This window comes from Ovis canadensis, chromosome 18 (assembly GCF_042477335.2).
Source record: "Ovis canadensis isolate MfBH-ARS-UI-01 breed Bighorn chromosome 18, ARS-UI_OviCan_v2, whole genome shotgun sequence".
NCBI classification, from domain to species: domain Eukaryota; kingdom Metazoa; phylum Chordata; class Mammalia; order Artiodactyla; family Bovidae; genus Ovis; species Ovis canadensis.
In genome coordinates, this window is record NC_091262.1 from 72862814 (window position 1) to 72932312 (window position 69499).

The window sequence follows — 69499 nt, forward strand, 5'->3', positions numbered from 1 at the left end:
GGCTGTGATCAAAAGTCTACAAGCAATAAATGCTGGAAAGGGTGTGGAGAAAAGGAAACCCTCTTACACAGTTGGTGGGAATGCAAACTAGTACAGCCACTATAGAGAACAATGTGGAGATTCCTTAAAAAACTAGAAATAGAACTTCCTTATGACCCAGCAATCCCTCTGCTGGGCATACACACTGAGGAAACCAGAATTGAAAGAGACACGTGTACCCCAATGTTCATCGCAGCACTGTTTATAATAGCCAGGACATGGAAGCAACCTAGATGTCCATCAGCAGATGAATGGATAAGAAAGCTGTGGTACATATACACAATGGGGTATTACTCAGCCATTAAAAAGAATACATTTGAATTAGTTCTAATGAGGTAGATGAAACTGGAGCCAATTATACAGAGTGAAGTAAGCCAGAAAGAAAAACACCAATACCGTATACTAATGCATATATATGGAATTTAGAAAGATGGTAATGATAACCCTGTATGTGAGACAGCAAGAGAGACACAAATGTATCAAACAGTCTCTTGGACTCTGTGGGAGAGGGAGAGGGTGGGATGATTTGGGAGAATGGCATTAAAACATGTATAATATCAAATAAGAAATGAATTGCCAGTCTAGGTTTGATGCAGGATACAGGACGCTTGGGGCTGGTGCACTGGGATGACCCAGAGGGATGGTATGGGGAGGGAGGTGGGAGGGGGGTTCAGGATTGGAAACACATGTGCCCCTGTGGCAGATTCATGTTGATGTATGGCAAAACCAATACAATATTGTAAAGTAAAAACATAATAATTTAAAAAATAAATTCTGAATGAACTTGAAAAAAAAAAAGAAAGGATATAATACATTGGCTTGGTTTCCTCTCTAGAGTGTAAGCTCTGGTTTTCCAGATGACCATGGGCAGTCCTGGATTTTTCTATACTTGAGATCTCTGGTCTATGAATGGAAGATTCAAATGAAATTCAGCCTCCAAGAAATCTTCATCTGTAATGTTTGTTCTTTATCAATCACAGGCAGAGAACAGACAGCTCTCTATCCATCCATTTGCTTAGTAATCTGCCTTTTGAACATCTCAACCTGGTTAAAATATTTATCAATTTCTAACAGTTTAACATTCATTCATTTGTTCATTAACTCATACACCAAACATCAACCAAAAATCTACCATCTCTTGGCACTTGAGCTACCTGCTGGGGATGCAAAAGAGAGGATACACAGCTGTTTCCTGGGGTATCTTGGGGCCAGTGGGGACCGACACAGAGAATTCACACAGAGCAGTGTGTCCTGGACAGCCAGGGTCCTAAAGCCACAGACTTCTGAGTTGACAGGACATTGAAGACTCTTGAGAGTCCCTTGGACTGCAAGGAGATCAGACCACTCCATCCTAAAGGGAATCAGTCCTGAATATTCATTGGAAGGACTGATCCTGAAGCTGAAGCTCCAATACTTTGGCCACCTGATGTGAAGATCCAGCTCACTGGAAAAGGCCCTGATGCTGGGAAAGAGTGAGGGCAGGAGGAGAAGCAAGCAACAGAGGATGAGATGGCTGGATGACGTCACTCACTCAATGGACATGAACGTGAGCAAAGTCTGGGAGATGGTGAAGGACAGGGAAACCTGGCATGTGGCAGTCCATGGGGTCACAAAGAGTTGATGTGACTGAGCGGTTGAACAACATGGTGCAATGTGAACGTTGTTCAGACAGGAAAATCAATCCCGGAGATAAGCCCTGTTATTCTCTACTGACTTCATCCTTGAACAAATATTCAGTTATCACCATATGAAGGACGGGCAGCCTGGGACCCGTTTAGGAGGAAGTGGCCCCGTTTTTCGAGAGATGGAAATGCAGAGCCCTGATTACAGCCGTGAGCAATGGCAAGATGAGGCCTAGACAGGGGAGCCTGAAAGAGGCATGGAGGGCAGTTAGTTCTTGGAAGGCTTCATGGAAGAGGTGGCCCCTGAGCTGAGATGGGATGATGGATCAGGAGAGAGCCAAAAAGGGATTTCAGCAGAAAGAGGAACATGATCAAGCTCATGGAGGTAGGGTGAGCTGGTATCCCACAGCTTGTTGCCCACATGTGTAACTCTTGAACCCTGAGGGGCTGAAGCGTGTTTTGGGAGGAGGTGACCTCAGAAGGCAATGGCACCCCACTCCAGTGTTCTTGCCTGGAAAATCCCATGATGGAGGAGCCTGGTAGGCTGCAGTCCATGGGGTCGCTAAGAGTCGGACATGACTGAGCGACTTCACTTTCATTTTTTACTTTCATGCATTGGAGAAGGGAATGACAACCCACTCCAATGTTCTTGCCTGGAGAATCCCAGGGATGGGGGAGCCTGGTGGGCTATCTATGGGGTCGCACAGAGTCAGACACATGACGTAGCAGCAGTAGCAGCAGACCTGTAGCCGGCTCACCAAGCTGGCTGGTGGCTGAGACTCCAGCCCAACCCATGGCCCCACACTCACCTGAAATTGAAATCTTCACCTGAACCTTAGAGGAGCTGGGGACAGACAGCATGTCTGCAGGGTCCTCGACACAGAAGCTCGTCCTTGCAGGGGCATTGAGACAGTCTGGTCTCCTGGGATGACCAGGACTGTTCTGAGGCTCCCTTGGCCCATCACCCACCCTCAGCACCACCAACAGTGAGGAGAACAGCCAGCCCCTCAGTGCAGGTTGTATGGGAATCCACAGGTGGAAGAGAAAGAGCTGTGAGACTGGGAGGTGCTGGGCCTGAGGCTGGGGTCCTGGGCTGAGGCTCAGGGGTTTGTAGCCCTACTCCCTGAGTCTCAGTTTCCTCATTTGCCCCCCTTGACCACTCAGGGTGGCAATGGAGCTGAAACCAGAGATGCAGATGGACCTTGCTTACACCAGGGAAGGCTGAGCTCATGGGAGCCATGCTCCAACCTCTCCTGGGTCATTCTCTCCTCTGGGACACCTCCTGGTGTGACGCTGCACCTGTCACAGGAGTGTAGCCCAGGTCATCGAACTTGCCTCCTAGGAGCTTCTCTTATGACTTTTTCAAATGTCATGATGGTCTGGTTACTTTCCTGGAGTGGTTTTTAAATAGCAAGTACAAGTCAATAGAACTTTCCACTTTTATGCAGCATGAACAGAAAAGTTAATATGTACTCAAAAGAAAGAGTGTTTACAAAACTTTTGCAACTCAAAAACCTTGTCCTTCTTGAGCCGGCTTGGTGGCAGGCATGGCACAGAGTGACCTGCAGACTGAGAGCAGAGACAGGGTGTACGGGGATTAATAGGTTGATGCCAGACTTCATTATCTCTGAATTTAATGACTGGGCATTTTATATAAATGGAACCATACAACACGAGATCTTGTGTGTCTGCTTTCTTTCACTTAGCATGATGTCTTCAAGGTTCATCCACATTGTATACATGTCAGTAGATGTGTATACGTGTCACTTCGTTCCTTCACACGGCTGAATAATGTTCCATTGTCTGAGTATACCATACTTTGTTTATTCATTCGTTAGCTGATGGACAGTTGCCTGTTTCATTTTGGGGAGTATTATGAATATGCTACTCTAGCCATTCTTGTTCAGGTATTTTGTGGACATATGTTTTCATTTTGCTGGGGTGTACACCTAGGGATGGAATTGCGGGGTCATATGGTAACTCTACCTTTAACTCTTTGAGAAAACAACAAGCTGATTTCCACAGCAGCTACACCATTTTGCGTTTCATCAACAATTTATAAGGGTTCGTATATTTGCATATTCTTGACAACACTGGTTTTTTCTATTATTGCTAGTTATTTTTACCATTATGGTAGATGCAAGGTGGTATCTCATTGTGGTTTTGATTTACATTTCCCTGAGGATGAATGATGGTTCAGTGCTTCTTGGACTTTTGCGTATCTTCCTTGGAAAAATGTCTGTTCAAGTCCTTTGTCCAGTTTCTCATTGAATTGTTAATCTTTTTATCATTGAGTTGTAAGTAACCTTTAAATATTCTAGATATAATTCCCTCATCAGATATGTGATTTGCAAAGATTTTCTCTCATTCTGTAAGTTGTCTTTTTTGCTCTCTTGACAGTGTCTTTTGATTCATAAATGGTTCTAACTAGGGTGACTTCTAGCTTATCTCTCTTTGTTGACAGTCATCATGCTTTTGGTGTTGGATCTAAGAATCCATTGCCAAATCCAAGGGCATGAATATTTTCTTCTGCATATTCTCCTATGAATTTTATAGGTTTAGCTATTGTTCTTAGGTTTTTGATCCATTTGGAGATCATTTTTGTACATAGTTTGAAGGAAAGGTCCAAAATGACCCACTCTATTTTCAAAGAATATATTATGATGTATTTTAATTGAAATTGAAATGAATATTTTTGCTACACTCAAAGTTTCTTGAGAATTGGGACTCTGACTCTTTTTATTGTGTTCTCAATAAGACTATAGCGATTAACAGATAATAGGTACTCAATAAATATTTGGTGAATAAATGAATCAATAACTTACTATAGTATGTACTGAATATGATCATTGACATAGTTAGGGTAAACCTTCTAACTTTCTATTTGTTTTCTATTTATTCCAGCTGTATTTTGTGTTTTTTCTTCTTGCTATATTTTTGGATTCTTTGAGGATTTTTTTTTGGGGGGGGGGGGAATTTTTATGTGCTTTTGTTTTACTCAACTGTTGGCTTATGAGCTATACTTCTTTGTTGTAAATTTATTTTTGAGTTGATTGAGAATTTATAATAAATCTCCTGGGGCAGACCTTAGTTCTCTAACTTTTCTGCTCTTGCTCTGCCTTGATAGCCACTCAGTTGTGTCTGACTCTTTGTAACCCCATAGACTATAGCCCCTCAGGCTCCTCTGTCCATGGGATTCTCCAGGCAAGAATACTGGAGTGGGTTGCTGTTTTGTTCTGCCTTCTTGGCCAGGGATCAATCCCAGGTCTCCCTCATTGCAGGCATGTTCTTTACCATCTGCGCCACCTGGGAAGCCCAGGGACAGGCAGACTCAGCTTGGCTAGTAGAGTCAGGGTCAACCCTCCCTCCAGGGATTGCTGTGGGCCTAGATCTTCCCAGGATCCTCTGATTCCCAGCATCTCCCAGGACACTAGGGCCAGGGTCTCCTGGTGACTGTCCACCCATGAGACAGGAAACCTCACACTGGTTGTCTCTGCAGGTCCCCTGCCATTCAAAGCCCCATTAACACTGAAACCAGCTTGATGGATATCTGTGGATTAATACGTTCCTTCTGTGACTTGTCAACCATTTTTTCTCTCTAAGCTTCTTATCATCAGCATTCAAACGTGCTCACTTTTCACTTAACTTTCAATTTTTAAAATTATATGTGTTCTATTGCTTCTACCCCCCCTCCCCCCACATCCCTAGTGGCTCAGACGGAGAAGGCAATGGAATCCCACTCCAGTACTCTTGCCGGGAAAATCCCATGGACGGAGGAGCCTGCAGTTCATGGGGCCTCTAAGAATTGGACACGACTGAGCGACTTCACTTTCACTTTTCACTTTCATGCATTGGAGAAGGAAATAGCAACCCACTCCAGTGTTCTTTCCTGGAGAATCCCAGGGATGGGGAAGCCTGGTGGGCTGCCATCTATGGGGTCGCACAGAGTCGGACACAACTGAACTGACTTAGCAGCAGCAGCAGCAGCAGCTCAGACAGTAAAGAATCTGCCTGCAGTGTGGGAGAACTGGGTTCGATTCCTGGGTTGGGAAGATGCCCTGGAAAAGGAAATGGCAACTCACCCCAGTACTCTTGCCTGGGAAATCACCTGGACAAAGGAGTCTGGTGGACTAAAGTCCATGGGGTCGCAAAGAGTCAGACACAATTGAGTGACTAACACTTTACTTACAGCTTTTTTAAGGAAAAAATCTTTCTCCTATGTAGATTTTTTTATATCTGATGTATGTGCATAGTTTTCATATCATCATTTTGAGGGAATAAAGGTCAGAGAGGAGTAAATATACACCTTATTTTATTTTATTTAAATAGCTTTATTTTGGCTGTGCTGTAAGACTTATGAATCTTGGTTCCCTGACCAAGGACTGAACCTGGGCCCCAGAAATGAGAGCTCTGAGTCCTAACCACTGGACCACCAGGGAATTCCCCACACCTTCTTTTAAACCTTCATTTTCCTGAATGTTTATAATCCAAATGATTTGATTTTAGAGGAGCAACTCCTCAGGAAGACAAGTAATCATTTAAAAACCTTTGAATCTCAAAAACAATGTCTTCCTTTATATCCCCTCTAGCTCCCCCTTGTCTGTCTTTTTTTTTTTGATGCAGAATTGCTGGAAAGAAATGTCTCCCCTTGCTGCACCGCTTGTGCATGGCTCATTCTCCCTGAAATTCTACCACCTGCTTTCTCCTCCCACATCTCAACTGTCACTGCTCCTGCAAGTCACCAAAGACCCCCACTTGGTGTGTCCAGCCTGTCCTGTGAGCGCTCTTTGCCCTTTCTCTCTCCCAGCGTGTCCCTGTGACCCCCCTCCCCGTCCTTTTCCGTCTCTTTGGGGGCCCTCTTCCTCTCTCTTGTCCCTGCAGTGTGGTCATGCCTGGTCACGGGGCCCCAGGCTCCCTGCTGTCCACGCTGTCACCAGAAGTCTCGTCCCTCTCCCGTTAGCACATTTCCGGGTCCTGCTCAGACTTCCTTACTCAACGCCAGGTCCCTAGAAGCAAATGCTGACTGTTCTTTCCGTCGCGGATGCGGGCCACGATGCCAGGCATCGCAGGTCTATAATCAGGAGCTCATCCTCTCCCTCCCATATCCTCCTCCTCCTGTGTTACCGTCTCTCCAAATGGCTCCCTCCAGTTTCCTAAGCTCCCAAGCTGGCAACCTGAGTGTCATCTTTGCTGCAGACTGTCCTGACCTCTTCATCAATAACTGATCCCTCAGTCTAATCTATGGTATCTCCTAGCTGTGTCTCGAAACGTCCCTTTCCCTCTATTTTCAGATCTCTATCCCCTGATCTATATCCCTTGACCAACTACACTCTTCACCTTAATTCCCTCGATTGTCTCCTGTGTGCCGTTCCACCTAGGCAGAGCAGTGTTGAACTGTGTGAAGAAAACACTGGGTCTGAGGAAGTGGGCGGATTGCATCCAAGCAGACTCAAGGTTAACCATTTTACTAGTGAGCATGAGTTTACAGAGCTTCACGCACAGATCACAGAGGTTCAGGGAGCACAAGGCAGCTCCACAGGCTCACTCGGCATTCCAGAACTCAGCTGGGTTTAGAGTCCAGACATCCTGACTCTCTTATTTACTGCACTTTTGCTGGAGACCACCAGCCTCAGCCAGGAATTCTACCTTCTTGGCGTTGCAGTACCTCACTCAGACCACCAGAACCTCATGGATCACACAAATCTGGTCTTACAACTTTCTGAGTGGGACGGACCATCGTTTTGACAGCATCTCAGTAATGTCTCAAATGGGGGAAGTTAGGAGAAATACAGGATTTCATTTGCTGGAGTTACTTCATAGTGCCTTTAGGGTGATAGAAAGCATGATCAGAGTTTACAAACAGCATGATAGGTCAGTGGTCTTAGCTTTGCAGCCCACGAGTCTCTGCTGTTCCTCTTAAATCAGTTTGCTGTGGCCTTAATGGGTACACAGGGGGCTTAAGAAGTGCTGTAAATCCATTCTGGACTTAGAGAGTACCTGTTGGGTATGGTATGTCTTTCTGGGAAGTCCTGGTACAGTTTTCTTTGCAAATTGTGATTTTACTTCCATTGCTTATTGGGATTGACAACTTTGCCCAGAAAGAGGATGCTCTGGCTGTCCTGGAAACTGATGACCATCAGGAAGAGACTGTTGAAATGCACAGTGATGGATTAGGTGCTCCTAGCAGAGAAATGAATCTTGATGCCCATGGTGGCAGCTGCTTCAGTGTGCTCCTCGGTCATCTAAACCACAGCCATTATGCAGCACCATGGGGCCAATAGGGCTTCATACACTTAGATGCCAGAGCAGGTGTCTGGTTTGGCTGTGAGGGCAGGCAGTGGGGTGGGTCTGTGGAATCCAGCCTGTGAAATGTGTGGCCTGTGCGTTACAGTCCATGAGGTCGGAAAGGGTCGAACATGACTTAGCCACTGAACGACTATAGCAATCAGAGCAGTAGCGGCGACAGTAATAGTTGCTAACTGCTGGTCTTTTGGGGAAGATGCTCTCTGGTCATTTAAGGGCAGTGGTAGTTCACAGGGTCAGGTAACTTGGCCAAGGCTGTGTGACTATTAAATGTCAACCCAAGATTTCAGCTGAAGCCTGCTGACTCCAAAGTCACCATGGATAACTGCAGGCAGGGGGAAACACAGCCATATATAAGTCATCCTGTGTATTCAAGCTCAAGGTACCATTGCCTATTCAAACTCAAAGTACCATCTTGTTTCCAGATTACTCTATCTTTCCCCATTAGACTCTCCTATCATCCCTCCTGATTTCCCCAGTCTGAAACATAACATCCCGTCATTTGGAAAACTCTCTGGTCCTTATTTTCAATAGAATTATTTCTCCTTTGTGCCTGCCACTCTTGCTTCCTTCATCCCTGTAACCAGGGGAAACTATGACTTCCAGAGCATCCTCTGCCCTCTTCATGTCTATGTCTGCACTGCTGAGATACTGGAAATCACACTGCTACACAGGTCAATGATCTGACCTCCAGCTCCCCATCCTGCCTGCTAGAACTTTGAGGTTTCCTGATGTCTCCCTGTCTCCTCCCTCCCAGACTTCTGCATTTGCATCTCCAAGCAGGATTCAGTAAGTAGATAACATCTCTCTGTAGCACAGGGAAAGCAGGAGTCATTTGAGGGGAGCTCCCTCACCTCTGGCCACGTGATTAGGGCCACACTCTCACCCTCTTGTCCTCTTTCTAGAATGGAAGGTGTGCCATGCCTCTGGTCTAAGGGCTCCTCTCTTGTGCTTGGCATCCTATCCATCCCCACCTCATCATCTCTGATTAACTTCTTCCATCTTCTATGGGATCACTCACCTAGAGCCGAATATCCTAGAGGGTGAAGTCAAGTGAGACTGAGGAAGCATTACTACAAACAAAGTTAGAGGGGGTGACAGAATTCCAGCTGAGCTATTTGAAATCCTAAAAGTCGATGCTGTTAAAGTGCTGTACTCAAGATGTCAGCAAATTTGAAAAACTCAGTAGAGGCCACAAAATGGAAAAAGTCAGTTTTCATTCCACCCCAAAGAAGGGCAATGCCAAAGAGTGTTCAAACTGTTGTACAGTTTCAGCATGTCACATGTTAGTAAGGTTATGCTCAAAAACCTTCAAGCTAGGCTTCAGCCGTAAGTGGACCGAGAACTTCCAGATATACTAGCTGGTTTTAGTAAGAACAGAGGAACGAGATATCAAATTGCCAATATTCGTCGGATCCTGGAGAAAGCAGGGAAATTCCAGAAAAGCATCTACTTCTGCTTCACTGACTACGCAAAAGCCTTTGGCTGTATTGTCGTTGTTCAGTCGCTCAGTCCTGTTTGCCTCTTTGCGATCCTGTGGACTGCAGCACGCTAGGCTTCCCTGTCCTTCACTGTCTCCCGGAGGTTGCTCAAACTCATGTCCATTGAGTCGATGATGCCATTTAACCATCTCACCCTCTGTGTTCTGCTTCTCCTCCCACCTTTAATCTTTCCCAGCATCAGGATCTTTTCCAATGAGTCAGTTCTTCACATCAGGTGGCCAAAGTATTGGAGCTTCAGAATATTCAATGAATGAATATTCAGGGTTGATTTCCTTTAGGATTGACAGGCTTGATCTCTTTGCTGTCCAAAGGACTCTCAAGAATTTTCTCCAGCCCCACAGTTCAAAAGCATCAATTCTTCAGTATTTCTCCTTCTTTATGTCCAGCTCTCACATACACAGATGACTTCTGGAAAAACCATAGCTTTGACTACACAGATCTTTGTCAGTAAAGTGATGTCTCTGCCTATTAATATGCCATCTAGGTTTGTCATAGCTTTTCTTCCAAGGAGTAAGCATCTTTTAATTTCATGGCTGCAATCACTTTCCAGTGAGTTTGGAGCCCAAGAAAATAAAGTTTATAACTTTCCATTTTTTCCACATCTATTTGCCATGAAGTGATGGAACTGGATGCCATGATCTTAGTTTTCTGAATGTTGAGTTTTAAGCCAGGTTTTTCACTTGTCTCTTTCACTCTTTTGAAAGTAGCTGGTCTCCCATGATGGGGTGCTGGCGGCAGAGGGGTGGGCCTGGGGGGAGGAGGGCCCAGCTCAGCTGCAGGATGGGGACGCCCAGGGGCTGTGCCAGCAGAGGTCAGGGTCGAAGCCCCTGCAGGTAGGCATGAGGGCACATCCCAGGCCCTGGGGAGGAAGGAGTGAACCTGGGCATGGACCCAGAGCCCCTGGAAGTGGGCAGCAGGCAGCAGGGCCCCTCCCTGTTCTAGGCCTGTGGTCCAGTGGATTTGATCACAGGCACAAAGCCTGCTCCTGGGCTGGTTGGGGAGGCTGAGGCAGAGGGATCCAGGGTCTGGGGTGGGCCGAGCATGTGTGGGAGGTCAGGGGCTTATCCTCGGGGACCAGGCAGCAGCAGGGCGTGGAGTCAGGCAGAAAAAGGTGGAGACACACAGGAAGGAGTGCAGTCCCAGGAAGGTGGTTTATTGCTGTGAAGGTCTCGGAGCCTCCTCGTGACCAGGACACAGACTCCCCATGCATGGGGAGGCCCCAGCAGAGTCACTGTCACCTTCCCAGGGGAGAGCAGGTGGGGACAGGCTGTGCCGAGGGACCTGGGCTCCCAGTTCCTTACCACTCAGAGTGGAGCTCTAGGCTTCACTGGGGTTGATGATTTTGCCCTAAAAGATGATGCTCTGAGAATCTTTGCTGAGTATGGAAAATAGAAATGGCCTGTTGAAATGCACCGTGATCATTGGGCATATGAATCTAGAGAACAGGTTAACTTTGCTTCTTGCGGCAGCAGCTGCTTCTGTGCCCAGCTCCCCCACGTCCCCCTGTCAGGACACCAGAGCAATACTCACCGGAGATGGGCTGGGCTGAGGTGAGCAGTCGCCTAGCGCCTCTAAGGGGGCAGACCTTCATCCACCTTCTGCAGCTGGCCTGTCACTACGCTGCTAACCTGTTCAGTTTGTCCACCCAACAGACCTCTCAGCCGGTTCACATAGACGTGACCCACGGCTGTGCAAAGCGCAGTCAAAGGCACTAAGTCCTGGGCCCAGGGTCAGAGAAGCAAAGTGCAGGGGCTCCATGATCTGGATTTCCCTCTGTCTGAGTCCAGAGACTCTGCTGTCCCCCAAACACCCCCTAGTGCAGGGGGAGGGACCATGTCAAGGCACTTTTATTTCAGCAACTGTCCACAGTCCAGCCATGTCGAAGCAGCAGATGAGCGGCACTGCTTTCTGCTCCTCTCTTGCCCCCGCTCATGTGCCCCTGAGCCCTCAGATACCTTGCCTCAGATTGGCTTCCCAGCCCCGGACCATGAGGCCCCATAGCCCCTGTGCCTCTTTTACCGGGTCCTCTGGCAGGTGGGTGCAGGGGAGATTGCAGGGCTGCCCAGTCACTGCCCCTCCCCGCCCCACACCCCGAACTCCTGGATTCACTCTAGCTTCTCTGCTTCTAGGACCACAGTACCAGGACCCCTGGTGTTCTTCTCTAGTTGCTCATAGTGCATTTTCATCGCAATAGCCCTGAGCCATTGTTAGTCACTGCTGGGCTCTGCACATGAGCCAAGAAGTATCATGTTCCTTTTAAAAATGACAGGATTCAAGGGTAGAGGACTTTAGTTATTTGCTGCCATGGACAATATAATTGGAGCATGAAAGTTGAAACAGTGTTAGTCGCTCAGTGGTGTCTGACTCTCTGGAACCCCATGGACTATAGCTCGCCAGACTCCTCTGTCCCTGGGATTTCCCAGCCAGAATAGTGGAATGGGTGGCCATTCCCTTCTCTAGGCGATCTTCCCAACCCAGGGATCCAACCTGGGTCTCTCATTGCAGATAGTTTCTTTGCCCTCTGGGCCACCAGGGGAACCTCCCTTTGGAGGGTGGGGATTCACTGCTGACCCCACAGCAGAGTCCTTCCAGTGACTGCTTTCTGGGTCACATTACATTTAGGGAAAATGGGGACCAGTCCCCAGCACTGTTGGACCACAGCTGTCCTTGGCTTGAGGATTTTAGAGTGAGGGTGATTTTATAATGAGAAATGCAGTTATTTTGCATATTCAAGATTATCCAAAATCTGCCTGACCTTCCACATTTCAAGCTTTGATGCAGAGGATGAATGGTCAGAAGTTTAAAGACCTACCTGGGAAACTGCCCAGTTCTGGGCCCCTGTCAATCCTGCCAGGTCAGCCTCGCGGGTGAAGACTTTTGTCACACCCAGCTGGGGAAGGATTTCGTCCAGATGATAGTCCCTGGAGATGGAGAATTTTGGCAGATGGAGGTCACAAATCTATGCCTAGGAAGTGAGAAAAAGCTTGAACGTTCGCTTGACTCGGGGCCTGCCTGCCTTTCTGCCACCTCACAGCAGGTCTGCTTTTCTCTCCTCCATTCGCTTCTCCCTGTGATGAGTGCCCCTTCCTCAGCTTCTAGACCCCTCAGGCTAACCCTCCTTAATTCACTAATTATCCATTCGCATCTGCAGCTGTCTCACATGCCAGGTAGTGCGCCAGGGCTGGGCTGTGGAGGTTCCTGGGCCTGACCTTGTAAGTCCCTTAAGCCCCTCTTTGCAGGAAGCAGGTGGCTGACAGCGACCTTTTTGTCTTTCTCTGTAGCAAAGCTACGCATATGAATTCTTTCTGGTTGCTCTGGGTCTTCATCGCTACCCACCGGCCTTCTCTAGTTGCGGCGAGTGGGGGCTACTCTTTTTGCGGCGTGCGGGCTTCTCCAGCAGCGGCTTCTCCCGTTGTGGAGCACAGGCTCTCTAGGCATGCAGACTTCGGTGGTTGTGGAGCACAGGCTTAGTTTCTCCATGACATGTGGGATCTTCCCAGACCAGGGATCAAACCCGTGCCCCCTGCATTGACAGGCAGATTCCTAATCACTGTACCACTAGAGAACTCCAAAGCTATATCTAGCCTTTTCACCAGGTGCCCCCATGCTTAACTAATATCTGGTCTAAGCACCCCTTTCAAAAGCTCTTGATCACACAGTGCCTTAACTAATCTGTGGGTTCTTTTCTTTGATTAAAGAAGTAGAAATGAAGAATAAGGAATTATCAGGTGACTAGACCCTTTCCCCAGATTCCCCTTCAGTATCTGGGGAGCAGATGCTGTGAACAAGACAGTGTCTAAAAAAGGTCACAAGGAGTCCACAGGTGTGTACTCATTGGGAGATGAAGAATCTGACCCTTTACCTCGATGGTTAACTGAGATTACATCCCTTTTTTCCTTTTAAAAACTTTCATGGTCAACCAGAGTCTTAGGAATTGATTCTAGAAAATGAATCCAACTTCTCCCCATGTTGCCAGACTCTTGAATAAAGCAAGCTTTCCTTCTCCAACCAACACTTGTCTCTCCAGTGCTGGATTCTTGGTGGCCAGTAGCCCAAACCTGAATTCCATAAGAGCCCTGCTCCTCAAGCCTGCAGGGCATGGAGACACATTCACTCTGATAGGGATCCATGGCTACTGGAAGACTATGCGGGTTGGGCTGCTTCACGGGCACCAGGAAGACTTCCTGCAGGAGGTGGCATCCAGCCTGGATCATAAGGAGAGGACTAAGCTGGCTGGGTGAAGAGGAGGGCAGGAGGCAGGAAGATGTACCTGTAGGAAAGAGGGAAGTAAGGGAGGCTGCTCCACAGCATGAGGGCAGCCTGAGGGTGGGCTGCAGGGAAGGGCGGGCTGGGCAAGGACTTACTGAACGTTCTCCATGGGCCAGGCGTGTGTAGATCCACGTCCCCTCAGTGCTTGTAAATCAAGGTGTCTAATGAATATTCTGTCCATTTACAGCTATTCACTGAGCCCCCAAAATTAAAATATAGTCAGCCACTGTTTCCCCATCTATTTGCCATGAAGTGATGGGACCAGATGCCATGATCTTAGTTTTCTAAATGTTGAGCTTTAAGCCAACACTTACTCACTCACTAAGTATTTATTGAGTGTCCACTGTGTGTTAAACCCGGTTGCTGTTGTTCAGTTGCTAAGTCACATCCGACTCTTTGCGATCCCGTGGGCTGTAGCATGCCAGGCTTCCCTGTCCATCACCAACTCCCAGAGTTTGCTCAGCATCAGTCCTTTCAATGTATATTCAGGCTTAACTCCTGGAATCTTATTGAGAATATAATCCTGTACAAAAGTGTCAGAGTCCCCACTCTCGAAGAGTTTTGAGTGTAGTAACGGGCACTGATGAGTAAACTGGCAGTTAAAATACATATTGTGCTTTATTCTTTGTAACAGAGTGGGTCAGGTGGACTTTTATCTCAAACCATGTATAAAACTTAGCTCAAAGATTTCCCTGGTGGTTCAATGGCTAGAGCTTCACACCCCAGTGCAGGGGCTGAGGTTCAATGCCTGGTCAGGGAACTAGCTCTCACGTGTGGCAGCTAAGACTCTGTGCAGCTAAATAAAGAAATGTATATTTTTAAAAACTTTACTCAAAATAGTTCAGACCTAAATATAACAACCAAACCCATAAATATCAGAGAAAAGCAAAATTAACATCCTTGGATTTGGCAATAGATTCTAAAACCTGACATCAAAAATCATGAGCAACAACAAAAAAGGAGATAAATTGAACTTTCAAAATCAGAATTTTTTTGCATCAAAAGACACTATCATGAGAGTAAAAAGACAAATTACAAAATAAGAGAAAATATTTACAAATCAAATACGTGATGGGAAAATTGTATCTATAATACTTAAAGAACACTTACAACTCAACAACAAGAAAATCCGATGAAAAATTAAACAGAGGACTTGAATGTCATTTCCAAAGAAGATACACAAATGGCTGGTAAGGACTGAACAAAATCTGTATGTGTGTGTGTGTGTGTGTGTGTGTGTGTGTGTGTGTGCGCACGCTCAGTTGTGTCCGACCCCAAGGATTCTAGCCCACCAGGCTCCTCTGTGTGTAGAATTTCCCAGGCAAGAATACTGGAGTGGGTTGCCATTTCCTCCTCCAGAGAATCTTTCCAACCCAGGAATCAAACCTGTGTCTCTTGCATCTCCTGCATTGGCAGGAGGGTTCTTTTTACTGGAGACACCAGGGAGGCCACCTGGTCAGAAATAAATCTGACCCTCATTCATACATAGAGAAATGCAAGTAAAAAGCACAGTGAGATACCACCTGATATCTACTAGAATGATAATGATAATGATAATAGTATATGCTGCTACTGCTGCTAAGTCGCTGGGATTCTCCAGGCAAGAACACTGGAGTGGGTTGCCATTTCCTTCTCCAATGTGTGAAAGTGAAAAGTGCAAGTGAAGTCGCTCAGTCGTGTCCGACTCTTAGCGACCCCATGAACTGCAGCCCACCAGGCTCCTCCATCCATGGGATTTTCCAGGCAAGAGTACTGGAGTGGGTGCCATTGCCTCACGTTACATGTGCTTTAATAATATATAATACCAATAATAATGATAAATAAATAACCAGTGTTGTCAAGAATATGGAGTAGTTAGAACCCTCATACACTGCTGGTGAAAATAAAACGGTGCAGCTGCTGTGGAAATCAGCTTGGTGGTTCCTCAAAGAATGAAAGGTAGAGTTACCATATGACCCAGCAACTCCACTCCCATGTACACACCCAAGAAAAACGAAAATGCATTTTCACATAATAGCCTATACCTGAATGTTTGCAGTAGCATGACCCCTCGAAACCTGAAACAGACAAATGACCAGCAACTGACAAGTGGATAAACACAGTATGATATCTTCAGACAACGGACCGAATTCAGCCAGTGGAATTCAGCCATGAAAAGGAATGAAGGACTGACTCACGCACCCCGTGGATGAACCGTGAAAGCATCAAGCTATGTGGATGAAGCCAGGGATGAAAGATCACATACCGTATGATTCCCTTTATAGAAAATGTGCGGACATTAAATCTGGAGCCAGAGAAAGCATATTAGCAACTACTTCTTAGTGTTGGGGAAAGGCAGTAGTGCAGAGTGAGAGCTTAACGGGTATGGGGTCTCACTGTTTGTTTAGTCATTTAGTTGTGTCTGACTCTTTTTGGCAACCCCCAGGGACTGTAGCCCATCGGGGCTCCTCTGTCCATGGGATTTCCCAGGCAAGAATACTAGAGTGGGTTGCCATTTCCTTCTCCAGGCGATCTTCCTGACCCAGGGATCCAACCCACATCTCCTGCCTTGTAGGTAAATTCTATACCAATGAGCCCACAGGGAATTTAGAGATGATTTTTTAAAAGTTGGAAAGTAAAACTTGGTGATGATTGCACAGCAATTGAGAATGTACCAATTGCCATTGAATTTTACACTTTAAAATGATTCACTTTTAGGTATTTAAATATCTCAATTTCAGAGAGAAAGAAGAGAGAATTTGATGTAGGGTAACTAAACTCCCTGTGTAGCCATTGTTTGGATTCTAATTGAAAGAAACCAATAAAAAAAAAAAAAAACATAATAGATGGGGAAACAGTGTCAGAATTTATTTTCTTGGGCTCCAAAATCACTGCAGATGGTGACTGCAGCCATGAAATTAAAAGATGCTTATTCCTTGAAAGAAAAGTTATGACCAACCTAGATAGCATTTTCAAAAGCAGAGACATTACTTTGCTGACTAAGGTCTGTCTAGTCAAGGCTATGGTTTTTCCAGTGGGCATGTATGGATGTGAGAGTTGGACTGTGAAGAAGGCTGAGCGCCGAAGAATTGATGCTTTTGAACTGTGGTGTTGGAGAAGACTCTTGAGAGTCCCTTGGACTGCAAGGAGATCCAACCAGTCCATTCTGAAGATCAGCCCTGGGATTTCTTTGGAAGGAATGATGCTAAAGCTGAAACTCCAGTACTTTGGCCACCTCATGCGAAGAGTTGACTCATTGGAAAAGACTCTGATGCTAGGAGGGATTGTGGGCAGGAGAAGAAGGGGACGACAGAGGATGAGATGGCTGGATGGCATCACTGACTCGATGGACGTGAGTCTGAGTGAACTCCGGGAGTTGGTGATGGACAGGGAGGCCTGGTGTGCTGCGATTCATGGGGTCGCAGAGTCAGACATGACTGAGCGACTGAACTGAACTGAACTCGGAGACAGTGAAGGACAGGGAATTCTGGCATGCTACAGTCCATGGTGTCACAAAGAGTTGGACACAACTTAGCATCTGAACAGCAAACGATGCCACACTATGCAAAACAACAACACAAAGTTCTATTAGAGCTCACAGTCAGTATTATTTGACTAAATCTTCACAGAGATGTCCTCCCACCCCTTTCCAGTCAGGCAAGTGTTGCTATCTGCATTTTAGAGTTGAAGAGTTTAAGGTTGATTTATTTCCAGTAAATTTCCTGGGTTCAAACAGCTGGTGAATAGTACTTTCAGAATTGAAGCTTACTTCGTGTAAAAGCCATAACCTCACCACGAAGCCAGTGGTTTGCAAACTGTGCTTGATGGAACCCCCAGCCGCCCCCAGGGGTCTGTCCGGGGTTGTCATGGCTCGAGGGTGGCGACTATGAGGGATGAATGGGTAGGTTTATTCCCTGAAAATTCCAGAAAAATTCCCAGAAAATACCTGAGATTGGCTCAATGAGACATCTAAGACATCAATATCAGGGGTGGAGGACAACCGGCTCTTTCGTTGAACCAATAGTGAAGGGCAGAAGGATGAAGGTCAAGGCCGAGACCAGTGGCCCCAGACACTTGAGCTCCTGACATTCTCTGGGGTTCTCAGGCTCACATCAGCCCTGTGGGAATGAGAAAGGAGTGTTTCAACTTGCAAATCAAGCTGCAAACAAATAGCTTATAGCATATTAACAACCATATGTGAGGGCCTTCCCTGGTGGTCTGGGGGCTAAGACTCAGCGCCCCCAATGCAGAGGGCCTGGGTTTGATCCCTGGTCAGGGAACTAGATCCCACATGCCAAAACTGAAGATCCCACCTGCCTCAACCAGGACCTAGCGTAGCCAAATGAAAAACAAAACAAAGAAAAACATGTGTGAGTTTGTGTTTGGAGATTCCTATCACATAAAGACACGTGCACACATACACACTTCAGAGAAAATTGATCAACAAAGACACACAACACAATGCTAACTCGGGATTTCCCTGGGGAATAGAGTTCTGGGGAATATTTTCCAAGCTCTTCTTTACATTTTCGGGGTTTCTACATGATCCTCAATGAGGATATCAGAAACAGGAATAAAACACCAATAAGAGTCAATAACTCTTTAAAAAGAACAACAATTTGGAGAAATTTTCAGTGGTCCATTTGATATTTTCTGAGTTGTCTCATGTTCCTCAATGAGTATTTTATAAACAGAAGAAAACTCTAACACAGGATACGCTTTTTTGTGTGTGCTAATTTTGTGGTTATTTTTTTAGGGGGAAAAAGCAATTTTGGTAACTAGATTGTTTGAGTAGATCTAATGAAACCTGTTACCAGGAATGGTCATCTGCCCATTTCCAGTCAGAGGACAGAGTCCTGTGTTGTCCCCGCCTATGCTTCACAAGCCTGGAGGAGGGCTTTGCAGGATAAATAGGCAGCAGCACCAGGGAAACTCCCCCATCTGGGCAGGAGGCGGCTCTGGATCCACTGCCCACATCCCGCTCTCGCAGGCAGGTAATCCGTGATGCTCCCACCCTGGGAGCCAAGGGGCCCCTTTCCCAGGGTGGTTCTGGCCTCGATCAGGGGTCAGTAGGGCCTGAGGCAGGAGGGAGGTGGGAGGACATGTGTCTGATGCTGGGAAGGTTCTGAGTCCTCTGAAGACCAGTCCTCTCTCTGGGTCTCAGTGTTCATCCTGCAAAGGGAGGGATGTGCCACCAGGGCTTCTGGGGGGCATTTCTGCTTTTGAGTCTTTGGGGTTGAGATTCGAGCCAGCTGTGCCCCATCCGGCTATGCATCCAGCATCAGGTCAGAGCTCCCCCGAGGGCCCTGAGGTGCATCTCCTTGCCTGGCACAGGGCGCTGCCCTCAGAGGGCCCTGGGGATGGAATTAGTGCCCCAGGTCCCTCTGGGCAGAGGATCTCCAGGGGGGTTTTCTAGGCTCCACTGTCCCTCTAGGGCCCTTGGCCAAGCAGAAGGGAGGGGAGTCTGCTTAGAAATAGAGCTTTAACCTGGCTAAATAAAAAAGCATCATTCCTTCAGGATAATTTCGGAAGAAAATATTTCACTCTTTTTGAAAGAAACCATTGCATTAGCCCTGAGCAAACTAAATTGTTGGGGCAGTTGATCGCCCCTGTCCTCAGGCTTGTCCGAAGGCCTTTACCCTGGGCTCTGGCTGAGACTCAGCTCAGGCTCCTCCCCTCCTCAATCTCCCCACTTCCCCCCTCATCACACCAGCAGTGTTCTCTCCTCTGAATCCTGAGATGAGGGGCAGAGATTGAAGGGAAACAGACCTCTTTGCTGAGGTCACCAGTTTGACCTCAGTCTCTCCTGGAGGTTTCCCAGGCAGTAGCTCTGTCCTCTGTCCGCAGGGATCACAGTCTGGCTTGTAGAGTCCCAGAAAGTGTCGCTAGTGGAGGGGGTGACATGTCTGGAACTCCTCTTAGGAGCCCAGCACTTTCATCCTGTATGTCACCTGAGCCGTTCCACGTGTTGGACGGAGGTGGGAACTGAGGATCAGAGAGGTGCAGTCACGCTTGTCACCACATGGCACTCACAAGTGGTCCAAACAAAATCCTCAACCAGGTCCCTGAGACTCTGAGCTCACCCTGCTTCTCCCCACCAGGAGGCCTTTCCAGGTTCTTGAGGAAACACCCTCCACATGTCCACATGGCAGGGGCTGAGCAGAACGCTCTGCCCTCCTTGTTCTTTACAGCAGCCCTCCTCAGGGCAGCCAGGCTACAGCATGGCTCCCGCTGCCTGTGGCAGCCTCTCTCCTGAACCCTCACTGTGACCAGGCACCTCGACGGGAGAGCCTCCCTGAGGTCACACCCTTGTCCTCAGAGGCGGGGAGAGGTGCTGTGTCCTCTGATCAGTGCAGGGCTCCTTCCTGGGGGGACAGAGAGGGGGCACGGTGGGAAAGGAGCCCTGCTTCCTAGGTGCTCTGACGGAGTCTCCTCCCAGAAGAAGGGAGATGGGTTCTCGCTGGACAGCACCTCATACCCATCACCAGCCTCCCCGCCCTGGAGCCAGGCACCCCAGGCTCCTCATCCTCACTCTCTCTACTGCCTGCTGTGTGACCTTGGAAAAGCCCCTTCCCTTCTCTGCCCAGTCTCTCCACTGGGGAAATTGCTAACGATCACAGCACTTGATCAAAGGGTGAGAAGGAGCCCAGAGCCTCCTCCTGTGTGTTGGGAGCCCAGGAGGGTGCCTACCCCTGGGAGGTCCCAGAGCAGCAGGGCCGAGAGAACAGAGGGGAGGGTTGGGAAGTCATCTGACACGTGGAGACTGAAAGGAGCTTTGCTTTTCAGACATGAGGGCAGAGAGAATGGGCCCCCTCTTGGCTCTGGGGCTCCTGGTGGCTGGACTCTGCTCCAGGGTCCACTGCCTCCCAGAGAATGTGACCCCAGAAGGACAGCACAAAGGGACGTCTGTGGATGACCATGCATTAGCCTCCAGCAACACCGACTTTGCCTTCAGCCTCTACAAGCAGTTGGCTTTGAAGAACCCCAATAAGAATGTCATCTTCTCCCCTCTGAGCATCTCCATAGCCTTGGCCTTCCTGTCCCTGGGGGCTTGTGGCCCCACTGTGACGGAGATCCTGGAAGGTCTCAAGTTCAACCTCACAGAGACCCCCAAGACAGAAATCCACCAGGGCTTCCAGCACCTCCTGCAGACGCTCAATCAGCCCAGCAACCAGCTGCAGCTGAGCGTGGGCAACGCCATGTTTGTGCCGGAGGAGCTGACGCTGCTGGACAAATTCAGGAAAGATGCCGAGGCTTTTTATGCCTCTGAGGTTTTGCCCATCAACTTCAAGGATTCCAAAGCTGCCATAAAGCTTATCAATGAATATGTGAAGAATAAAACTCATGGAAAAATTGAGAAGCTGTTCAATGATCATGACCAGCTCACAGATTTAATCTTGTTGAATTATATCTTCTTTAAAGGTAGGTGCCTAGTTTGGGGTTCAGAGGAACAAATACTTATTTTTTGAGGCTTCAGGGCTATTTCCTGGCTTAGTCAACTGTCATTAGGCCAAACACTATAGAGAAGGCTGCCCTCAGCTTAAGGGGCTTCGGCACTAAGGCCCTGCCCCAATCACTGGCTTTGACTGTCTTGAGATTTCCCAAACTCCAGTGGTTGTTATAGGATGTTAGTGCAGGGAAGCTGCTAACCCTTTGTCTGACGCAGAGGGAGAGCTTTGTTTTGACTTCATCTTACCCGGCTGCTAGAGGAAGGGCCTTCCCATTCCCATCACTCTTGTGAGTGTCCTTCCTGATGAGGTGGTGCTGGAGCCCTCGGGAACCCTCAGCTGTGCCCACCATGGGCTGGCTCTGACCTGCCGGGGGACTTAGTCTCTGGAGGCTCTTGGTGAGGCCAGTGGTCTTCATGGTGAGACAGACTCTGAGGAGCCTGCGAACCCCCTGGGTCTTCATCTGTGGTCTTCTATCAACTCAGGGTGGAACAGGTCAGGCCACCATCCGGGAACAGCCTCTGCAGAAGGGAGCCTCCTAGACAGGATCCTCCTCCGGCTTCAAGCTGGTCTGATGCCTGGTCCCGGTGTCAGGAGGTCAGCTTGGCAAACCTCCGCCTGGATATTCACAAGGGGCAGAGTAGAGGCAGATAGATTTTGCACAGGGAGCAAGAAGGGCCAATAGGGACCTAGAGATAGATTATCAAGTCAGGAAGTGGTCAGCTGTGTAAGAGGCACCAGCTCTTGGAGCCAAGCTAGTCCAGAGCTGAGGACTCTTGGCAGAGTCCAGAGCAGCCCTCTTGGGCCACTGTAGTTGTGTATAAAAAAGCTTAGAACTGAATTATTCTTAAAAATGAATCCAGGCCTGTCCTGCTATGTTTGTTTTTTGAGTTTTCTTTGCTTTCCTTTCCTTTTCCACCTTAGGACTTTCTCCTTACAAGTCTCTTCCCCAGGGGCACCCCAAGCAGCCTCCCTTTCCGTCTATGCCCACCTTTAACCTTGAGGACACAGGCAGGGGTGGAAATGAAGCAGGAGGTGGGGGTGGATTCACATTCCCTGAAGCCCCAGAGCCCTGAACTCCTCTAGAAGTCCTGTCCTCAGCGCGGATTCACCCTCCTGGGTGGAGACCTGAGTCCTCTCCTCTGTTAACCCCACCCTGCACTCCGGATCCCTGTGTGGCTCCTGCTCCAGCCAGGCTCACAAGGCTGCAGGGATGTGTGTCCTCCCTGAAAAGCCAATGACTAACCCGGTCACTAACATGTTCCCTTGAAGGACGAGGAGGTCCTGTATCTCCCCAGGCCCAGCCTCATCCCCATCTCTCCCTTGCCCTCCATATTTCCTGTTGACTTTGCATGTAGAACAACTAACCAGCTTTGTTTCATGCCCCTCTTCTCAATCCTGACCTGCAGGGTTCACCCCCATCCCCAAGGGCTTACCCACCTGCCCAGGTGTATATGCACACCTGGCAGGCCCACCCCAGAAGCACGTGGTACAGGGGCACAGCTGGTACATAGAGGGTCTTCCCCACTGAGGGGCCAGGGCAGAAGAGGGAGTGGACACAGCCCTTGTACTCACAGAGTCCTCATCTATTGCTTCTCCTCCAGCCCAGTGGAAGACGCCATTTAATCCTCACCGTACTTATGACTCAGAGTTCCTCGTGAGCAAGGACAAGAGGGTGCAGGTGCCCATGATGACCCTTGGCCTGGAAACCCCTTACTTCCGGGACGAGGAGCTGGGCTGCACGCTGGTGGAGCTCATGTACACCAGCAATGACAGCGCCCTCTTCATCCTCCCCGACGAGGGCAAAATGCAGGACCTGGAAGCCAAGCTGATCCCGGAGACGCTGAAGAGGTGGCGAAACTCCCTGCAGCCCAGGTAACTCCCCAGGACCCAGAGCTGCGAGTTCAGCTGCTGTCTTGGTCCTTCCCCCTCTTCCTGGACTCCTGATCCCTAGCAACAGGGCCTCAGGAATGTCTGGGGGCAGGACAATGGTGGGAGAACCTGTTCTGAGATGACTTTGCCCTTTGCTAACTTAGGGATTTGGGGGCAAAATTTTTCCTTCCATAGGATGATGACATCAGAGGAAGGGACAGCAAGGGGACTGAGGGTTCCTCTCACATCAACATGTATTGAGTCAGGAGGATCCTCAACAGAACACCCAACGCTCATGCAGTCCTTTCTTTGGCTCTGCCTTTCGACAGTGGAGAGGAAGGGATAGAATCGGGATCAGGTGAGGGCTCAAGTGAGACAGGCTCTGAGGATCAGCTTTACACTGTCTTCCCATCATAGTCACTCATTTGTTCATTTATCCACTTAGCACTGGTTGAATTAATTAATGAAGATCATGTTATGTCTAAGGGAATAATTTGGATCCTGAGTCAGCAAGTTCAATTCAGTTCAGTCACTCAGTCATGTCCAACTCTTTGCAACCCCATGAACCGCAGCACGCCAGGCCTCCCTGTCCATCACCAACTCCCAGAGTTCACTCAAACTCACATCGATTGAGTTGGTGATGGCATCCAGCCATTTCATCCTCTGTCGTCCCCTTCTACTCCTGCCCCCAATTCCTCCCAGCATCAGAATCTTTTCCAGTGAGTCAACTCTTCACATGAGGTGGCCAAAGTACTGGAGTTTCAGCTTTAGCATCATTCCTTCCAAAGAAATCCCAGGGCTGATTTCCTTCAGAATGGACTGGTTGGATCTCCTTGCAGTGCAAGGGACTCTCAGCAAATAAAACACTAAATTCCCCACCTTCATGGCACTTAATTTGTAGTTGGGGGAGACAGATAAGAAATAAATAACTAAATTTGTACTCAGAGAGATGGGAAATGGTGAGGTGAGGGAAAATAAAGGAAAAAAGAGAAGGAAAATTGGACCCAGGGGTAGTTTGTGATTATAATTAGGATAGCCCTTAGGTGTTGTTTGAGGTGAGGGACTGAGTCATGTGGATGTCGTGGGGAAAAGCATTGCTGACCAAAGGAACAGCCATTGCAAAGCCCCTGAGGCAGGAGTGAGCCTGGTGTGATTGAGGATTAGTGAGGCCAGAGCAGGAGAGCAGAGGGAGGGAGAAGGGAAGCTTGGAGAAGTCGGGGTCCTCAGGGAGGACTAAGGCCAGTTGGAGTCTTGCAGACTCCTTGACTCCCCCACCGTCTAAGGGAAATGGAAATTCATCACAAGGTTTTGAGTCAAAGAGTAAAAGATCTGAGTGATGTTTTAGAAGAACCACCCAGGGCGCCGAGTGGAAAGCAGATGGCAGAGCATATGCATGGAGGCAGGGAGGCCACCAGGAGCCCAGGGGGGTCACCCAGGGGAGGGCGCTGGGGGCTGGACCAGGAGGAGCAGGAAGCGTGAGGAGGGGTCGGGCTCTGGGTAAATGGAGGGTAGCCACACAGGCCAGGAGGTGGGATTCAGGAGACCGATCTCAGGGGGACAAGAAGGAGAGGCAGTGCTGGGCCAGGGTCTGCAGAGGTGGGTAGGGAGGGGGTGCGGGCAGCCATGGGGGGACACCCCACAGTTTAAGGGGAGTCTCAGCCTCCTCATATTTGGCATCTAAGACCAGATAGCCTGACAAGAGTCTTAAGGGAAATACAGAGAGAGAGAGAGAGAGGGAGGGAGGCCTCCGGGTGGGAGACAGCATCTCTTGTTCCAAGAACCTGCTGGCGGCTCTGCTCAGAAGCTGAAGCTGTCCTCTCCTCAACTGGGAAGGCAAGATGGAGACCCTGAATTGGATGATTCATGTCCCCAAGTTCCCTGACTGCAGCCCCCAGCCCCCCAGGTCCCCTCCAAGCCCCCGTTCAGCTCCTTCCTTCCCTGCCGCCCACACTCAGGCCGCCCTTGTGCTGTGGAGCAGCCCCTCTGGCTTCCCACATTCCTGTAAGTGCATCCACCTCCTCGTAAGCTCCTCTTCACCCAGTCAGATCCATCCCCTCCCCTGGGACTCAGGCTCCATGCCACCTCCTGCAGGAAGCCTTCCCGGTGCCTGTGGAGCAGCCTCCCGGGCACAATCTCCTAGCCACTGTGAAATCCCTGTCCGAGGAGGGTATTTTCCTTGCCTGCAACCTTGCAGGGGAGAGGTGAGGACCTTTGTGGGCAACACCGCAGCCCCAGCCCTAGGGACATTAGACTCTTGCAGTCAGGAATGCATGATTAGGAATTAAGGAGAGTTAGCCTGAGGGGTCTAGACACTGAGGAAGAAAGTTTATCTTTCCAGTGTTAAGGAGGTGGTTGGAAATGAAACCACAAAAGATCAAACTGTGAGATGAAAGAAAGGCAGACACTGTTCAGCGTGAGTTCAAGTTTATCTTTCTCATTTCCTAGACATATAGATAAACTCAGCCTGCCAAGGTTTTCCATCTCCAGCAACTATCAGCTGAAAGACATCCTTTCCCACCTGGGTATGAAGAAAATCTTCACCAACGATGCGGACTTCTCAGGAATCACAAATGACCACAAGCCGGCAGTTTCCCAGGTAAGTCTAAACTTTGGACAATTCATCCTTTTTATAGGAGCTTGAATGGGGGCAGACAGGCAGATGTTTGGCTAATTCTGAATTTGCAAATTAATTGAATTTCCTATAAATCAATCACCCTCCCCAGGATTGGGTTGCAATCATATTGGGAGTTGTCCCCAACTTCCCTGAAATATAACGTGACCAGGAGTCCATCAGTGGGAAAGAATTCCCCTGGAGTGGAATCAGTGGAGGACCCCATGCCAAGCTCTACTTTTCATGCCTAAAGAAGCAAATAGTTAAAGTCCTGTGGCCCTCAGTTTTTTTCATCTACAAAATATGGTGATAGTTCTTACCCAGCATAAAGAAACTGGCAGAGCAGGTAAGAGGTACTAACAATGGCTCAGGGCCATCGTGATGAATATTTACTAAGAGCAGGAGAGAAGGACACCATGGATCCTGGTACTGCCATCCTAGAAGCAGAGAAGTTAGAATGAATGGGGGTGGCTGGGCAGCCCTGCAGTCTCCCCTGCACCCCACCTGCCAGAGGGCCTGGTGAAGGAGACACAGGGGCCATGGGGCCTTGTGGTCCAGGGCTGGGAAGCCAGTCCTAGGCAAAGTAGCTGAGGGCTCAGGGACACGTCAGCTGGGGCCACCGTGGTGCAGAAAGCAGTGCCGCTCATCTGCAACTTCATCATGGAAGGACTGTGGACGGTTCCCTGCAAGAAAAGTGCCTCGATCTGCCCGCCCCCTACACTAGTGGGTGCTTGGGGGACAGCAGAGTCTGTGGACTCAGACAGAGAGGGATCCAGGTCCAGGAGCCCCTGCTCTTCGCCTCTCTGACCCTGGGCCCAGGATTCTCATCTTCACTTTCCACTTCCATGCATCACAACGGCAAACCAGCTGATAGTTGGATGGGAAGACAGACAGATTGAGCAGGTTGACAGCGCAGTGACAGACCAGGAGCAGGTGGATGAATGTTGGTCCCCAGAGGCGCTCAGGCCCCTGCTCACACCCTGCCTCCCCCGTCTCCAGTGGGTAATCTTCCGGCGTCCCCACAGGTGGTCCACAAGGCCGTGCTCGACGTGGGCGAGGAGGGCACGGAAGGAGCTGCTGTCACAGCTGTCACGATGATGACTTCAGCCTTGCTCGGGTTAACTGTCAGTTTCAACAGGCCCTTTCTGATTTCCATATTCTGCAAAGACACTCAGAGCATCATCTTTTTGGCCAAAGTCACCAACCCCAAGGAAGCCTAGAGCTCCCCTCCTCCCTAAGGAGCTGGGTGCCCAGGCTACTCCCAGGGACCCCTCTGCTCATCCTTGGAAGATGACAGCAACAGTTCTAGGGGCTCCAGGTGCACAGGAGCTGTATGTCCTGGTGACAAGAAGCCTCTGAGCCACAGAACAACAATAAAGCCCCTTCCTTGGTCTGGATGTTTTCCTGTGCGTCTCCGCCCTGCTGCTGGGCCCCAAGGCCAAGCCTCCCAACCTACCAACATGTTCAGCTCACCCCACCACTGGGCCCTTCTGCCTCAGCCTCACCAGCTGGCCCAGGAGCAGGCTTTGCGCCTGTGACCAAGCCCACTGGACCTCAGGACTAGAACTGTGAGGGGCCCCTGCTGTCCACTTCCAGGGGCTCTGGGTCCAGGTCCAGGTTCACTCCTTCCTCCTCAGGGCCTGGGATGTGCCCTGGTGCTCACTTGCAGGGGCTCCAACCCCGACCTCTTCTGGCACATGCCCCTGGACCCCTCCTTCCTGCAGCTGAGCTGGGCCTCCTCCCCAAGGATCACCCCTCTGTCCCCCAGCACCCCAACCTGGGAGAACAGCTACTTCAAGGTTCCTAGCTGAGCTCCTCCACCGCCTGGCCGATTCCACCTCCTCCCCTGACAGAGGATCCCATCAGCCGCCAATATGGTGCTCCCAGGAGTGAAAGAGCAATAGACGCACAATGTGTAATAAGAGCAACACACAGTCAGTCCTTCATCCCCCTGATGTGCTGGGGCTGTGAGATCCCCAGGGAGAGCACACGGTAACAATGACGTCAGCCACAACTGACGTCTCTTGGAGATCTCTCTTCCAAACAAGCTGCTAAGACCTCTACCTGGAATAACACATTTATGTCACATTAGATACTTGCTGTTACTTATCCATTTTACCAGTGGGGAAACTGAGGAACAGAGAGGCTCAGTAATTCCCCCACAGCTAGAAATTACTGCCAGCAAGATGTTATCCCAACCAGATGGATGTCAGAGGAACACTCTAAACACAAAGCTGCTCGACCCACAAAGATTTTTGCAGTAATGGCCCTCATGGGACTTAGAATATAATGGGGAAGATGAGTGATGAACAAAGGGATTGGAGGCTGAGAGGGGAGGACCAGGCTCAGCGGGAAGTCAGGGAAGGCTTCCTGGAGGAGGGGATTGCAGAGCTGCCAGCCCAGGAAAGGCAGAAGGTTGTGGGTGAACAGAGAGCAGAGTGCTGCCAGCAAGAGAAAATGTGAGGGGGGCATTTTCACGAAAGGGAAAGAAATTGGGCACAACTGGAGCAGAAAGTGAGGGGCGGCAGGGAGCACAGGGCTGTGGTGGAGCCACTGGAGATCTGGGGGCCTGGGACTCAGCAAGGGTTCTGGGAAATTCCATAGGGTCCTAGACAGCTTTAAAGGGGTTTAAACAGAGGGTTGATGTGAGGAGATTTGCATGGTTCCCAGGAGGCAGCGAAGGGATCTGCTCAGGGGAAGTTCAGGAGAGAATCAGGCAGGAGGAAAGCATCAGGATTGATCCTCCCAGGATGGACAGATGAGCTCGGATGGAAGGAGGTCCCTTAAGCTGAGTGCCAAGGGGTGCAAAGAGGAGGACACCCCAAAAGGCAAGGAACCAAGGGGGAGGAACAGAGTGGGGAGGAGCGGGGAGCCAGGGAGGAAATCCGTCACCCCAGGACCACGGGAGAGGCAGACAGCGGACAGGGAAGGCGAGTTAGGGGTTAGGGGACAATGAGTGGTTCCTGGGATGCAGTGATCTAAAGCCACAGGGGGGCAGAGCAAGGACAAGGTGAGCAGAATGAGGGAAGCCCCGCCCTGACTGGAAGGCAAGAGAAGGAGAGCTAAGAGGGGGTGCAGTCAACTTTTCTAGAGTTTAGCCTTCAGCCTGGCAAGAGCTGGGCTGAAGTTGGCTTGTGTGTTACAAAGACGCTGCTAGTTCTTTGGGTCTGTTTGTGTGACCTTAGGAGAGATTCAGGGGGTGGGGTGACCAGCCACAAGGCTGCAGCAAGGCACAGTCCTAAGGGATAGTTATTAGATGTGGCTTGACAGCACCGCTAACCCAGGGCTGCACAGAAAGAAGCCAGGGGGCTGGTGCCCAGAATCCCTGGAGAGAGCCGAGTGCCTGGGATGGAAAAGGTGGGAGGGGATCCTGACCAGTGGAGGATGAGAGTTAAGGTCAAGACTTCTCCCGTGAGGGACAGGTGGGTTTCCTGATAGGATGCTCTGGTGTCTCCTTAGCTCCAAAGCCTCTGCTGATTTCCAGCGTAGGAGCCAACATCACATGCTAAGTGATATTTGCCTTGCGGGGGCGGGGCGGGGGGGGCGGGTAGGGGGAAGCCTGAGATGGGACAGAGGGGACCATGACGTCTTACAGATCTGCCAGGCTCCGCAAGGGGTTCCCTGACATCTGATTCCAGGAGTTTCTGGTGCTTGCCCTTCCGAGTCATAGGCTCTCTATCTCCCTCCTTGGCAGCCTCCTTGTGGAGTTTGAGGTGCCATCTGCAGGGCTGAGGATGGAGGTGGAGAGGCCTGAAAACACGGCCCAGAGAGACACACAGTCATGGGTCTGAGATTCAGTGTGGGAGGACACAGCCTAGGGCAGAAAGAGTTGAGGGTGAGAGACGTGGAGTCACCGAAATGGGCACAAACAGTCTGAGGGTGTCAGTGAGATGGAGAAAGGCCACTCTGCCCCGTGGCACAGGGGTGGGCCTCCTTGGCCCTCAGTTTCCTCATCGACAGTGGGATAAACAGTAGAGTGTGTGTGTGAGAGAGTGTGCGTGTGTACATGCATGAACATGTGTGAGAAGATAGGAGGTCACTGAAATGGTTCTTCCAGAGTCGGATGGCTCCAGAGGCAATACAAACATCCCGAGAGTCTTTCTCTTGAGAATTAACTCCTCTCCTGCCTGAATGCTGGTGCTCATAGCTGTTTGCCCCTTGGCCGGGGCCACCTGGCATTGCCCTGGAGGAGACTGTGAGCTGCCCCAGCTCGGGGTTGCGACCCTCCTGTCCTGGGTCGAGGTGTGCAAGGAGCTGGTACCACAGCCCAGGATGCATCTGCATCCAGGTCTGGGTGTTCCTGGAGGGGGATGAGCAGCTTTTTTTTTTTTTTTAATGCAGCAGAAAAGTTAGTATGTACTCAACAGAGAGAGTGTTTGCAAAACTTTTACAGCTCGAAAGCCTTCTGCTCCCCGAGCTGGCCTGATGGCAGGGGTGGCACACAGGTGGCCTCCAGACTGAGTGCAGAAGCAGGGTGAGCGTGGGTTAACGGGTGTGAGCCAGACTTCATCTGCTCCCGGTTTTGTTTACTGTCAGTTCAGTTCAGTCGCTCAGTCGTGTCTGATGCTTTGCAACCCCACAAACTGCAGCACATCAGGCTTCCCTGTCCATCACCAACTCCCGGACTTTGCTCAAACTCATGTCCATCGAGTCAGTGATGCCATCCGAACATCTCACCCTCTGTTGTCCCCTTCTCCTCCAGCCTTCAATCTTTCCCGCATCAGGGTCTTTTCCAAGGAGTCAGTTCTTTGCATCAGGTGGCCGAAGTATTGCAGTTTCAGCTTCAGTATCAGTGCTTCTAATGACTATTCAGGACTGATTTCCTTTAGAACTGACTGGTTTGATCTCTTTGCACTCTGAGGGACTCTTAAGAGTCTTGTTTCTCATGACGTATTTTTAATCTGCTCATCTACTGCCTGGACATAAACACACACAGTCTCAGTTTTCCTTGACTGGTCAGGATCTTCAGTTCTTTCTCTTGATGTTTGCTTGATGTTGTAAAAGAAAGGAACGCAAGGGCTATGATGACATGCGTGGCATCCACGCCTTCCCTCCTTCCTTCATTCACTCTTGAGCCCCCATTTCATGCAGAGAATGCATTAAGCACTGGGAAACAAACCACAGTGTCTCCCTCAAGGACTTTTGTTTTCATGGAAAAATTCAGGCATTGCAAAAATAGAGAGGATGACATAAACTCACATACATATCAGCAGCTTCAGCATTATTAACATGGAGCCAATACAATTATTCCCTGCCTCCTAACCCTTTCCCTCTTTGGGATCTGTTTTGTAGCAAATCTTACACATCTTGTTATTTTAATCATAAGAATTTTAAAAATACTTAAAATGGCATATCATGCTTAAAAATAAGCATGCTGCTGCTGCTGCTAAGTCGCTTCAGTTGTGTCCGACTCTGTGTGACCCCATAGACGGCAGCCCACCAGGCTCCCCTATCCCTGGGATTCTCCAGGCAAGAACACTGGAGTGGGTTGCCATTTCCTTCTCCAATGCATGAAAGTGAAAAGTGAAAGTGAAAGTGAAGGCACTCAGCCGTGTCCGACCCTTAGCTACCCCATGGACTGCAGCCCACCAGGCTCCTCCGTCCATGGGATTTTCCAGGCAAGAGGACTGGAGTGGGGTGCCATCGCCTTCTCCAAAAAATAAACATAAGTCCTTAATATTATCAAATATCAAGTTATCACTACCCTGATGGGAGCCTAAACTTGAAAAACAAATTCTTTTTAAATTAGGACCCAAGCAATGTCTACACAATGTCTACACAAGGCATTTAATTACTCTCCCCTTAAGTCTCTCTCTACTGAAGTGAAATTTGCATAACATAAAATGAACCATTTTAAAGTGTAAAATTTAATGATGATTATCACATTCACAATGCTGTGAAACTATCGTGGTTTTTTTTTTTTTTTTAGTTTCTAACCATTTTAATCACCCCCAAAGGAAATCCCATACCTTTTAGGCTCTCACTCCCCATTATACCCTTTCCCCAGGGCATGGTAACTACTAATATGATTTTGATATCTCTGGATTTAACATCTGGATATTTTATATAAAGGGAATAATACGATACGTGGCCTTCGGTGACCAGCTTCTTTCATGTATCATAATGTTTTCAAGATTCATCCACGTTGCATGCGTATCAGTATTTCGTATCTTTCTGTGGCTGAAGAGTGTTCCATCGTCTGAGTATACAGCACTGTGTTTGTCTATCTGTCACTTTGCTGATCATTTTGCTGTTTTAGGTTTCTGGGGTATTATAAATAAGCTGCTCTAGACAGTCATGTGTGTGCTGTTGTGTGGGCACGTTTCCATTTTCCCTGGGTGTGTACATAGGCACACACCTATGTGGAATTGCTGGCTCATGTGCTCATTCTACGTGTAGCTCTTTGAAGAACCACCAAACCAATTTCTAGAGCAACTGCACCATTTTACTTTCTCACCAGCAATGTACGATGGGTTCATTTCTCCATATCCTGGGCAACACGTGTTGTTTAGTATCTATTATTATTATTAATATATCCCTCCTAGATTTGAGGTAGTGTTTACTGTAGTTTTGATTTGCATTTCCATAAGGGTGAATGATGGGTTTCTCAGGCAGTGCTAGCGGTGAAGAACTAGCCTCCCAACGCAGGAGACCTAAAAGAGGTGAGTTTGATCCCTGGGTCAGGAAGATCCACTGGAAGAGGGCATGGCGACCCACTCCAGTATTCTGGCCTGGAGAATCCCATGGGCACAGCAGCCTGCTGGGCTGTCCAGCTATAATTTTAGTCACGAGAAGGGATTAGTGATATGACTGGGGTAGATCTTCTAACTTTCTATTTGTTTTACATTTGATCCCTCTGTAGTTTGTTTTGTTTTTCCTCTTGCTGTATTTTTGGATTATTTGAGGCGTTTTCATGTTTTTGTTTCACTCAACTGTTGGATTAAAACTTATACTTCTTAGTTTCTGTATTTTTTCAGTGTATTGAGAGTGTACAATAAATCTTTAACTCATCAATACATATCTGATAATACTATATCACTTCAAGTAAAGTATAAAACCTTATCTCAGTATTCTTGTTTTTATTCTCCCTTTTATCCCATGTGCTCTTGTTCTCTTTTCTGTAATTTACATGTGTTATATCCCATAATACATTGCAACTTTTATTTTCTACACACAGTAATTGCCCATCAAAGATATTCAAAATCAGAAAAAAAAAACACTTTTAATTATTTTTGTCACTCTTTATTCCTCTGTACAGGCTTCCCTGGTGGTGCAGAGGTTAAAGCGTCTGCCTGCAACGTGGGAAACCTGGGTTCGATCCCTGGGTGGGGAAGATTCCCTGGAGGAGGAAATGGCAACCCACTCCAGTATTCTTGCCTGGAGAATCCCATGGATGAAGGAGCTTGGTGGGCTACAGTCCACGGGTTGCAAACAGTCAGACACGACTGAGCGACTTCACTTCATTCCTCTATACAAATTTTTATTTGTCTATTTACCTTCTGTCCCAAGAATTTACTTTAATATTTTTTGTAATGCAGGTATACTGGTAATGAATTGTCTTATATTTTGTTTGTCAAAAGAAATCAATACTTTGCCTTCAATTAAAAAATGTTTTTGCTGGTTATACAAATGTGATCTTATAAAACAACAATCACTTCTTGTTATTATCTCTCACAATTTTGGCATTCAATTCTGATTGGGCTCAGTAAGGTTGTTTTCACTCTGGGTGTCTCCTGTGCTTACTCGCGGACCATGGCTGACTGAAGCCATCGAACGCTTCCTTACTCACCTGCCTGGTGGTTGATGCTGGCTGTGAGCAAAGATGTCAGCTGAACTGTGGTCAGGACACGTACATGGGTTACTTCCATGTGGCTTGGCCCTCCTCACAGTGCTGTTCTAAACTCAGAAATCACAGGCATCACTTGTCCTCCACCATATCGGTTGACAGTCATACAGGCCCAGCCAGGAACTGCCAAGATCACATACTAGGATGGAAAGTATTGTTTTGGTTCTCCTTGCAAAATATTTTCTCCCAGGTATTCCCTATATTATCATTTAGATTTATGTTTTGCTTTCTTTTTACTCCTTTTTCTTCTCCTTATGTTTCCTACTGTGAGTAAAATTTTCTTACTTTCTTTTTTGCCATATCATAGTCAATTTATTTGTTTAGTATGTCCTTCTTTTCATATGGGCTTTTCTTTCTCTATGGTCTAAATTGGGTGTTGGGTACAAATGTTCTTGGAAAGTAGATACAAAGTCTTTCATCCAAAGTGTACTTAAAAAAAAATTAATATATTTAATTGAAAGCAGTGGTGGTTTTGCCATAACTGATATGAATCAGCCATGGGTGTACAAGTGTCCCCTATCCTGAACCCCCTCCCACCTCCCTCCCCCCCCCCCAATCCCATCCCTCCAGGTTGTTCCATTGCACCGGCTTTGAGTGCCCTGTTTCATGCATCCAACTTGGACTGATGACCTATTTCGCACACAGTAATATACATGTTTCAGTGCTGTTCTCTCAAATCAACCCACCCTCGCCTTCTCCCACAGAGTCCAAAAGTCTGTTTATATCTCTGTCTCTTTTGCTGTCTCGCATATAGGGTCATCGTTGCCATCTTTCTAAATTCCATATATATGTGTTAATATACTATATTGGTGTTTTGCTTTCTGATTTACTTCCCTCTGTATAATAGGCTCCAGTTTCATCCACCTCATTAGAACTGATTCAAATGCATTCTTTTTAATCAGTTAGTTTAGTTCAGTCGCTCAGTTGTGTCCGACTCTTTGTGACTCCATGAATCGCAGCATGCCAGAGTTTACCCAAACTCATGTCCATTGAGTCGGTGATGCCATCCAGCCATCTCATCCTCTATCATCCCCTTCTCCTCCTGCCCTCAATCCCTCCCAGCATCAGGGTCTTTTCCAATGAGTCAACTCTTCGCATGAGGTGGCCAAAGTATTGGAGTTTCAGCTTCAGCATCAGTCCTTCCAATGAATACTCAGGACTGCCCTCCTTTAGGATGGACTGGTTGGACCTCCTTGCAGTCCAAGGGACTCTTAAGAGTCTTCTCCAACACCGCAGTTCAAAAGCATCAATTCTTCGGCACTCAGCTTTCTTCACAGTCCAACTTTCACATCCATACACGACCACAGGAAAAACCATAGCCTTGACTAGATGGACCTTTGTTGGGAAAGTAACGTCTCTGCTTTTGAATATGCGATAGGTTGATCATAACTTTCCTTACAAAGAGTAAGCGTCTTTTAATTTCATGGCTGCAGTCATCATCTGCAGTGATTTTTGGAGCCCCCCAAAAATAAAGTCTGACACTGTTTCTACTGTTTCCCCATCTATTTCCCATGAAGTGATGGGACCAGATGCCATGATCTTCGTTTTCTGAATGTTGAGCTTCAAGCCAACTTTTTCACTCTCCTCTTTCACTTTCATCAAGAGGCTTTTTAGTTCCTCTTCACTTTCTGCCATAAGGGTGGTGTCATATGCATATCTGAGGTTATTGATATTTCTCCCGGCAATCTTGATTCTAGCTTGTGCTTCTTCCAGCCCGGTGTTTCTCATGATGTACTCTGCATAGAAGTTAAATAAGTGGAGTAACAATAGACAGCCTTGACGTACTCCTTTTCCTATTTGGAACCAGTCTGTTGTTTCATGTCCAGTTCTAACTGTTGCTTCCTGACCTGCATACAGGTTTCTCAAGAGACAGGTCAGGTGGTCTGGTATTCCCATCTCCTTCAGAATTTTCCACAGTTTATTGTGATCCACATAGTCAAAGGCTTTGGCATAGTCAATAAAGCAGAAATAGATGTTTTTCTGGAACTCTCTTGCTTTTTCAATGACCTAGTGGATGTTGGCAATTTGATCTCTGGTTCCTCTGCCTTTTCTAAAACCAGCTTGAACATCTGGAAGTTCATGGCTCACATATTGCTGAAGCCTGGCTTGGAGAATTCTAAGAGTAGAGGTTAGACTCTCCGAAAAAGAATATTAAAAATACAAAACAAAATCAATCACAAAATTTCTTTAAAAATTTATGGAATTTGCCTTAAAAATAGGGTCTTTTTTTCAAGATAATAGTAGGTTATAAAAATGAAAATTAAAGGAGTAATAAAGAACTTAAAAATTAAAATTAAAAAGTGATAATAATAAAAATGTATCTAAGAATTTCTCTGGAGCTTTTGTGAGCAGTGTGGGGTCAGTTCAGTTGTAGATAGTTCCTTGTTCCAGCTTGTATTTCTTCTCAAGGTCTAGAGGTTCCCTCCAATGCTTAGTCAATCAATGTTAACTACAAGGTTTTAATCTGTTGCGCCTGTCATTTCCAGAGCAGTTCCCTCTTCTTTGCTTATTTTGGTTTCCTCTCTTTCCCAGTCTCTTCAGTGCCTAATTTCTGCCCTGACACAAGGGGGTGAAGGTGGTCACTTTATTTAGGGTCCCTTGTTCAGTTGTGTTGTGGGGAGGGAGGAACACTGTAAACAAATATCGCTGGAGTGTGTTGGGAGTGCTCGCAGTGTATGGACCACACTGAGTTTGTCCCAGCTCACAGCGGCATGTGCTCTTTGGGTCTACACTGCTCGGGCTCCAGGTTGCTCTGCAGGGGCACTGACCAAAGTAGGCCTGCATTTCGTGCACTTTCCAGGTCTAAGATGCTCAGGTTCGTTTCTCGTGTACTACACAAGGGCACAGATTCAATTAGGTGTGTTTTGTGCCCTTCCCAGGTCTGAGCAGCTCAGGTGACCAGGTGCTTGGTGAGGGCACTGTCCCAGGTGGGCCATGCATCTTAATCACCTCCCCGGTCCCAGCTGCTCTGTTACCAACCCACCCACCCCTGGAGAGCACCGTCTCAGGTGTGTGCCGTGTGTCTCCTCTGGGGAGCTGATCTCAGGCTGCGACCCTCCTGGCGGAAGTCAACTGTCCAGGATCCCAGGAAGACATGGTTAGCAACTGAGAGACTGCTCACAGTGCCGTCTCTGGGGCCGAGATTGCCCCTTGCCTTCCAACTCTGGCCATGGCGCGCCTGCCTCTCTGCCTCTGGTGGTGGGGGAGGGGCCTGTATGCAGGCGGCTAGTTTTCCTTTGGTGTTCCCTCAATCCTTTGTTCTGTGAGAGGGCCAGGTTGCACATTAGGTTAGAGCCTTTTGCTGGCAAGTTCTCTCTCTCTTTTTTCTCTCTGGATATCCCACATTTTGGGTTGCTGTCTCACCTAAGTTCCCTCAGATTGTCCTCAGGGCATTCAGGCCCAGTCCTTATCCTAAGCATGCAGCCCATGCCTCCCTGTCCAGTCTCCATTTGCTGGTGGCAGAGGCGAGCACCTGGGCCACTTCTCTGCTGGCAGTTGTGGTTAGGTGCATATTCTGTGGGATTTTGGGTTTTTTTTTTCCTCCCGGTTATGTTGCCCTCTGAGATTCCAAAACTCCCCACAGACCTGCCAATAAAAGGGTTTCCTGCTGTGTGGAAACTTTTCCTCCTTCATGATTCCCTCCCCAGGATGGATCCCTGTCGTCCTTAACTCTTTTGTCTCTCTTTTTGTCTTTTATAAATTGTTCTACCTCCTTTGGAAGAGAATGGGCTGCCTTTCTGGGTGCCTGGTGTCCTCTGCCAGCATTCAGAAGTTATTTTGTGGAAGTCACTCAGCATTCAAATGATCTTTTAATGAATTTGTAGGGGAGAAAGTAGTCTCCCTGTCCTATTCCTCTGCCATCTTGGGACCACCTTCCAAAGTGTACTTCCCCCCACCCCCCACCAAGATAGAATATTATCTTCCCCCTGCCTTACATCTAGGGTTTGTTTTCCAGCCTAAAAAGATAAAACCATCAAAAATTGTTGTTGTTCAGTCTCAAGTAATGTCTGACTTTTTGTGATCCCATGGACTGCAGATCACCAGCCTTCCCTGATCTTCACCATCTCCCCAAGTTTGCTCAAACTCATGTCCATTGAGTCGGTGATGCCATCCAAACATCTCATCCTCTGCTTCTCACTTCTCCTCCTGTTCTCAATCTTTCCCAGCATCAGGATCTTTTCCAGTGAGTTGGCTCTTTGCATCAAGTGGCCAAACTATTTGGAGCTTCAACTTCAGCATCATTCCTTCCAATGAGCATTCGGGGTTGATTTCCTTTAGGATTGACTGTTTTGATCTCCTTGCAGTCCAAGGAACTCTCAAGAGTCTTCTCTAGCACCACAACTCAAAAGTATCAATTCTTCAGCATTCAGCTTCTTTATGGTCCAACTCTCACATCTTTATACGATTACTGGAAAAACCGTAGTGTTGACTATTCATACCTTTGTGAATAAAGTAAGGTCTCTGTTTTTAATATGCTGTCTGGGTTTGTCATAGCTTTCCTTCCAAAGAACAAGTATCTTTTAATTTCACGGATGCAGTAACTGTTCACAGTGATTTGGAGCCCAAGAAAATAATATGCCTTTGTTTCCACTATTTCTCCTTCTATTTGCCATGAAGTGATGAGAATGGATGCTATGATCTTACTTTTTTACATGTTAAGTTTCAAGCCAGATTCCCCTCTTGACTCCCATTAAATAGAAGGTAGCTGTGGCAATGAGCCCTCTGGGACCTAGCAAAAAAAGTAAAGAATACAAGCAGACTGGGTCCCTGACAAATTGGAATCACCATTTCAAACCACCACTGCTTAAATCAGGACAAGAGAAAAATTAACTGTAGTCTTGTTTTAGCCACTATTTCCTTTGGGGTTCTCTGCAACTTTAAAATATACAGTCAATTCTGGAAATTACTAGAGACTCAAAGGACACAGATAATGAATTCAGGATGGATGAGGCCAAACTCTTTTTTACCATCTCAGTATCTTACTGTCAATGAATATCTATGAAATTCAGTAAGCATGCAGCACTATGAAAAAGAAACAAAATTCTGCTCTACTGGAGCTTACACCTAGTGTTATTTGATTAACTCTTCATAGACATGCCTCCCCCACCTCTTTCCAGTAAGGGAAGTGTTCTTATCTGCATTTTAGAGATAAAGAGATTAAAGTCCACGGACTTTCAACAGATATCCTGGGATCACACAGCGGGTAAGCAGTACTATCTGGATTGACACACCAGTTCAGTTCAGTCGCTCAGTCCTGTCCGACTCTTTGCGACCCCATGAATTGCAGCACAGCAGGCCTCCTTGTCCATCACCAACTCCTGGAATTCATTCAGATTCACATCCATCGAGTCACTGATGCCATCCAGCCATCTCATCCTCTGTCATCCCCTTCTTCTCCCGCCCCCAATCCCTCCCAGTATCAAAGTCTTTTCTGATGAGTCAACTCTTCGCATGAGGTGGCCAAAGTACTGGAGCTTCAGCTTCAGCATCATTCCTTCCAAAGAAGTCCCAGGGCTGATCTCCTTCAGAATGGACTGGTTGGATCTCCTTGCAGTCCAAGGGACTCTCAAGAGTCTTCTCCAACACCACAGGTCAAAGCATCAATTCTTCAGCACTCAGCTTTCTTCACAGTACAACTCTCACATCCATACATGACTACTGGAAAAACCATAGCCTTGACTAGACGGACCTTAGTCAGCAAAGTAAGGTCTCTGCTTTTGAATATGTTGGTCATAATTTTCCTTCCAAGGAGTAAGCGTCTTTTAATTTCATGGCTGCAGTCACCATCTGCAGTGATTTTGGAGCCCCCAAAAATAAAGTCTGACACTGTTTCAACTCTTTCCCCATCTATTTCCCATGAAGTGATGGGACCAGATGCCATGACTTTGTTTTCTGAATGCTGAGCTTTAAGCCAACTTTTTCACTCTCTTCTTTCGCTTTCATCAAGAGGCTTTTTAGTTCCTCTTCACTTTCCGCCATAAGGGTGGTATCATCTGCATATCTGAGGTTATTGATATTTCTCCTGGCAATCTTGATTCCAGCTTGTGTTTCTTCCAGTCCAGCGTTTCTCATGATGTACTCTGCATAGAAGTTAAATAAGCAGGGTGACAATAGACAGCCTTGACGTACTCCTTTTCCTATTTGGAACCAGTCTGTTGTTCCATGTCCAGTTCTAACTGTTGCTTCCTGACCTGCATACAGATTTCTCAAGAGGCAGGTCAGGAGGTCTGGTATTTCCATCTCTCTCAGAATTTTCCACAGTTGATTGTGATCCACACAGTCAAAGGCTTTGGCATAGTCAAGAAAGCAGAAATAGATGTTTTTCTGGAACTCTCTTGCTTTTTCCATGATCCAGCAGATGTTGGCAATTTGATTTCTGGTTCATCTGCCTTTTCTAAAACCAGCTTGAACATCAGGAAGTTCACAGTTCACGTACTGCTGAAGCCTGGCTTGGAGAATTTTGAGCATGACTTTACTAGCATGTGAGATGAGTGCAATTGTGCGGTAGTTTGAGCATTCTCTGGCATTGCCTTTCTTTGGGATTGGAATGAAAACTGACCTCTTCCAGTCCTGTGGCCACTGCTGAGTTTTCCAAATTTGCTGGCATATTGAGTGCAGCACTTTCACAGCATCATCTTTCAGGATTTGAAATAGCTCCACTGGAATTTCATCACCTCCACTGGCTTTGTTTGTAGTGATACTTTCTAAGGCCCACTTGACTTCACATTCCAGGATGTCTGGCTCTAGATTAGTGATCACACCATTGTGATTATCCAGGTCGTGAAGATCTTTTTTGTAGAGTTCTTCTGTGTATTCTTGCCACGTCTTCTTAATATCTTCTGCTTCTGTTAGGTACATACCATTTCTGTCCTTTATCGAGCCCATCTTTGCATGAAATGCTCCCTTGGTATCTCTAATTTTCTTGAAGAGATCTCTAGTCTTTCCCATTCTGTTCTTTTACTCTATTTCTCTGCATTGATCGCTGAAGAAGGCTTTCTTATCTCTTCTTGCTATTCTTTAGAACTCTACATTCAGATGCTTATATCTTTCCTTTTCCCCTTTGCTTTTTGCTTCTCTTCTTTTCACAGCTAATTGTAATGCCTCCCCTGACAGCCATTTTGCTTTTTTGCATTTCGTTTCCATGGGGATGGTCTTGATGCTTGTCTCCTGTACAATGTCACGAACCTCAGTCCATAGTTCATCAGGCACTCTATCTATCAGATCTAGGCCCTTAAATCTATTTCTCACTTCAACTGTATAATCATAAGGGATTTGATTTAGGTCATACCTGAATGGTCTAGCGGTTTTCCCTACTTTCTTGAATTTCAGTCTGAATTTGGTAATAAGGAGTTCATGATCTGAGCCACAGTCAGCTCCTGGTCTTGTTTTTGTTGACTGGATAGAGCTTCTCCATCTTTGGCTGCAAAGAATAGAATCAATCTGATTTTGGTGTTGACCATCTGGTCATGTCCATGTGTAGAGTCTTCTCTTGTGTTGTTGGAAGAGGGTGTTTGCTATGACCAGTGCATTTTCTTGGCAAAACTCTATTAGTCTTTGCCCTGCTTCATTCCGCATTCCAAGGCTAAATTTGCCTGTTATTCCAGGTGTTTCTTGACTTCCTACTTTTGCATTCCAGTCCCCCATAATGAAAAGGACATCTTTTTTGGGTGTTAGTTCTAAAAGGTCTTATAGGTCTTCACAAAACCGTTCAACTTCAGCTTCTTCAGCGTTACTGGTTGGGGCATAGACTTGGATTACTGTGATATTGAATGGTTTGCCTTGGAGACGAACAGAGATCACTCTGTCATTTTTGAGATTGCATCCAAGTACTGCATTTCAGACTCTTTTGTTGACCATGATGGCTACTCCATTTCTTCTGAGGGATTCCTTCCCACAGTAGTAGATATAATGGTCATCTGAGTTAAATTCACCCATTCTAGTCCATTTTAGTTTGCTGACTCCTAGAATGTCGACGTTCACTCTTGCCATCTCTTGTTTGGCCACTTTCAATTTGCCTTGATTCATGGACCTGACATTTCAGGTTCGCAACCCCATGCCCGAGGCCAGGGGCAGCGGCCAGGAGGAGCAACCCCACGTCCAGGGAGTGGTGGCTGCATGGGCGCAGGAGAGCCTACAGGAGCCATCGCACGTTGAAGGTCTGGAAGGGCGGCAGTGAGGAGATACCCCTTGTCCAAGGTAAGGAGCAGTGGCCGCGCTTTGCTGGAGCAGCGGTGAAGAGATACCCCAAGCCCAAGGTAAGAGAAACCCAAGTAAGATGGTAGATGTTGCAAGAGGGCAGACACACTGAAACCATACTCACAGAAAACTAGTCAATCCAATCACACTAGGACCACAGCCTTGTCTAACTCAATGAAACTAAGCCATGCCCGCGGAGCAACCCAGGGTGGGCAGGTCACGGTGGAGAGGTCTGACAGAATATGGTCCACTGCAAGGGAATGGCAAACCACTTCAGTATTCTTACCTTGAGAACCCCATGAACAGTATGAAAAGGCAAAATGACAGGATACTGAAAGAGGAACTCCCCAGGTCAGTAGGTGCCCAACATGCTACTGGAGATCAGTGGAGAAATAACTCTAGAAAGAATGAAGGGATGGAGCCAAAGCAGAAACAATACCCAGCTGTGGATGTGACTGGTGATAGAAGCAAGGTCCGATGCTGTAAAGAGCAATATTGCATAGGATTGACACTTACCTCATCCAAAGCCATACCCTCAACTCTAAGCTATCACTGTGCTCCTCCCTTCACAGGCATGTCCAACTCCTTGCAACTTCTTTGGACCTTAGCCTGCTGTGCTCCTTTGTTCATGAGATTTTTCAGGCAAGAATGCTGGAGCGGGTTGCCATTTCCTGCTCCAGGGATCCTTCCTGACCCAGGAGTTGAACTTGGGTGCCCTGTATTACTGGCAGATTCTTTCCCTGCTGAATCACTGGGGAAGCCCAACATCATTAAGTCAGCTGGTTGCAAACTGTGGTTGATAGAGCCCAGTGGTCCCCAGAAGTGTGGCAGGGATTGTCATGGCTGGAGGGATGTGATTATGATGGATGAAGGGACAGGTTTTTCCCATGAGCACAGAAAATACCTGAAATTATCTCATTGTGACAGCTAAGGAGACTGCAAAGTCAAGAAGGGAGGACAATCAGCTCTTAGGGTGAACCAATAGTGAAGGACAGCAGGATGATGCCAAGTCACGCAGGTCCCCAAAACAGATGGTGCTGGAGACCAGAGGCCTCAGACACCTGTACTCCTGACACCCTTTGGGGACCTCAGGCTCACACCACTTCTGTGGGAGTTGGGCAGGAGTGCTTCAACTTACAAATCAAACTGTAAACAAATAGTGTATTACACACTCACACACACACACTTCAAAGAAAAGTGATTAATAAAGAAACACAGCACAATGTTAACTTGGATTTCCCTGGGCGCTAGCATTCTGGGAAATATTTCACAAGCCAGTCTCTACATTTTTGGAGTTTCTCCATGATCCTTAAAGAGGATATCAGACCAGGAATAAAACACTTATAAAACAGAGTCAATAACTCTTTTAAAAAAACAATAATTTGGAGTAGTTTTCAATGATTCATTTGATGTTTTCTGAGTTGTCACATCTTCCTCAGTGAGTATTTCATAAACAGAAGAGAACTTTAACATGAGAAAGATTTTTATGTGTGTTTATTTACTGGCTATTTTTTAAGGGGAAAAACATCTATTTCGGCAACTAGATTGTTTGCATAGACCTAACAAATCCTGTTACCAGAAATGTCATCTGCCCATTTCCAGGATGAGGTCTTGTTCCCTCCTACATTTCGCAAGCCAGAGAAGAGGTTTTGCAGGATAAATAGACAAACGCAGTCATGAAATACCTGCGTCCAAGCAGACGGTGACTTTGGATCCATTCCCACATCCCGCTCTTCCAGGCAGGTAATCCGTGATGCTCCCACACTGGGAACCAAGGGACCCCTTTCCCACAGTGGTTCTGGCCTCGGTCAGGGGCTGGTAGAACCTGAGGCAGGAGGGAGGCGGGAGGACATGTGTCTGATGCTGGGAGGGTTCTGAGTCCTCTGAAGACCAGTCCTCTCTCTGGGTCTCTGTTTTCATCCTACAAAGGGAGGGATGTGCCACCAGGGCTTCTGGGAGCATTTCTGCCTTTGAGTCTTTGGGGTTGAGATTCGAGCCAGCTGTGCCCCATCCAGCTGTGCATCCAGCATCAGGTCAGAGGTCCCCCGAGGGCCCTGAGGTGTGTCTCCTTGCCTGGCACAGGGCGCTGCCCTCAGAGAGCCCTGGGGGCGGAATTAGTGCCCCAGGTCTCTCTGGGCAGAGGGGTCTCCAGGGGCCATTCCTGCACTTCACTGTCCCTCCAGGCCCCCGGCCAAGCTGCCAGGTGTGTCTATTCGGCGTTGGAAAGACAGGCTTCTCAGAAGCAGAGGCAACCCTCCAACCAGGACAGGTGAAAAAGCACTATTCCTCCAGAATAAGTTTTGGAAGAAAATGGTTAACTTGTTTGGGAAAAAAAACCATTGTACCACTCCTGAGTACACTAACAGTTTAGGCAATCGATCGCCTCTCTCCCCAGGCTTGTGTGAAGGCCTTTCCTCTGGTCTCTGGACAAAAATCAGCTCAGCTTCCTGCCTTACAGCCCTCCTCCTCTCCCCTCAGTCTCCTCCCATCTCTGCCTCTTGTCTCTCTCGCCTTCCCCCCTCCCACCCCAGTAGCCCTCTCTCTTCTGAGATGAGGGACAGAGGCTGCAGGGAAATAGCCCTCTTTGCTGAGGTCACCAGTTTGACCTCCGTCTCTCCTGAGGCTTCTGGGCAGTAGCTCTGTCCTCTGACCCCAGGGATCACAGTCTGGCTTGTAGAGTCCTAGAGAGGGTGGCCAGTGGAGGGGGTGACATGTCTGGAAGTCCCCTTAGGAGCCCAGCACCTTCTTCCGGTATGTCACCTGAGCTGGTCCACATGTTGGATGGAGGTGGGAACTGAGGATCAGACAGGTGCAGTTACTACTCGTCACCACACAGCACTCACAAGAAGCCAAAATGAAATCCTCGACCAGGTCTCTGAGACTGAGCTCACCTGCTTCTCCCCACCAGGAGGCCTTTCCAGGTTCTTGATGGAAATACTCTCCACCTGTCCACATAGCAGGGGCTGAGCAGAATGCTCTGCCCTCCTTGTTCTTTACACCAGCCCTCCTCAGGGCAGCTAGGCTCCAGCACGGCTCCCGCTGCCTGTGGCAGCCTCTCTCCTGAACCCTCACTGTGACCAGGCACCTCGATAGGAGAGCCTCCCTGAGGTCACACCCTTGTCCTCAGAGGTGGGGAGAGGTGCTGTGTCCTCTGATCAGTGCAGGGCTCCTTCCTGGGGGGACAGAGAGGGGCCACGGTGGGAAAGGAGCCCTGCTTCCTGGGCCCTCTGAGGGAGTCTGTCCTGGGAGAGGGATGCCTTCTCACTGGAGGGTACCTCACCCCCATCACCAGCTTCCCTACCCTGGAGCCAGGCACCCCAGGCTCCTCACCCTCACTCCTCTACGTTTGCTGTGTGACCTTGGAAAAGCCCCTTCCCCTCTCTGCCCAGTCTCTCCACTAGGGAAAATGGTAACAACCATAGCACTTGATCAAAGGGTGAGAGGGAGCCCAGAGCCACCTCGTGTGTGCTGGGAGCCCAGGAGGGTGCCTACCCCTGGGAGGTCCCAGAGCAGCAGGGCTGAGAGAACAGAGACCAGGGGGGACAGTGGCGGGGGCTGGGACGTCATCTGACACGTGGAGACTGAAAGGAGCTTTGCTTTTCAGACATGAGGGCAGAGAGAATGTCCCCCCTCCTGGCTCTGGGGCTCCTGCTGGCTGGGCTCTGCAGTGTCCACTGCCTCCCGCAGAATGTGGTGGTGAAGGACCAAGACAGAAGGGCACGTGTGGATGACCATGCATTAGCCTCCAGCAACACCGACTTCGCCTTCAGCCTCTACAAGCAGTTGGCTTTGAAGAACCCCAATAAGAATGTCATCTTCTCCCCACTGAGTGTCTCCATAGCCTTGGCCTTCCTGTCTCTGGGGGCCCGTGGCTCCACCCTGACAGAGATCCTGGAAGGTCTCAAGTTCAACCTCACGGAGATCCAGGAGGCAGAGATCCACCAGGGCTTCCAGCACCTCCTGCAGGTGCTCAATCAACCCAACAACCAGCTGCAGCTGAGCGTGGGCAATGCCGTGTTCGTGCAGGACCAGCTGAAGCTGCTGGACAAGTTCATAGAAGATGCCCATGTGCTGTACTCCTCCGAGGCCTTCTCAACCAACTTCAGGGATCCTGAAGCTGCCAAGAGTCTAATAAATGACTATGTGAAGAATAAAACCCAGGGGAAAATTGAGGAGCTGTTCAAGTTCCTTTCCCCAGAAACGGTGTTGGTCCTGGTGAACTACATCTACTTTAAAGGTGGGTGCCCTGTTTGTCTCAGAAGGAAACACACGTCTGGTTTTGTGTCTTCAGAGCTATTTCGATTTCAGCTCAGCCAATTCTGTTGCTGGGCATTATAGAGGAAGATGTCATCAGTGAGGACAGCTTGGGCACTAAGACCCTGTCCCTGTCATAGTCTTTGTCTATTTGGGGGTTTTCTAAATCACAGCCGTCATTGCAACACACAAGGGCGGGGGAGCCATTAACCCTTTGTCTGAGCCACAGTGAAGCGAAAGTCACTCAGTTGTGTCTGACTCTGTGACCCCGTGGGCTGTAGCCTATCAGGCTCCTCTGACCATGGAATTCTCTAGGTCACAATACTGTAGTGGGTCACCATTCCCTTCTCCAGGGGATCTGCCCAACCCACGGATCGAACCCAGGTCTCACGCATTGCAGGCAGATTCTTTACCATCTGAGCCACAGGGAGCCATTTTATTCTCAAACTTGCCTGACTGCCTGGAGAAAGGAGCTTTCCTCTAAGGTCACTCTGGAGTGGCCGGGAACCCCAGCTTATTTTAACACATACAAAGAAGGCCACTGCTCTGCACACTGTGGGCTGTGTGTGACCTGGGCTCCCTCTAAGGGGACTTGGTCTCAGCGGGTGGAGGTGGGGCTGGCGACCGGCTTCACGCTGTGACAGCCTCTGAGCAGCCTGGCCAACTCAAGGAACTTCAGCTGTTCTCCGTTATAGCTATGAGGGTAGCATTGGCAAGGCCAACCCCAGAGGGAAGCCTCAGGGAAGGACAATGCCTGGGACAGACTCTGTTCCAGATTCTAGCTGGTCCAGGGCCCAGTCCCACCGGTAGAAACCCAACACTGCAAACCTCATCCTGGAAGGTCATAAGGGGCAGAGTGAAGGCAGAGAGATTTCACACGCGGAGCCAGCAGTGCAAAAGGACACAGAATAAAGATGCAAAGAATGATCATTGAGCAAGAGGGTGGTCGGGTGCCTAACGGGCACCTGCCGGGGGGACATGTTCGCCCTGAACTGGAAGCTCCTGGCACAGCCCTGGGTAGCCCTCCTGGATCTATGTTTTCCTCTGTAAATGAAGCCACAGGTTCCCAGTTCCCTGGAGACCTGGTAATGATGCGGGCCGGATCTGCTACGTTTCTTCCTGGACTTCTCTGTGCTCTAATCTCCTGCCACCCTGACCTGTCCCAGGACTCTCTCCTCCCCAGGGGTGCCCACCAGCCCAGCTTCCCCTCTCCTCCCGTCTCCAACCGTGGGGACACAGGCAGGGGTGGAAACAAAGCAGGAAGCAGGGTGGGTATATCCTCCATGAAGCCCCAGGGCTCCAATCTCCCCAAGAAGCCCACCCCCGGCACTAAGGTCTCCATCTTCCTTGGGGGACACCCCAGCCCCCTCCTCTGCCCTCCGGGTCCCCGTGTGGCTCCTGCTCCAGCCGGGCTCACAAGGCTGTGGGGACGTGTGTCCTCCCTACAAAGCCAACGACTAACGCCTGGTCACTAACATGTCCCCTTGAAGGACCAGGCGGTCCCGTATCTCCCCAGGCCCAGCCTCATCCCCATCTCTCCCTTGCCCTCCACACTTCTGTCGACTTCTCCTTTAGCACAGCTAACCAGCTTTGTTTTATATTCCGCTTCCCAATCCTGACCTGCGGGGTTCACCCCCATCCCCAAAGGCTTACCCAGCTGCCCAGGTGTACGTGCACACCGAGCAGGCCCATCATAGAGGTACATGATATGGGGGGCCTCTGGCATGGGGAGGGTCTTCCCTGCTCAGGGACCAGGGCTGAGGAGGGAAGGAACACAGCCCTTACACTCACAGACCCTTCACCTGTCCCCCCGCCTCCAGCCCAGTGGAAGACCCGCTTTGACCCCAAACACACTGAGCAGGCAGAGTTCCATGTGAGCAAGAACGAGACGGTGGAGGTGCCCATGATGACTCTTGACCTGAAAACCCCTTACTTCCGGGACAAGGAGCTGGGCTGCACGCTGGTGGAGCTCATGTACACCAGCAATGACAGCGCCCTCTTCATCCTCCCTGACGAGGGCAAAATGCAGGACCTGGAAGCCAAGCTGATCCCGGAGACGCTGACGAGGTGGCGAGAATCACTGCATCCCAGGTGACTCCCCAGGGCCTGGAGCTGTGGGTTCAGCTGCCTTCTCGGCCCTTCCCCTTCTTCCTGGACTCCTGACCCCCAGCAACAGGGCCTCAGGAATGTGCAGGGCAGGGGCAGGGTGGGAGAGCCCATCCCGCGATGACCTTGCCCTTTGCTGCCTGCCTGGCTCAGTGCTTAAATCCTTCTGTAAGATGATGACATCTGAGAGGATGGGAGCTGAAGGCACGCCTCACACTAAGAAGGGCTGAGTCATGAGGACTCAACATGATGCCCAACACTCAGGTTCTCCCCACGACTCCTCCTTTTGAAGGTAGAAGTGTTGCAGAAACCAGTATGCAAGAAACCAAGCACCACTCTCAGAGAGTTGGAGAATTCAGGTTTATTATGCCGTTCGGCCCAGAGGAGTTAACACTCTAAGCTCTGAGCCCTGAACAAAGGGGTAACAGAGTTTTTATAGACAGACTGCAGCAGACAATAGTGGACAACACTAGCTGCTAATATGCTGGTTTAATCTAAGTGATCTCATGAGCATGGGAAGAGCAGTCAAGATGGGGTGGAGGATGCCTGGCCTTTGCATGGACAGGCACGATTAAGCAGGTTTGCAGGGGCTGGGCAATTGCAAAAAGCTGAACAAGGGAGAGTGAGATAAGCTCCAGTTCCTAGTATTCAAAGTCCTCAATTTCTGAGACTACGTGACCTATGTGATCCAGGCTTTGGAAGAAGCAAGCTGAGTTACAGATGCAGAACGGACAGGAGGTTATGTAAAATTTTAATTTTTCCTCTTCAAAAGGATTGAATAGAATCAGGTGAGGGCCCAGGTGTGATGGGTTCTGAGGACCATATTTGCACTGTCTTTCCATTGTAGTCACTCATTTATTCATTCGCCCAGTCAGCACTGGTTCAATAGGTTAACTGAGAACATACTATGCCTCAGGGACTAACTTAGACCCTGTGGTAGGTCAGCAAATAAAACGCTAAATTCTCTGTCCTCATGGCACTCTCTAATTGTGGAAGACCGACTGGAAATGAATATAAATTCTTTGTCAGGTTGAGAGGGGACAAATGGGGAGGTGGGGAGAGTAGAGCACAGTAAAAGGGTGAAGAAAATCGTATCCAGAGGTAGTTTGTGACCAGAAACAGGGCGGCCCTTAGGTGAAGTTGCAGTGAGAGACTGGGCCCTCTGGATGTGTTGGGAAAAGCATTTCTGGGCAAGGGAATCACCAGGGCAAAGCCTCTGAGGCAGGAGCGAGCCTGGCGTGGTTGAGGATTAGTGAGGCCAGAGGAGAGCCGAGGGAGTGAGGGGGGAACCTGGGCGAGGCCAGGGTCCCCCCGGGGGTGGACTCAGGTCACTTGGGGCCTTGCGGAGTCCTTAACCTTCCCCTGCCCTGGTGCCTGCCTGGCATGCTAGACTCCTGCAGATTGCAATGGATAAGTAACAAAATAAGGGGATTTAGCCCGAGGGGTCTAGAAACTGAGAACAAGAGTCCTTATTCCAGGGAGAAGGGGGTTGGTTAAGAGGACTCCTTGGAAGACAGTGCTGTGAGGTGGGAAAAGGCAAACATCTTTTCAAGCAGGTGTTCAAATGTGTTTTTCTTGTTTTCTAGTCGAATACATGAACTCTACCTGCCAAAATTTTCCATCAAAAGCAACTATGAACTGAATGACATCCTCTTCCAGCTGGGCATTAAGAAAATATTCACTGACGCTGCTGACCTGTCAGGAGTCACAGGGACCAGGAACCTGGTAGTCTCTCAGGTGAGTCTTTATAGTGTGGACAGCTCATCCTCCTATCAGAGCGCTAAACGTGGAGGCCAGACAGATGGCAGGTCCCCTGGAATTTGTAAAATAATTGCTTTTCCTGCAACTCAGTCTCCCTCCCTGGGACTCCCCAAGCCCAGGAGAGCTGGGTTACAATCACGGTGACATCAGGTCCCACCTTCCCTGAGTTATAAAGTGACACAGAAGCCTGTCACTGGGAAGGACCCGGAGTGGAAACAGCAGTGGGCCCCATATCAGGCTCCATCTTTCACTGCCTGTAGAGGGGAATGATCACATTTCTGCAGCCCCCAACTTTTCATCTTTAAAAGGAGCATATAGTTCTTGGTTCCTGTTGGTGCCTAGCGGAGCAGGTAAGAGGTTATAGATTCTAACAAAGTCTGTAAAGCAACCGTGATGAAAATACACTGAGAGCATGCGAGAACACCCAGTGTCCTGGTGCTGTGATCCTAGAGGCAGGGGAGCCAGAGGGAGTGGTGGGCTGGGGGCTGGCTGGGCAGCCCTGCAGGCTCCCCCTGCACCCACCTGCCATAGGACCTGGTAGAGGAGACACAGGCGCTATGGGGCTCCATGGTCCAGGGGTGGGAAGCCAATCCTAGGCAAGGGAGCTGAGGGCTCGGGGACACGTCAGCTGGGGCAGGAGAGGAGCAGAAAGCAGTGCTCACCCATCTGTTGCTTCAACATGGAGGAGGGACTATGGAAAGTTGCCTGCAAGAAAAATGCCTTGACCTGGCCCCTCCCCATATACTAGGGGAAATTCGGAGGCAGCACAGTCTCTGGGTTAGGAGAGGGAGTCCCTGTTCTTTGCCTCTCTGGTGTTGGACACATCACTCACACTCTTGGCTTTCAGTTTGCACGTCTGTGTATCACAAGTATGCAAACAGTGGGCAGTTTGTTGGGAGGACAGCAGAGTGACAGGCCAGCAGCAGTGGAGTGGTTGTCAGCCTCCTTAGAGGCGCTAGGTGACTGCTCACGTCCACCCACCCCATCTCCGGTGGGTACTGCTCTGGTGTTCCCGCAGGTGGTCCATGGCGCTGCGCTGGATGTGGATGAGGAGGGCACGGAAGGAGCTGCTGCCACGGGAATCAGCATAGAAAAACTGGCCTTTCAGAGAACCACTGTGCGTTTTGACAGGCCCTTCCTGATTGCCATAGTTCTCAAAGACACCCAGAGCATCATCTTTTTGGGGAAAGTCACCAACCCCACTCAAGCCTAGAGCTCTGCTCTGAGCTGTGGGTGCCCTCCCTAAGGAGCAGGGTGCCCAGGTCCCTGGGTGCAGCCTGGCCCCTGGGCACCGAGGATCCACCCTGCCTGTCCCCACCTGCTCACCCCTGGGAAGGTGACAGTGACGATGCTGGGGCTCCACGTGCACAGGGAGTCTGTGTCCTCTGGGTCACCTCCTGCTGTGAGGCTACACGCATCATGGGAACTTGGTTTATGACCTTTCAAATGTCATGATGGCTACTTCATTATGGCTAGAGTGATTTTAAATGATAAATCTATTTAATAATATAAATTAATAGAACTTTCCACTTTAATGCAGCATGAACAGAAAAGTTAATATGTGCTCAGCAGATAGAATGTTTGCAAAACATTCAGTATGGAGCATTCACTTCATGCTGAGGATGCAGTACGAATTGGGTAACAAAGCACAGTCTCTCCCTCAAGGACTTTTTTGTTTTCATGGAAAAATTCAGACATTACAAAAACAGAGAGGATGATATAACCTCATGTACATATCAGCAGCTTCAGTCATTATCAACATGGGGCCAATATAATTATTCCCTCCCTTTCCTCTTTTGGGTTTGTTTTGTAGCAAATCTTATACATCCTGTTATTTTAACTATAAGAGTTCTTAAAAATACTTAAAATGGCATATCACTTAAACATAATTCTTTAATATTATTCAATATCAAGTTATTACTCCCCTATGTGGTGCCTAAATTTAAATTTTTTTTTCTGAACTAGGATGCATTGTAGACGCAATGTCTATGCATGGCATTTAATTACTTTAAGTCTCTCTCTCCGTTCAGTTCAGTTCAGTTCAGTTCAGTTGCTCAGTTGTGCCCAACTCTTTGCGACCCCATGAATCGCAGCACGCCAGGCCTCCCTGTCCATCACCAACTCCCAGAGTTCACTCAGACTCATGTCCATTGGGTCAGTGATGCCATCCAGCCATCTCATCCTCGGTCGTCCCCTTCTTCTCCCGCCCCCAATCCCTCCCAGCATCAAAGTCTTTTTCAATGAGCCAACTCTTCGCATGAGGTGGCCAAAGTACTGGAGTTTCAGCTTCAGCATCATTCCTTCCAAAGAAATCCCAGGGCTGATCTCCTTCAGAATGGACTGGTTGGATCTCCTTGCAGTCCAAGGGACTCTCAAGAGTCTTCTCCAACACCACAGTTCAAAAGCATCAATTCTTCGGTGCTCAGCCTTCTTCACAGCCCAACTCTCACATCCATACATGACCACTGGAAAAACTCTCTCTCCGTAGTGAAGTGAAATTTATATAACAAAATTAGCCACTTTAACATGTAAAATTCAGTGGTGATTAACACATTTACAGTGCTGTACAACTATCACTTCTTTTTAGTTTTGACTGTTTTCATCACCCCTAAAGGAAACCCCATATCCATTAAGCTCTCAATGCCCATTACAACCTTTCCCCAGGACCTGGTAACTACTAATAGAAATTTTTGTATCTCTGGATTTAACATCTCAGTATTTTATATAAAGGGAATGATACAATATGTGACCTTTGGTGACTGGCTTCTTTCCCTTAGCATGATGCCTGTGTTTCAGTATTTCATTCCTGTTTCATCTGGTGGTTCAGATGGTAAATAACCTGCCTGCAGTGTGGGAGACCTGAGTTTGATCCCTGGGTTGGGATGGTCTCCTGGAGGAGGAGGGCACTGCAGTATTCTTGCCTGGAGAATCCCATGGACAGAGGGAGATTGGTGGGTTGCAAAGAGTCAGACACAGTGAAGCAAATTATCAGCATGCATGCAAGGTCATTCGACATTTACCTCTGAAGAACCTCCAAATCTATTTCCACAGCAACTGCACCATTTTACTTCTTCACCAGCGATGTACAAGGGGTCCAATTTCTCCATATTCTTGAAACATGTGCTGTTGATTTTTCTATTGTTATTATTATTAATATAGCCTTCTTAGATTTGAGTTAATGTCTTACTGCAATTTTGATTTCTCTGAGGATGGTGAGCATGTGTTCAGTGCTTAGCAGTCCCTTGTGTATCTTTTTTGAAAAAATGTCGATTAAAGTCCTTTTTCCACTTTTTATTGGATTTTTTGTCTATTATTATTGAGCTGTAAATATTCTTTAAATATTCTAGATGTATGATTACATGAGTATGTCTAGATGACATACTCATCAGATGTATGATTTGCAAATATTTTCTCTCATTTCGTAGGTTTTCTTTTCACTCTCTTGGTAGTTGACTTATGATGCACAAAATATTTTAAACTTGATGAAGTCCAATTTACCTATTTTAGTTGTTACTGCTCATGCTTTTGGGTGTCAGATCTAAGAATCTATTGCAAATCCAAGATCATAAGAATTTACTTCTATGATGTATTCTAAGAGTGTTATCTGTTTAGCATTTACACCTAGGTCTTTGATCCATTTTGACTTGTTTTATATATGGTGTGAACCATCACCCTGACCCACTCTATTTTTAAAGAAATATATTACAATGTATTTTAATTGACACTTTAGTATCTGTGCCCATTACAATATTTAAAGCTTCTTAAAAGCTGGTATCCTGATATTTGTACACCATTGAATTCTCAGCAGGACCACAAGGATTACACATAGTGGGGACTCAATGAACATTTGGTAAATAAATGAGTGAATGAGTGAGTGAGTAAATCACTATAATTTTAGTCACAGAAAGGTATTATTGATATGACTGGCATAGATCTTCTAACTTCCTATTTGTTTTATATTTGATCCATCTGTATTTTGTTTTTTTCTTTTTCTCTTGCTGTATTTTTGGATTATTTGAGGAGTTTTCATGTTTTTGTTTTGCTCAACTGTTGATACTTTTTATTTTGTGCATTTTTTTCAGTGTATTGAGAATGTACAATAAATCTTTAACTCATCAATATGCATCTTCTGATAACACTATATCGCTTTAAGTAAAGTATAAAACCTTACCTCAGTATTCTTGCTTTTTTCATCCTTTTGTCCCATGTGCAATTGTTCTCTATAATTTATATGTGTTAAATTCCATAATACATTGCAACTTTTGTTTGCTACACAGAGTTAATTGCCCATCAAAGAGTTTCACAATAAGAGAAGAAAAAAAAAAACACTTTTTACTATTTTTGGCACTCTATTCCTCTGTACAAATTTTTATTTGCCTATTTACTTTCTGTCCCAAGAACTTACTTTAACACTTTTTGTAATGCAGGTAAACTGGTAATGAATTGTCTAAGATTTTGTTTGTTAAAAAAATCAATATTTTGCCTTCAATTAAAAAATGTTTTTGCTGGTTATACAAATGTGATCTTATAAATCAACAATCATTTCTTGTTATCGTCTCTCACAATTTTGGCATTCAATTCTGATTGGGCTCAGTAAGGTTGTTTTCACTCTGGGTGTCTCCTGTGCTTACTCGCGGACCATGGCTGACTGAAGCCATCGAACGCTTCCTTACTCACTTGCCTGGTGGTTGATGCTGGCTGTGAGCAAAGATGTCAGCTGAACTGTGGTCAGGACACGTACATGGGTTACTTCCATGTGGCTCGGCCTTCCTCACACTGCTGTTCTAAACTCAGAAATCACAGGCATCACTTGTCCTCCTCCATAACAGTTGACAGTCATACAGGCCCAGCCAGGAGCTGCCAAGATCACATACTTGGGTGAGAAATATTGCTTTGGTTCTGTTTGCAAAATATTTTCTCCCAAGTATTCCCTATATTATCATTTAGATTTATGATGCTTTGCTTTCTTTTTACTCCTTTTTCTTCTCCTTATGTTTCCTACTATGACTAAAATTGTATTAATTTCTTTTTTTAATTTCTTTTTTTACTGTGTGTGTGTGTATATATACATATGTGTATATATATATATATATATATATATATATATATAGTCTATTTATTTGTTTAGTATGTCTTTCCTTTTCTCTATGGTCTAAATTGGGTGTTGGGTACAAAGTTAGTTTTCCAGCCTAATAAGATGAGACCATTAAAAATTGTTTTGTTCAGTCTTTAAGTCATGTCCAACTCATTGCGACTCCATGGGCTGCAGCTTGCCAGGCTCCTATGTCCTGCACTATTTCCTTCAATTTGCTCAAATTCATGTGCCTTGAGTTGGTGATGCCATCCCACTATCTCATCCTCTGCCGCTCACTTCTCTTCCTGCCCTCAATCTTTCCCAGCATCAGGGTCTTTTCCAGTGAGTTGGCTCTTTGCACCAGGTGGCCAAAGTATTTGGAACTTCAACATCAGTCCTTCCAATGAGCATTCAGGGTTGATTTCCTTTAGCATTGACTGTTTCGATCTCCTTGCTGTCCAAGGAACTCTCAGGAGTCTTCTCTAGCACCACAATTCAAAAGCATCAATTCTTCACAGTTCAGCCTTCTTTATGGTTCAATTCTCACATGTGTACATGACTATTGGGAACACCAAGCTTTGACCATACAGAGCTTTGTGAACAAAGTGATGTCTCTGCTTCTTAATATGCTTTCTAGTTTTGTCATAGCTTTCCTTCCAAGGAGCAAGCATCTTTTAATTTCATGGGTGCACTCATAGCTCAGTTGGAAAAGAATCTGCCGGTATTGCAAGAGACCCGGGTTTGATTCCTGGGTTGGGAAGATCCCCTTGTCAACTACAAATTGGCACTTACCAAAATCATTGCCAACAGCTGAACAACAAAGACATTTGCCATCTGCCTCTACGGAGGTTGAACCCCATGCTCCTATAGCTGTTGACTTTCAACAACCCCTGAGGGAGTTCAAGGTGGAGTGAGGCACTCTGTGCTCCAGGGAATCTGGTGGGACAGGTCTTTAGATAGTTGGAGGTTTTTAGGAAGAGATTTTATGATCTCAATCCTTGCATCTCCTCATATCTAGAGAAGCACTAACTCGCTTCAAGTTGACATCAGACCCTCATGACTAACAAAAACCGTTTGTAAATTGAGTGCTTCATGGTACTGAACTCCCCCCTCACCAAAACCTTATATATTGACTTTTCAGAGCTGTCCAAGATGCTGCCTCCAGGGCTGCAGGCCTCATTTTGCCCCAAATGAAACTTAGGTCACAACTCTCAAGTTGTACATCATTTTTTAGTCGACACCCTGGAGAAAGAAATAGCAATCCACTCCAGTATTCTTCCCTGGAAAACCCCATGGGCAGAAGAGCCTGGCAGGCTACAATCATTGGGGTCATAAGAGTTGGACACAACTTGGTAAATAAACCACCACCAGTCACTGTCCGCAGTGATTTGGAGCCCAAGAAAATAATATCTGTCATTGCTTCCACTGTATCTCCTTCTATTTGCCATGAAGTGATGAGACTGGATGCTATGATCTTAGTGTTTTGAATGTTGAGTTTCAAGCCAGCTTCCCCTCTTGACTCCCATTAAATGGAAGGCGGATGTGGCAATGAGCCCTCTGGCACCTGGCAGAAAACATGAAGAATACAAGCAGCCTGAGTCCCTGACAAATTGGAATCAACATGTCAACCCACTGCTTAGAATATCAGGACTTACAAGAGAGAAATAAGCTGTAGTCCTATTTTAGCTACTATTTTCTTTGGGATTCTCTGTAACTTCAAAATATACTGTCAATTCTGGAAATTACTGGAGACTAAAAGGACATGGAAGGAAAAGAACTGAAAGGACTGAAAGGAAAAGTTATGACCAATCTAGACAGCATGTTAGAAAGCAGAGACATTACTTTGCCAACAAAAGTCCGTTTAGTCAAGGCTATGGTTTTTCCAGTGGTCATGTATGGATATGAGAGTTGGACTATAAAGAAAGCTGAGTGCCAAAGAATTGATGCTTTTGAACTGTGGTGTTGGAGAAGACTCTTGAGAGTCCCTTGGACTGCAAGGAGATCCAACCAGTCCATCCTAAAGGAGATCAGTCCTGAATGTCCATGGGAAGGACTGATGTTGAAGCTGAAACTCCAATACTTTGTCCACCTGATGTAAAGAGCTGACTCATTTGAAAAGACCCTGATGCTGGGAAAGATTAAAGGCGAGAGGAGAAGGGGATGACAGAGGATGAGATAGTTGGATGGCATCACTGACTCAAGGCACATGGGTTTGAGTAAACTCTGGGAGTTGGTGATGGACAGGGAAGCCTGGCATACTGCAGTCCATGGGGCTGCAAAGAGACACAACTGAGCGACTGAACTGAACTGAAGTGAGAGCTTAAACCTAGTATTATTTGACTAACTCTTCATAGAGACACCTCCCCCACCTCTTTCCAGTCAGGGAAACTTTCTTATCTGCATTTTAGAGATAAAGAGATTAAAGTCCATGGTATTCAATAAATATCCTGGGATCACACAGCTGGTAAGCAGTATTTTCAGGATCGAAGCTTCAGTTCAGTTCAGTCGCTCAGTTGTGCCCGACTCTTTGCGACCCCATGAATCGCAGCACGCCAGGCCTCCCTGTCCATCACCATCTCCCAGAGTTCACTCAGATTCAAGTCCATCGAGTCTGTGATGCCATCCAGCCATCTCATCCTCTGTCGTCCCCTTCTCCTCCCGCCCCCAATCCCTCCCAGCATCAAAGTCTTTTTCGATGAGTCAACTCTTCGCATGAGGTGGCCAAAGTACTGGAGTTTCAGCTTTAGCATCATTCCTTCCAAAGAAATCCCAGGGTTGATCTCCTTCAGAATGGACTGGTTGGATCTCCTTGCAGTCCAAGGAACTCGCAAGAGTCTTCTCCAGTACCATGGTTCAAATGCATCAATTCTTCAGCGCTCAGCCTTCTCCACAGTGCAACTCTCACATCCATACATGACTACTGGAAAAACCATAGCCTTGACTAGATGGACCTTAGTCGGCAAAGTAATGTCTCTGCTTTTGAATATGCTATCTAGGTTGGTCATAACTTTTCTTCCAAGGAGTAAGCATCTTTCAATTTCATGCCTGCAGTCACCATCTGCAGTGATTTTGGAGCCCAAAAAAATAAAGTCTGACACTGTTTCCACTGTTTCCCCATCTATTTCCCATGAAGTGATGGGACCAAATGCCATAATCTTCATTTTCTGAATTGTGAGCCTTAAGCCAACTTTTTCACTCTCCTCTTTCACTTTCATCAAGAGGCTTTTGAGTTCCTCTACACTTTCTGCCATAAGAGTGGTGTCATCTGCATATCTGAGGTTATTGATATTCCTCCCAGCAATCTTGATTCCAGCTTGTGTTTCCTCCAGTCCAGCGTTTCTCATGATGTACTCTGCATAGAAGTTAAATAAGCAGGGTGACAATATACAGCCTTGACGTACTCCTTTTCCTATTTGGAACCAGTCTGTTGTTCCATGTCCAGTTCTAACTGTTGCTTCCTGACCTGCATACAGATTTCTCAAGAGGCAGGTCAGGTGGCCTGGTATTCCCATCTCTCTCAGAATTTTCCACAGTTTCTTGTGATCTACACAGTCAAAGGCTTTGGCATAGTCAATAAAGCAGAAACAGATGTTTTTCTGGAACTCTCTTGCTTTTTCCATGATCCAGCAGATGTTGGCAATTTGATCTCTGGTTCCTCTGCCTTTTCGAAAACCAGTTTGAACATCAGGAAGTTCATGGTTCACCTATTGCTGAAGCCTGGCTTGGAGAATTTTGAGCATGACTTTACTAGCATGTGAGATGAGTGCAATTGTGCGGTAGTTTGAGCATTTTCTGGCATTGCCTTTCTTTGGGATTAGAATGAAAACTGACCTTTTCCAGTCCTGAGGCCACTGCTGAGTTTTCCAAATTTGCTGGCATATTGAGTGTAGCACTTTCACACCATCATCTTTCAGGATTTGAAACAGCTCAACTGGAATGCCATCACCTCCACTAGCTTTTTTCATAGTGATGTTTTCTAAGGCCCACTTGACTTCACATTCCAAGATGTCTGGCTCTACATGAGTGATCACACCATCGTGATTATCTAGGTCATGAAGATCTTTTTTGCACAGTTCTGTGTATTCTTGCCACCTCTTCTTAATATCTTCTGCTTCTGTTAGGTCCATACCATTTCTGTCCTTTATCAAGCCTATCTTTGCATGAAATGTTCCCTTGGTATCTCTAATTTTCTTGAAGAGATCTCTAGTCTTTCCCATTCTGTTCTTTTCCTCTATTTCTTTGCACTGATTGCTGAAGAAGGCTTTCTTATCTCTTCTTGCTATTCTTTGGAATTCTGCATTCAGATGCTTTTATCTTTCCTTTTCTCCTTTGCTTTTTGCTTCTTTTCTTTTCACAGCTATTTGTAAGGCCTCCCGAGACAGCCATTTTGCTTTTTTGCATTTTGTTTCCATGGGGATGGTCTTGATCCCTGTCTCCTGTACAATGTCACAAACCTCATTCCATAGTTCATCAGGCACTCTATCTATCAGATCTAGGCCCTTAAATCTATTTCTCACTTCCACTGTATAATCATAAGGGATTTGATTTAGGTCATACCTGAATGGTCTAGTGGTTTTCCCTACTTTCTTCAATTTAAGTCTGAATTTGGTAATAAGGAGTTCATGATCTAAGCCACAGTCAGCTCGCTTACCTCATGCCAAAGCCATATCCTCTCCTCAAGGCCGTCATCATGCTCAGTGGTATCCAACTCTTTGCAACCTCTCTGGACCGTAGCCTGCTGTGCTCCTTTGTTCGTGGGATTTTTCAGGCAAGAATACTGGAGCGGGTTGCCATTTCCTGCTCCAGGGATCCTTCCTGACCCAGGAGTCGAACCCGGGTGTCCTGTATTTCTGGCAGATTCTTTTCCTGCTGAGCCATCGAGGAAGCTCAACATCCCTAAGTCAGCAGTTTGCAGACTGTGCTTGGTAGAACCCCAGGAATCTCTGGAACCCTGGCAGGGATTGTTAGGGATTGTCATGGCTGGAGGGATGAGACGATGATGGATGAAGGGACAGATTTTTCCCATGAGCCCAGGAAATACCTGAAATTATCTCATTGAGACAGCTAAGGAGACCTCAAGGTCAAAAAGGGAGGACAATTAGCTTCTAGGGTGAACCAACAGTGAAGGAGAGCAGGGCAATGTCCAAGTCACGGCAGGTCCCCCAAACAGATGGTGCTGGAGACTGGAGGCCCCAGACACTTGTACTCCTGACACCCTTTGGGGACCTCGGGCTCACACCCCTTCTGTGGGAGTGGGGGAGGAGTGCTTCAACTTACAAATCAAGTTGTAAACAAATAGTGTATTGCATTTTAAAATCATGTCCTATCACATATGCAAATGTGCACACACACACACGCACACACTTCAAAGAAAAGTGAGTAATAAAGAAACACAGCACAATGTTAACTTGGATTTCCCTGGACGCTAGCATTCTGAGAAATATTTTACAAGCCTGTCTCTACATTTTCAGGGTTTCTCCATGATCCTTAAAGATGATATCAGACCAGGAATAAAACACTAATAAGAGTCAATAACTCTTTAAAAAGAACAATAATTTGGAGTAGTTTTCAATGATTCATTTGATGTTGTCTGAGTTGTCACAATTTCCTCAGTGAGTATTTCATAAACAGAAGAGAACTCTAACATGGGAAAGATTTTTTTGTGGGTTTATTTACTGGCTATTTTTTAAGGGAAAAAAACCCAAAAACCTATTTCGGTAACTAGATTATTTGCATAGACCTAATGAATCCTGTTACCAGAAATGTTCATCTGCCCATTTCCAGGCTGAGGTCTTGTTCCCTCCTATATTTCGCAAGCCAGAGAGGAGATCTTTGCAGGATAAATAGACAAACAAAGAGACGAAACTACAATATCTGAGCAGGCGGCAGCTCTGGATCCACTGCCCACATCCCGATCTCACAGGTAGGTAATCCGTGATGCTCCCACACTGGGAGCCAAGGGTCCCCTTTCCCAGGGTGGTTCTGGCCTCGATCAGGGGTCGGTAGGGCCTGAGGCACAAGGGAGGTGGGAGGACGTGTGTCTGATGCTGGGAGGGTTCTGAGCCCTCTGAAGACCAGTCCTCTCTCTGAGTCTCAGTGTTCATCCTGCAAAGGGAGGGATGTGCCACCAGGGCTTCTGTGAGAATTTCTGCCTTTGAGTCTTTGTGGTTGTGATTTGAGCCATCTGTGCCCCATCCAGCTGTGCATCCAGTGTCAGGTCAGAGCTCCCCCGAGGTCCCTGAGGTGCGTCTCCTTGCCTGGCACAGGGCGCTGCTCCCATATAGTTCTGGAGACAGAATTAGTGCACCAGGTCCCTCTGGACAGAGGCTCCGGGGTCACCAGGGGGGTTTTCTGGGTTCCACTGTCCCTCCAGGGATCCCAGCAAGCAGACAGGAGCTGAGTCTGTGCAGCACTGAAAGGACAGACTGCTCAGAAGCAGAGGCAGCCTGGCCATCAGAACAAATGAATACTCCAGGAATAGTTTTGGAAGCAAACGGTTAGCTCATTTGGCAAAAACCATTGTACCACTCCTGAGTAAACTAACAGTTTAGGCAATCGATCGCCTCTCTCCCCAGGCTTGTGTGAAGGCCTTTCCCCTGGTCTCTGGACAAGAATCAGGTCAGCTTCCTACCCTACAGCCCTCCTTCTCTCCCCTCCAATCTCCTCCCATCTCTGCCTCTTGTCTCTCTCGCCTTCCCCCCTCCCACCCCAGCAGCTCTCTCTCTTCTGAGATAAGGGGCAGAGGCTGCAGGGAAACAGCCCTCTTTGCTGAGGTCACCAGTTTGACCTCAGTCCCTCCTGAGGCTTCCAGGCAGTAGCTCTGAGTCCTCTGTCCCCAGGGATCACAGTCTGGCTTGTAGAGTCCTAGAGAGGGTGGCCAGTGGAGGGGGTGACACTTCTGGAAGTCCCCTTAGGAGCCCAGTGTCTTCCTATATGTCTCCTGAGCTGGTCCACGTGTTGGACGGAGGTGGGAACTGAGGATCAGAGAGGTGCAGTTACTGCTCGTCACCACACAGCGCTCACAAGTGGTCCAAACAAAATCCTCGACCAGGTCTCTGAGACTGAGCTCACCCTGCTTCTCCCCACCAGGAGGCCTTTCCAGGTTCTTGTTGGAAACACCCTCCACATGTCCACGTGGCAGGGGCTGAGCAGAACACTCTGCCCTCCTTGTTCTTTACAGCAGCCCTCCTCAGGGCAGCCAGGCTACAGCACGGCTCCCGCTGCCTGTGGCGGCCTCTCTCCTGAACCCTCACTGTGACCAGGCACCTCGACGGGAGAGCCTCCCTGAGGTCACACCCTTGTCCTCAGAGGCGGGGAGAGGTGCTGTGTCCTCTGATCAGTGCAGGGCTCCTTCCTGGGGGGACAGAGAGGGGGTACGGTGGGAAAGGAGCCCTGCTTCCTGGGCCCTCTGAGGGAGTCTGTCCTGGGAGAGGGATGCCTTCTCACTGGATGGTACCTCACACCCATCACCAGCTTCCCCGCCCTGGAGCCAGGCACCCCAGGCTCCTCACCCCCACTCCTCCACTGCCTGCTGTGTGACCTTGGAAAAGCCCCTTCCCCTCTCTGCGCCCAGTCTCTCCACTGGGGAAATTGCTAACGGTCACAGCACTTGATCAAAGGGTGAGAGGGAGCCCAGAGCCACCTCGTGTGTGTTGTGAGCCCAGGAGGGTGCCTACCCCTGCGAGGTCCCAGAGCAGCAGGGCCGAGAGAACAGAGAAGACGGGGGACAGAGGGCGGGGATTGGGACATCATCTGACACGTGGAGACTGAAAGGAGCTTTGCTTTTCAGACATGAGGGCAGAGAGAATGTCCCCCCTCCTGGCTCTGGGGCTCCTGATGGCTGGGCTCTGCTCCAGGGTCCACTGCCTCCCGGAGAATGTGACCCCAGAAGGACAGCACAAAGGGACGTCTGTGGATGACCATGCATTAGCCTCCAGCAACACCGACTTTGCCTTCAGCCTCTATAAGCAGTTGGCTTTGAAGAACCCCAGTAAGAATGTCATCTTCTCCCCTCTGAGCATCTCCATAGCCTTGGGCTTCCTGTCCCTGGGGGCCCGTGGCTCCACCCTGACAGAGATCCTGGAAGGTCTCAAGTTCAACCTCACAGAGACTCCCGAGACAGAAATTCACCGGGGTTTCCAGCACCTCCTGCAGATGCTCAATCGACCCAGCAATGAGCTGCAACTGAGCGTGGGCAACGCCATGTTTGTGCAGGAGCAGCTGAAGCTGCTGGACAAGTTCAGGGAAGATGCCCTGGCGCTATACGCCTCTGAGGCCTTCTCGACCAACTTCAAGGATCCTGAAGCTGCCAAGAGTCTAATAAATGATTATGTGAAGAATAAAACTCAGGGGAAAATTGTGGAGTTGTTCATGGACCTCGACCCACTCACGAAGGTGATTCTGGTGAATTATATCTACTTTAAAGGTAGGTGCCCGGATTGGTATTCAGAAGGAAATGCCCTTTTTTTTTTTTTTTTGTGACTTCAGGCTATTTCTGTTCTGGGTCAGCCAACTGTGTCATTAGGCAAAATACTATATGGGAGTAGACTTCCCTGGTGGCTCAGTGGTAAAGAACCTGCCTTACAATGCAGGAAACATGAGATCGATTCCCACATTGGGAAGATCCCCTGGAGGAGGAATTGGCAACCCACTCCAGTATTCTAGCCTGGAAAACCCCATGAAGAGAGGATCCTGGAGTCAGACAGGACTTAGGGACTGCACACGAGTCCTCAGTTTAGGATGCTGGGGCATCAGGACCCTGCCCCAACCATAGGCTTTGTGTGTTTTGGGATTTCCCAAACTCCAATGCTCATTACAGGACGTTAGTGCAGGGAAGCTGCTAACCCTTTGTCTGACGCAGAGGGAGAGCTTTGTTCTGACTTCATCTTACCCGGCTGCTAGAGGAAGGGCCTTCCCATTCCCATCACTCTTGTGAGTGTCCTTCCTGATGAGGTGGTGCTGGAGCCCTCGGGAACCCTCAGCTGTGCCCACCATGGGCTGGTTCTGACCTGCTGGGGGACTTGGTCTCTGGAGGCTCCCGGTGAGGCTAGTGGTCTTCATGGTGAGACAGACTCTGAGGAGCCTGCAAACCCCCAGGGTCTTCATCTGTGGTCTTCTATCAACTTAGGGTGGAACAGGTCAGGCCACCATCCGGGAACAGCCTCTGCAGAAGGGAGCCTCCTAGACAGGATCCTCCTCCGGCTTCAAGCTGGTCTGATGCCTGGTCCCGGTGTCAGGAGGTCAGCTTGGCAAACCTCCGCCTGGATATTCACAAGGGGCAGAGTAGAGGCAGATAGATTTTGCACAGGGAGCAAGAAGGGCCAATAGGGACCCAGAGAGGATCACTGAGTCAGAAGTGGTCAGGTGTCTAAGACCCACCAAATGTGAGCACAAGATTGCCCTGAGCTAGGAGTTCCTGGCAGAGCCTAGAAGGCCCTCTGGGGCCACTGTTTTCATTTGTAAATGAAGGCCGAGAACGGAATTGCTCTGAAATATGAATCCGGGGCTGATTTTCCCTGGATTGTTCTGTGTATCTACTGTGCTTTCTTCTCCTACCATCCCATCCTGAAACATTTTCCCTCCAAAATCTCCTTCCCAGGGGCACCCCAGCCAGCCCTGCTTTCCCCCACCCCTGCCTCTCACCAGGAGGACAGAAGCAGAGGTGGAAGCCGGAGGCGGGGGTGGATACACATTCCCTGAAGCCCCAGAGCCCTGAACTCCCCTAGAGGTCTCTGCCTCAGCGAGGATCCATCCTCCAGTGTGGAGACCTGAGTCCTCTCCTCTGTTGACCCGGCCCTGCCCTCCAGGTCCCAGTGTGGCTCCTGCTCCAGCCAGGCTCACAAGGCTGTGAGGATGTGTGTCCTCCCTGAAAAGCCAACAACTAACCCCTGGTCGCTTGTGCCCTTGAAGGACCAGGAGGTCCCGTATCTCCCCAGGCCCAGCCTCACCTCTATCTCTCCCGTGCCCTCCACATTACTGTTGATTGCCCATGTAGGTCAATTAACCAGCTTTGCTTCGTGTTCCTCTTTTCAATCCGGTCTGTGTTCACTTGCATTCCCAGTGCTTGCCTCCCTTCCCAGGTCACACCTAGCAGGGCCATCCCTAGAGGCAAGTGGTATGGGGGGCTGCTGGTGTGGGGAGGGTCTTCCCTCTCAGGGATCAGGGGGTGGGGCAGGGAGAGGGCACAGTCTTTGCACTCACAGACTCCTCACCTGTCCCTGCGCCTCCAGCCCAGTGGAGGACGCCCTTTGATCCCAAAGAAACTTACAAGTCACTGTTCCACGTGAGCGAGAGTGAGACGGTGGAGGTGCCCATGATGAGCATTGGGGGCCTGGTGACCCCTTACTTCCGGGACGAGGAGCTGGGCTGCACGCTGGTGGAGCTCATATACACCAGCAATGACAGCGCCCTCTTCATCCTCCCCGACGAGGGCAAAATGCAGGACTTGGAAGCCAAGCTGATCCCAGAGATGCTGACGAGGTGGCGAGAATCACTGTACCCCAGGTAACTGTCCCCAGGACCCAGGGCTGCGGGCCCACCTGCCTTCTCAGTCCTTCCCCCTCTTCCTGGACTCCTGACCCCCAGCAACAAGGCCTTAGGAATGTCCAGGGGGTGTGGGAACTGCTGGGAGAGCCCATCCCGCGATGACCTTGCTCTTTGCTGCCTGTGTGGCTCTGGGCTTGAATTTCTCCTTCTACAAGATGATGACCTCAAAGGGGACAGTGGCTGAGGTTTCCTCTGCCTCTAACATATGCTGAGTCATGAGGACCCTCAACACAACCCCCAACACTCATGCACATTCTCTCCATGGCCCCACCCTTTGTAGGCGGAGGGAGGAAGATGGCAGTTGAGGGCTCACGTGGGACAGAGGCTGAGGACCAGCTTGGCACAGTCTTTCCATCATAATCACTCATTTATTCATTCATCCACTTAAGACTGGCTGAACAGATTAATTGAGGACATGCTACGCCCCAGGGACTATTCTCATAATAATTACGATAATTTAAACCCTGATGGTAGGTAGGCAAATAAGCCCCTAAATCCCCCACCTTCATAGCATTTACTTTGTAATTGCAGGAGATAGACAAGAAACAAATACAATAACAGAATTGTTTGTTACTTTGAGAGATGAGAAATGCAGAGGTGAGGGATAATAAAGGAAAAAGATAATTATTCCCAAAGGTAGTTTGTGATTGTAAACAGAGTGTCCTTGGGTGATGTTTGAAGTGAGGGAGTGAGCCATGCGGTTGTGTTGGGAAAAACATTCCTGGCCGAGGAACAGCCAGTGCAAAGCCTCTGAGGCAGGAGCCAGTCTGGTGTGGTTGAGCATTAGTGAGGCCAGAGCAGCAGAGCGGAGGGAGTGAGAGGGGAAGTTGGGCAAGGTCAGGGAAACCATGGGGAAAACAGATTACATGGGACCTTGCACACCCCTTGATTCCCCGCATCTAAGGGAAATGGAAACTCATCACAAGGTTTTGGCCCAAAGGGTGAATGATCCGAGTAATGTTTTAAAAGCATTGCCCAGGGTGCCTAGTGAAGAACTGCCTGCACAGGACAAGCATGGAGGCAGGGAGGCCAGCCAGGAGCCCAGTGGGGTCACCCAAGGGAGCCGCTGGAGGCTGGACCAGGAGGAGCAGGAAGCGTGGGGAGGGGCCTGGCTCTGGGTAAACGGAGGATAGACACACAGGCCAGGAGGTGGGGTTCAGGAGACCGATCTCAGGGGGACAAGAGGGAGAGGCAGTGCTGGGCCAAGGTCTGCAGGGGTAGGTAGGGAGGGGGTGTGGGCAGCATGCGGGGGCGGGGGTGCCCCAGACCCAGAGTCCCACTCCCAGGCTCACACTCCCCCGCCACTCCCTGGGCTTCTCTGGGGCTCAGCTCCCTGCTGCGAGGGGAGAGGTGTCCTTGACCCTCTGTTCTGAGTGTGGGATGGGCAGACCCAGGGGGGATGGGTGTGGGAGGCACTTTATAAACCATAAGGGACAGAGATCTTCCCACAAGTGATGTAGAAGCTGCAGCCCCTTCCCGACTCTTCTCCAGGGGACCTGACACCCTGGGGCTCCTGACTCCAAGCCCCTCCTCCCCATAGATCCCAAGAGACCCCGGACTGGGGAGCCCCTCGCCATGCCTGTGATCCCTTCCCAGCCCTTCCCTCTCCAACCCCAAGAGCTACCACAGGGTAGGGGTGCAGGGAAGAGAGGTAAATGGAGAGAATATTCACCACACACCTTGATTTAGAAGCCCTGAGGGGACATCGATCTACACACTCCTGGCCCATGGACGATGTCCAGTAATATCTTATTGAGTAAATGGATAAAGGATGAATGGCTAAATGAGAAATGACAATGAGGAGAATCGTTACCTCTGTACTCCAAACGGACCCAGAGCTTAAGGGGAGTCACAGCCTCCTCATATTTGGCATTTGTAAGACCAGACACCCTGACAAGAGTCTTAAGGGTAACACAGACAGAGAGAGAGGGAGGGAGGCCTTGGGGTGGGAGACAGCATCTCTTGCTCCAAGAATCTGCTGGTGGCTCTGCTCAGAAGCAGCAGCTCTACCCGCAAGGAATTCACCAGGAAGGCAAGACAGAGACTCTGAATTGGATGATTCATGTCCCCAAGTCCCCTGACTGCAGCCTCCAGCCCCCCAGGTCCCCTCCAAGCCCCTTTCAGCTCCATCCTTCCCTGCCGCCCACACTCAGGCCACCCTTGTGCTGTGGAGCAGCCCCTCTAGCTTCCCACATTCCTGCTAGTGTATCCGCCTCCTCGTAAGCTCCTCTTCACCCAGTCACATCCATCCCCTCCCCTGGGACTCAGGCTCCATGCCACCTCCTGCAGGAAGCCTTCCCGGTGCCTGTGGAGCAACACAGTCTCCCAGCAGTTGTAGAATCCTTGCTAGAGGAGGGTGTTTCCTGTGCCCTGCAAGCTTGCAGGGGAGGAACAGGGCCAGGTCCCAACCTCTGTGCAGTGTCCCTAGATTAGACTCCTGCAGAAAGGAAAGGATAATTAATGAATCAGAAAGAGTTAGCCAGATGGGTCTAGAAACTTGAGGAAAGGAGTACTTTTCCCCCCAGGGGTAAGGTGGTGGTGGAGAGTAAACCACGGAAGATCAAGCTGAGTCAATCATGAGTTCATTTTTTGTATTTCCTAGACGGATACATGAACTCAACCTACCAAGGTTTTCTATCTCCAGTGATTATAAGCTGAAAGACATACTTTCCCAGCTGGAAATTAAGAAAGTCTTCACCCAGGAGGCGGACCTGTCAGGAATCACAGATGACCACAAGCTAGAGGTTTCCCAGGTGAGTCCAAATTTTGGACGATTCATCCTTCTTCTAGGAGCTTGAATGGGGACGGACAGGCAGATACTTGGCTAATTTTGAATTTAGAAATTCCTTGAATTTCCTATAATTCAGTAGCCCTTCCCAGGACTCCCCAAGCCTAGGAGAGCTGGGTTATCATCATACTGGGGCTAGTCCCCACATTCCCTGAAATACGTGACCCGGATTCCATCACTGGGAAAGACCTGGGTCACATCAGCGGTGGACTCCATGCCAAGCTCTACTCTCCACTCCTATAGAGGCAAATCCTATAGCCGTCAGTTTTCTTCATCTGTAAAAGGAGGTGATTGTTCTTACCCAGCATGCAGAGTCTAGCAGAGCAGTTAAGAAGTAATAGGTACTAATGGTGGCTCAGGGCCATCGTGATGAGTATACACTAACGGCAGGAAAGAAGGACACCAGGGGTCCTGGTACTGCGATCCGAAGCAGAGGAATCAGAGTGAATGAGGGGGGCAGGTGCTGGACAGCCCTGCAGTCTCCCCTGCACCCCACCTGCCAGAGGATCTGGTAAAGGAGACATGATGCTAGGAAGCCAGAGGGGTTCAGGGATGGGGGATCGCGTCCTAGGCAAAGTAGCCAAGGCCTCAGGGACATGTCAGCCGGGACAGGAGAGGAGGAGAGCTGTTTCCACCCAAATCTGCTGCTTGGACCTGGAGGACTGTGCCAGTTCCCTGCAAAAAAAAAAAAAAAAAAAAAAGCCTTGATGTGCCCCCTGCCCCTACACTAGGGGGAATTCGGGGGCATCACAGTCTCTGGACTCAGAGAGGGTTCCAGAACCAGGGAGTCCCGGCTCTGTGCCTCTCTAACCCTCGACCCATCACTGACAGCCTCACTTTGCACACCTGTGCATCACGATGGCAAACCAGCTGACAGTCTGATGGGAGGACAGACAAACTGAGCAGGTTGACAGCGCAGTGACAGACCAGGAGCAGGTGGATGAATGTCGGTCCCCAGAGGCGCTCAGGCCCCTGCTCACACCCTGCCTCCCCTGTCTCCAGTGGGTAATGTTCCGGCATCCCCACAGGTGGTCCACAAGGCCGTGCTTGACGTGGGTGAGGAGGGCACGGAAGGAGCTGCTGTCACAGGAATCAAGGTGGGAATCACGTCCATAAACAAGATCCCCTTGAGCTTCAACAGGCCCTTCCTGATTGCTATAGTTCTCAAAGACACCCAGAGCATCATCTTTTTGGGGAAAGTCACCAACCCCAGTCAAGCCTAGAGCTCCCCTCCGAATGGCGGGTCCACTGAAGAAGAAGCTGGGTGCCCTGGTCCCTTGGAGC

At 48.4% G+C, this 69499-nt stretch overlaps 3 protein-coding genes across 11 annotated transcripts in view; all 3 read left to right on the plus strand.

Moving 5' to 3' along the window:
* The first annotated feature begins 1766 nt into the window (after positions 1-1766).
* LOC138423465 (serpin A3-7-like) lies at positions 1767-27042 on the plus strand. Of its 5 annotated transcripts, none has more exons than XM_069559380.1 (6): positions 1767-2046; positions 18471-18708; positions 20501-21136; positions 22767-23037; positions 25480-25630; positions 26671-27042. In XM_069559380.1, the coding sequence occupies exons 2-6, from the start codon at positions 18534-18536 to the stop codon at positions 26863-26865; spliced, it is 1428 nt and encodes a 475-aa protein (XP_069415481.1). In that variant the 5' UTR covers positions 1767-2046; positions 18471-18533; the 3' UTR covers positions 26866-27042. The 5 variants fall into 5 exon arrangements, with proteins under 5 accessions (XP_069415481.1, XP_069415480.1, XP_069415482.1 ...); XM_069559379.1 differs by having other exon boundaries at positions 1782-2046; positions 18556-18708; XM_069559381.1 differs by having other exon boundaries at positions 1815-2046; positions 18471-18704.
* Positions 27043-42934: 15892 nt separating this feature from the next.
* Positions 42935-53100, plus strand: LOC138423466 (serpin A3-5). Of its 4 annotated transcripts, none has more exons than XM_069559386.1 (6): positions 42935-43430; positions 43871-43956; positions 45292-45924; positions 47762-48032; positions 49634-49784; positions 50827-53100. In XM_069559386.1, exons 3-6 carry the CDS (start codon positions 45294-45296, stop codon positions 51019-51021), a joined length of 1248 nt encoding a protein of 415 aa, XP_069415487.1. In that variant the 5' UTR covers positions 42935-43430; positions 43871-43956; positions 45292-45293; the 3' UTR covers positions 51022-53100. The 4 variants fall into 4 exon arrangements, with proteins under 4 accessions (XP_069415487.1, XP_069415485.1, XP_069415486.1 ...); XM_069559387.1 differs by having other exon boundaries at positions 43360-43426; XM_069559384.1 differs by lacking the exon at positions 43871-43956 and having other exon boundaries at positions 42969-43430.
* A 7434-nt stretch (positions 53101-60534) lies between these two features.
* The window catches only part of LOC138423467 (serpin A3-8), a 9134-nt gene continuing 169 nt past the window's right edge, over positions 60535-69499 (plus strand). The window contains exons 1-6 of one of the 2 annotated variants that reach the window (XM_069559389.1): positions 60659-60805; positions 61458-61500; positions 62672-63307; positions 65112-65385; positions 68030-68180; positions 69244-69499. The exon at positions 69244-69499 is cut by the window's right edge and continues 169 nt beyond it. In XM_069559389.1, the coding sequence (XP_069415490.1) occupies positions 62674-63307; positions 65112-65385; positions 68030-68180; positions 69244-69438 (1254 nt within the window). In that variant the 5' untranslated portion in view covers positions 60659-60805; positions 61458-61500; positions 62672-62673 and the 3' untranslated portion in view covers positions 69439-69499. Of the gene's footprint in view, positions 60806-61457; positions 61501-62671; positions 63308-65111; positions 65386-68029; positions 68181-69243 lie in introns of both variants that reach the window. The other variant, XM_069559388.1, reaches the window with a different exon arrangement.

Excerpts from the sequence above, each read along its gene's own strand:
- LOC138423465 (XM_069559378.1), top strand. The coding sequence starts at position 1,980 with ATGATGGATCAGGAGAGAGCCAAAAAGGGATTTCAGCAGAAAGAGGAA. Across the intron at positions 23,038-25,479 it reads CGAAACTCCCTGCAGCCCAG|ACATATAGATAAACTCAGCC; the intron begins GTAACTCCCCAG and ends CTCATTTCCTAG. Across the intron at positions 25,631-26,670 it reads ACAAGCCGGCAGTTTCCCAG|GTGGTCCACAAGGCCGTGCT; the intron begins GTAAGTCTAAAC and ends GCGTCCCCACAG.
- LOC138423466 (XM_069559386.1), top strand. The coding sequence starts at position 45,294 with ATGAGGGCAGAGAGAATGTCCCCCCTCCTGGCTCTGGGGCTCCTGCTG. Across the intron at positions 45,925-47,761 it reads GAACTACATCTACTTTAAAG|CCCAGTGGAAGACCCGCTTT; the intron begins GTGGGTGCCCTG and ends CCCCGCCTCCAG. Across the intron at positions 48,033-49,633 it reads CGAGAATCACTGCATCCCAG|TCGAATACATGAACTCTACC; the intron begins GTGACTCCCCAG and ends CTTGTTTTCTAG.